The sequence below is a fragment of the Amphiura filiformis genome, chromosome 10 (assembly GCF_039555335.1).
Source record: "Amphiura filiformis chromosome 10, Afil_fr2py, whole genome shotgun sequence".
Lineage (NCBI taxonomy): Eukaryota > Metazoa > Echinodermata > Ophiuroidea > Amphilepidida > Amphiuridae > Amphiura > Amphiura filiformis.
In genome coordinates, this window is record NC_092637.1 from 40,929,835 (window position 1) to 41,001,923 (window position 72,089).

Sequence of the window (72,089 nt, forward strand, 5' to 3'; positions counted from 1 at the left end):
GAGCAGGTTCATACCCATAGCATTTGCGGCCCAGAAGTCAGGTCCGCAGGAAATTTGTTATGAATTACAGGCCTATCTTTCATAGATATAGACCTATGCCTATAGGCCTATTATAGCAGATCCCCCTCAAGCACCCCTTGCGTTGACACAAAAAAGGCTACACTTAGGCTGAATTGTAGGAGCACAAGTAGGCCTATTCATTTAAAACTAAAAATTTGCAGCTCAGTTGGAAATCTGTAAAAAGTATATAAAAAAATGCTCCGAAAATAACCAATAAACATGTTGCACCAAATGGCTCCATTGGGGCCTTCACATTGAAAAAAAAAGTCTAATTCGGAGGGGTGAGGGGCACATCGCCCTCAGACAACCCTAGCGGCGCTGCCACGCCGATGTTCAACATTTTGAAATTTTGTTCAGTTCAGCCCCGGCGGTCTCGGAATCTAGAAACGCCATGTAAATAATAACGATGATAATAATTTTGGGAAATAAAAATGTTTTAATGAAATAGTAAATAAAAATGTTTCTAGTTTCTTCTTGGTAGGCCCTATTAGTTGAAATTGTTTCCATGAGTCGGGGCCTGAACAATTAATTTACTGCTACCCATATAATGTTGCAGTTCAAGTATAAATACTCTATGAAATATAAATGTAAAAGTTTTGGTGCATTCATCACCACATGTTGAGTTTTGATGTGTACGGAGAAATGAAAGTCTGCAAAATGTCGTCGAGGAAGCACAGTTATTCTGCAGCATTTAAGCTCAAAGTTATGAAAAAGAGCAACAAAATTTCTTTTAGCATTCCCCGATTTCTCACGTTTAATATAAATAGTGCAGGCCTACCCCGAGCCTGCGCTTTAATTCATAAATTGGATAGTAAAATTAGCAGGCACTAAACTTGGGCTAGCTACAACCCTGATTAGGCCTACTCGCAAAATTATTCCCGCTGCGCCGGTTCACGTTCACCAACATTTACTAATATCGTTTGCGGCTGGGTTTTGAGACTAGGGAGTATGTGATTTATGAGACGTCTCTGAATTATGATACTGTCAGGTGTCTCGGCACTGAAGAGTCTTTGATATCAGAGACGTCTTTGAATTAGCAGTGCCCCCGAACTGAAATGTAGACTGCTTTTTTCGACTTCTCTGCTCGTGAATATTGCACTGCGAAATTTAAACATTTCTTTTGTATACTTAGATAGGTAACTTCAAATCAAATAATTTTACGATCCACACCACTTATAAGAAACTGAAACCAAAACCGAAACTGACTGACACAAATGTTCGGTTTTAAACAAAAGGTAGAAACAATGAGTTCGATATCTTATGATTCAAGTGGTTAGGCAGGACAATAGGAAACCACGTGACCAAAACCAAAACCAAAACTAAAACTATATATTTGAAATGAGGCAATGTCTTCCAATTCATGAAAACAAATAGATAATCAGCTTATCAGATTAAAAGCTTAGAGGGAAGGTATTGCTGCTCAGCGAGTGTTTGTAATTATCAGAATGTTTTCTCCAAATTCATTCTCTAATGATCTCGCTAATTTGTTGTACATGTGTTTGCATGACAACAGAACAAATTTGAATTTTAAAGTAGTATTTCGTGATCCTTGCATGATCTTTTTATAGGATATGATCATTAGATAATGACCCGGGGGGGTCACTCCCATTGTGGCCTGCACACCATCCGCGATAATCAACTTTTGAAAAACACCCTAAACAAGGATTTAACCCTTGGCTAAAACGACACCCTAAACACGGATTTTCTTCCTTGCATCAAATTTCATACCCTTTTTTCCAATATTTCATGTTTTTGACACCCTAAACACGTTACGCGCGTATCGTGCCTACCCACGAAAAACTACCCTTTTTACGCGTTTTCATTATCGCGGATGGTGTACAGGCCACAATGGGAGTGACCCCCCCCCTCCGGGATAATGACCCAGCAAACACATGACGTTTTACAGAAATGTTAATGTCGGGTTATATAAAGGGTATAAAAACATTCCAAAATATTTTACAACAACGTTTTTTTTTCTTTTTATGACTTTTATATAACCCAATTAAATGTTATTAAAACGTTTTGAATAAACGTTTTAAGAACATTTTTGTGTTTGCTGGGATCCACGAAAAAACCGATTCCCAAAATTTCAGTTAAATCCGATTTCGCATTTGCCATTTATGCATCTAGGTAGTCATAAAAGATGAATAAAAAAGTATATGGTCATGGCTAAAATTTTGAGATACAACTTGTGGAATGGGATTGATGTTTTGTAATTGCCCATACTGGAGTCCGCATTACTAAACCTATATTTTTGAGCAAATTTTTATTTCTAAAAAGATTCAAAAGTTTTCCAAAAATTTCACAAAGAAGGTTTCAAATCAAATATTCCTAAATAGGCCCTTATTTATGGTTTGATAACAAAATGTGCACCAAAACACTCATTTTCATAAAATTTTTCTTAATTTTACCTTGGCGACTGCTGCCACTTTCAACATTTTAACTCAATATTTTGGGTTAAAATTACCAGAAATCTTGAATTTCTGGCAGTTTTTACTAATATTATTTCATAATTTTTGGCAACAAAATAATAACGAAATTAAACTTTGACCGAAATCGTATATTATCAGTTTAATGTGAATAATTGGTAATAATAAGTAGTAGGCCTATTAAGTATCAAATAGTAATAAGTAGAATACCTTTCATCATACTGTGTATTAACACGTTTTCGGTAGTGAAAAATTAAAAAGGATTTTACCAAATTTTTTGTCGAACTGCACGACCCGACGATTAACAATGCCCACGCTAGCCATGGGTTCTAAATTCAACAACCTCGTTCGAGCCAAAAATTGCTCTTACAAAAATGATAAAGAACATCTCTATCAGAAGACGCTCATGTTTTCAATGCATTTGACAAAAATAATGTAAAAATCTTGATGAATTTGTACTTTTCGTGTACGGTAAAATCAATGAATATGCCTTTAACGAGTTTTGCAAGTTTTCTTATAGATTCTTATTTTTCCCCACCAAATGTTAATTGTCAATATCAAATAATTAAATACCCCCTTTTAAACATGTTTAATTTTGAGCCGAACTGATGACAAAGTCGGTATTGCATTTTAACACGTAAACGGTGAATGCTTGCATGATCAAGGGGAATGAGTCACATGTCGGCAATTTTCAATAAGTTTTAAAATCGTTTCAACAGTTTATGAAATACGAATGTTACATTTTAATGCAAACCCCATCAAAAGTGGACATCTGGTACTGGCTTATAATTATGAGAAATTTAGCAATGTTTTTACCATTATCTCAAAAGCAATGAGCGACATCCGACTCATCCCCTTGATCATGTCGATCGTTAAGGGGGAACTACACCCCTGGCCAATTTTGTGCCTATTTTTGCATTTTTCTCAAAAATGATAGCACATTGGTGACAAGTAAGATATGTATATTATAGGGGCAAGGACTACAACTACTGCACTAAAAATTCAGCAACTCAAAGCAAGTAGTTATTGATTTATTGATCAAATATTGGTTTCCCTCATTTTTGACTGTAACTCCACAACTGTTGTCTGTGCTGAAATAAAATTTCCAGTGCAGTAGTTGAAGTCCTTGCCCCTATAATATACATATCTTACTTGTCCCCAATGCGCTATAATTTTTGAGAAAAATGCAAAAATAGGCACAAAATTGGGTAGGGGTGTAGTACCCCCTTAATGACGTCGATTGGCTCGATGAGCTAGCAGCATCTCGTAGATATTTCAGCCACAAAATAATTAATTCTCCGGATGCAAAGATTAAATTTCAAATCTCTGATTTCAGTTCATTGAAGTAATTCATAGTAGTTGCGATATCCTCAATTTCAGCAAATTGTTTCAATATTGCTTTAAAGTCTTGATTTTTGTAGCCTCTACGTAAAACATATTAAATAATTCCCCTTCCCAAATAAATAAAGATTACGTGACCAATCGACCTAAATAAAGATCACGTGACCAATCGACCTAATTCAGTCACCTGATGATGTCCGATGGTTTCGGACGAAACATCGTGTTAACGAAACGTAAGTTCCAGTATTTGATTTATTTCTGTACTCTTAAATAAAGATTGTGTATGTTTTCGACCTACTATAACTATAATTGGTAATAAAACTAATAATAATGTGTCAGTTTGTAACGAGGAAAGCCTATAGTTTTGTCGATAACTGTTATATTAAAAAGAGATAACTAATAAAATAGTCTGTCTGTCTGGGAACATTATAATTTGTCATGAGTATACTACCTCCGTTGAATAGATTCATCAGGTTTGTTCAGCAAATAGACATTTTGGATTTTAGTTTGACAAAACCAAGTGAATATTTGGTACTCACTACAATATTTCGTCCTACTCGTCGGAGGACTTCATCAGGTATGACTGATATGGTCATCTGATCCACTTTCCCGGGAAACAAGTTTGAGTGGTTTCCACGTTATAGACTGGGAATAATCTAAGATCCTTGGGCGGGAACACGACAGAAGATCTAGAGAAGTTCGGGAAGCAATGGAGATAAGGAGACGGGGCACCAAGACCCTAAACAGAGAAGAGGGCACATACCTCTTAAGTCACGTCTACGATCCACTTTTGAAGTCTGCAAAAGAGACTAAGCAACTCTGGAAACCACTCAAACTTGTTTCCCGGGAAAGTGGATCAGATGACCATATCAGTCATGCCTGATGAAGTCCTCCGATGAGTAGGACGAAATATTGTAGTGAGTACCAAATATTCACTTGGTTTTGTCAAACTAAAATCCAAAATGTCTATTTGCTGAACAAACCTGATGAATCTATTCAACGGAGGTAGTATACTCATGACAAATTATAATGTTCCCAGACAGACAGACTATTTTATTAGTTATCTCTTTTTAATATAACAGGTGGACTAACTGGATAAGGGTCATACTATCGCCCGGTGCCCCTGGCAGCTACGGGATAAAATCAAAAAAAGATTCGGCGTGAAAATCTGACAGGGTATGATCTTCCACCAGGAATACTTGAGTCCACAAGTCCACAGTACAGTGGTCATAGTTGCCACCCGGCACTGCGGATTCGAACTGATCGGACACACGCCCGGGTATGGCACTCTCTGACTACTACCGCGACTTATATTTCGGAAACAAAAAGAAGCTCGATGGTCGCCATTTTCCTTATAATATGATGGCGCCATTGCTGCTGTGGACAGTTTCCTGAAGGTCCAAGACGCCGCTTTCTTCACAGAGATCCTTATGCTCCATGACCGCTGAACTAAGTGTGTTAATGTAGGAGGGGATTATTATATTTGACCCTGAATACCTTAGGGCATGAACTTATCAATCACCTCTCGTATAATTAAAGAACTCATTAAATACCCATGTTTATATTTTTCATACTACCGGTTTTTTTTCTAAAAGTTTAAACTGACATTCAGCACAAAGACCCAACTAACCTTGAATTTTCGATGTGTGACACACATCTTCATCAGAAGAAGTCCTAGGATGTTGTGATGGACTTGCCCTTTTGTTGATCATTGGCGACTTTTGGTCGAATGAGGGCGTGGTAGAGGGTTGGCAATTCCAGTCCTTGATCACGATTTAGTTCTGGCGTTTTCTTCTTGATCTGGAGGGCCTCCCGCACTAAACGGGGGTACTCACGATCATCCTTGGCTAAAACCTTGGTGGATTCCCAGTCAATATTGTGGCGATATTTGGTTTTATGCTCTGCGACAGCAGATGGTTTGCGGCTGGGGCAGTTGACTTATGCTCCTTCAGTCTTTCTCCTAGTTGTCTACCGGTCTGGCGGATGTACGAACTTGAACACTCGCCACAGGGGATCTCGTAAACCACACCTGATTTTTTCTCTGTTGGCGTGGGTACCCCTCATCATGTTGTGTGCCATCGTTTTATGGGCTACCGAAAGTCCATAAAGAGGAAGCGCCTCTCCGACCAATTGTCTCGAGCATCAATTCAGTATATCATATGTTTATCACCAGCACGTATGAACTTACATTCGAGTATTATACTACCCCGTTATTCAGATTCTTTTATACACTGTTCCAGTTTGAATGATTTAGTGTTGTTCCATACGGTAATTACAATTAATACATGGTAAAGATTGAATACATTAAGTGTTTTCCCTCATGGTAATAACAATTAATAAATAATAATAACTAATTCGTTACATTTAGTGGTTTTTAACACGGTTATTCAAATCAACAGGGGCCTTTAATTTGCCCTTGTAATCTTGAGTACAGTATAATGCATGTTAGTATTTCCATATCACATCGTTATTCAGATTCTTAGATCCATTTTCATTTAATGTGTAAACTTTGACCCTGAATTTCTCGGAATGCTCAAGGTGCCCATTGGGCCCCTTATATTCTTACTCTTATTACTCTTACTCAGATATCAATATTAAAGCAAACCATGTTACTCATACCCAACTCATAAGCAAGTTCTATCCAACTACTATATATATGTGATTAGAAGTAATACATTGTTAAAGTTGGTGTTGTTTCTCATGGTAATTACAATCAGCTGTACAATCAATTTGATATACCAAGGTAACGATTTTATTGCATAGTGGCGTATAGTGATTTTTGGTCATTTTTTTGAAAATTGGCACATATGTTTTTAATGATGTTCTCTTTCATTTTTCTAAGTCTCATCAGTCATAATTAGCTAATTAAATAGTAATTAATTAATTAAATGTGGCGTATAGTTACAAAGTGACATTTTTTGTATTCCATAGTGGCGTATCGACCATACGCCACTTTTTATACACATTTAATAATTATTAAATATCGGCAAAAATGAAAAACATCGTATGTCATAGTGGCGTACACGTATCGGACCTATACGCCACTATGGAATACGAACGACGAAAAGTAACGTCATAGGGATTACACGGCGACCGAGGTGGCGTACGGTTAACGTTAGGTTAGGGTATTTCGTTTTGTTTGTTTTTCATAGTGACGTATAGTTTTATTTTCAGTTTGCCAGGAATAGTATTTATTTATTTCTTTTGAAAAATATATAACAATAAAATCTATTTAGTTTACTACAGAAATTTCACATCATTTACAAAATATAATGAATGTCTGATTTACAACTCGATTTTAAATTGGCATTTCTTCAAACCCGATTTTCTCGAAAAGTTGTTTATTCGCGGCGCCCCACTATACGCCACTATGGAATACTGACGACGAATTAATGTAATTATTATAACAATGTCGTTACAAAAAAAATATTGTATGATAATAATACATGTATGCCTATGTATGATACTATAATAAGATGTATGATATGACATATGAATTAATATGACTAATGTCAAATCAAGTGAAACATGATATTATGTAATAATCATGAGATAAAAATGATATGGAAGAGAGATAATAACAAAGAAATAAAGGCATTTTGCCTCACCTCTTTGAGGTTAAAGATAAAAAAAACACACAAAAAACCAACAACAAACAAACAATGTCGTTACATTTAGTGTCATTAAAGTAAGCCAAACATGTCAACGAGTACGATAAAATTGCTAACATATTGAATCGCTCTTCATTAAAAATATTATTTTAATTTACAACAGTGACTAGATAGAGTTTGTAGCTCTATGTCTTGAGGATAAATAATGTGTCTTTTGCAACCTTTTATTTGGAGTGGTATATGGTAAGGGTTTCTGCTCCCATGGGTGAGGTGGTTCTCTGTTATTCTCAGCTTGAGAAGTTTGTCCTTGTCGTAATGGCTTCTGCTCCCATGGGTGAGGTGGTTCTCTGTTATTCTCTGCTTGAGGAGTTTGTCCTTGTTGTAATGCCTTCTGCTCCCATGGGTGAGGTGGTTCTCTGTTATTCTCAACTTGAGGACTTTGCACTTGTCGTAATGGCTTTTGTTCCCAAGGTCGAGGTGGTTCTGTCTTATTTTCAACTTGAGTAGTTTTCCTTTGTTTACGATATTTGCTGATGAGTGCCGCAATAGTATATAAGTAGGGATTGATTGCAGAATTAATGGGTAAGATAAATATCACCGACCATGCAAATACCGAAGGTGGCAGAGATATTACCCCACTTTGCACCAATACACCAAGCAAAATTATTGGGGACCAGCAAAAGAAATCTGTAAAAACTATGGCAGAGACTTTGGCAGTCATTTTTATCTGTTCTTTCATGCTCAGATCACGCCCTGCTCGTTTTGATGATTTGACGACAGATCGCACAAGTTCTACATAGCACACCATTATAACAATACAGCAGATGCCATTAAGACCTAAAAATAATGCCGACGCATAAAAAGAACCGGGAACATGGCCGAGAGATTCAGAATCGAAACGAACCTTGAATAAGAATAATTCCTACTTGTATGAGGATAAATCCTTTTGTATGATACTGTCTTGGTAAATCTTTCAAATTTAGCCAACGGAAGTCCGATACACACGTGAGAGTTCTCGTAAAATCTATTATTATTCCCGGATAAAGCAGAGGGTATAACACCTAATGTCAGAGAAATCAGCCAAAGAAATGTAACTACTAAAGCTGATGACTTTTTCCTCAACTTGCGATCAGAGTAAGGAAAGCGAATGTTTATGAATCTGTCAATGCTTATCAATGTCACAAAGAAAACAGAAGCTTCACTGGATACTATTGACATTCCTCCAGTCATTCTGCAGGTAATACCCTTTCTCCAAGACTCAGCTTGCATAGGAAAATGTTCACCAAAATAAATATCAGCTAATGCGATGACTAGCATATAGATACCCATGAGTAAATCAGACATCGCCAGGTTGTTAAGCAGGAATGTTTGAACTTTACCTCTTTCGTCTTTTGTTTTTTTCCTGCTTAAAACAAAAATATTTCCCACTAGGGCGTTCAAACCAATAAGCCACATCATGCCCATCAAAACCTTATCCGATAACAATCTATCACATGTCAAATACGGGGATCTAACGTCTAAAGGTATGCAATTGATATCACTTGGTACATAACATTCACAGACTTCAGTTTGGCTGACACTAATTTCTGCCTGCTTTGATAAGCCAATAAATGTATACTTATCTATCATAGTCAGTTTGTTGTCTTTTAAGTCAATAAAAGCAAGTTTCTTTAAATACGCGATATTTGGAATATTTGTAAACTGATTACCAGATAAGTCCAGCTGAAGAAGGTTGATAGTATCTTTGAATATTTGGGAATCCAAAACATGCAGCTGATTGTTTGCCATGTCCAAATACTGCAATTGTACCAATCCTTTAAATGTTTTAGGATGTAAATTTGTCAATAAGTTGTCAGTAAAAGCCAGGACTACCAACTTAATAAGCTTCCAAAATAAATTATGCTCTAATGTCGCAAATTTATTATCATCTAAAGCCAGCAATTTTAAGTTCGACAAATCCTGAAACAATATATCATCGAATGATATCAATTCATTTCCGCGAAGTGAAAACATGTTGAGGTTATAAAGTCTGAAGAACAATTGGTTTGGTAGATGTTTTATTTTGTTGTTATCGAGGACCAGTGTGATAAGATGTGTAGTGTCTTTGAACAAATCTAAATCTAAGGAAATTATTTAATTTTCACGGAGTAACGCGCTTTCAAGGTTTATCAAACCTTTTAGCACTCCTCTTGGTAAAAGTGTCAGATAATTAAAGTCCATGTTCAAAAAAGTCAGCTTGCTAGTGTTATTGAACAAATCATCATGCAATGAAATTATTTGATTCCCAGAGAATACCAACTCTTCAAGGTTTATCAACACTTTAAATAACCCTTTTGGTAAATGAGTCAGATTGTTTTCGTTCAAATGCAGGAGAGTCAAGCTAATAGTTTCACTGAACAAATCACCATGCAATGAAATTATTTGATTTCCAGAGAGTACCAACTCTTCAAGGTTTATCAACACTTTAAATAACCCTTTTGGTAAATGAGTCAGATTGTTTTCGTTCAAATGCAGGAGAGTCAAGCTAATAGTTTCACTGAACAAATCACCATGCAATGAAATTATTTGATTTCCAGAGAGTACCAACTCTTCAAGGTTTATCAACACTTTAAATAACCCTTTTGGTAAATGAGTCAGATTGTTTTCGTTCAAATGCAGGAGAGTCAAGCTAATAGTTTCACTGAACAAATCACCATGCAATGAAATTATTTGATTTCCAGAGAGTACCAACTCTTCAAGGTTTATCAACACTTTAAATAACCCTTTTGGTAAATGAGTCAGATTGTTTTCGTTCAAATGCAGGAGAGTCAAGCTAATAGTTTCACTGAACAAATCACCATGCAATGAAATTATTTGATTTCCAGAGAGTACCAACTCTTCAAGGTTTATCAACACTTTAAATAACCCTTTTGGTAAATGAGTCAGATTGTTTTCGTTCAAATGCAGGAGAGTCAAGCTAATAGTTTCACTGAACAAATCACCATGCAATGAAATTATTTGATTTCCAGAGAGTACCAACTCTTCAAGGTTTATCAACACTTTAAATAACCCTTTTGGTAAATGAGTCAGATTGTTTTCGTTCAAATGCAGGAGAGTCAAGCTAATAGTTTCACTGAACAAATCACCATGCAATGAAATTATTTGATTTCCAGAGAGTACCAACTCTTCAAGGTTTATCAACACTTTAAATAACCCTTTTGGTAAATGAGTCAGATTGTTTTCGTTCAAATGCAGGAGAGTCAAGCTAATAGTTTCACTGAACAAATCACCATGCAATGAAATTATTTGATTTCCAGAGAGTACCAACTCTTCAAGGTTTATCAACACTTTAAATAACCCTTTTGGTAAATGAGTCAGATTGTTTTCGTTCAAATGCAGGAGAGTCAAGCTAATAGTTTCACTGAACAAATCACCATGCAATGAAATTATTTGATTTCCAGAGAGTACCAACTCTTCAAGGTTTATCAACACTTTAAATAACCCTTTTGGTAAATGAGTCAGATTGTTTTCGTTCAAATGCAGGAGAGTCAAGCTAATAGTTTCACTGAACAAATCACCATGCAATGAAATTATTTGATTTCCAGAGAGTACCAACTCTTCAAGGTTTATCAACACTTTAAATAACCCTTTTGGTAAATGAGTCAGATTGTTTTCGTTCAAATGCAGGAGAGTCAGGCTAATAGTTTCCCTGAACAAATCATCATGCAATGAAATTATTTGATTTCCAGAGAGTGACAACTGTTCAAGGTTTTTCAACCCTTCGAACAACCCTCTTGGTAAATGTGTCAGATTGTTGTCCGTCAGATACAGAAAAGTCAACTTACTAGTGTTATTGAACAAATCGTCGTCTAATGAAATGATTTGATTTCCATCGAGATGCAACTTTTCAAGGCTTATCAAACCTTTGAACAACTCTCTTGGTAAAATTGTCAAGTTGTTGTTAAATAAATAGAGTAATTTCAGCTTACTAGTGGTATTGAACAAATCAGCATCTAACGAAATGATTTCATTTCTATCGAGATACAACTGTTTAAGATTTATCAATTCTTTGAACAACCCTCTTGGTAAAAGTGTCAGGCTGTTGTTGAACAGAAACAGTAAAGTCAATCTACTAGTGGTATTGAACAAATCAGCATCTAACGAAATGATTTGATTTCTATCGAGATACAACTGTTTAAGATTTATCAATCCTTTGAACAACCCTCTTGGTAAAAGTGTCAGGCTGTTGTTGAACAGAAACAGTAAAGTCAATCTACTAGTGGTATTGAACAAATCAGCATCTAACGAAATGATTTGATTTCTATCGAGATACAACTGTTTAAGATTTATCAATCCTTTGAGCAACTCTCTTGGTAAAAGTATCAGGCTGTTGTTGAACAGAAACAGTAAAGTCAATCCACTAGTGTTATTGAACAAATCAGCATCTAACGAAATGATTTCATTTCTATCAAGAGACAACTGTTTAAGGTTTGTCAATCCTTTGAGCAACCCTCTTGGTAACAGTATCAGGTTGTTGTTGGACATAAACAGTGAAGTCAACTTACTAGCGTTATTAAACAAATCATCATCTAACGAAATTATTTCATTTCCAGTGAGTGACAACTGTTCAAGGTTTATCAAACCTTTGAACAATCCTCTTGGTAAAACGGTTAGGTTGTTGTCCTTCAGATTCAGTATAGCCAAGTTACTAGTGTTATTGAACAAATCCTCATCTAATGAAAGTATTTGATTTCCAGAGAGTAATAATTCTGCAAGGTTTATCAACACTTTAAATAACCCTCTTGGTAGAAGAGTCAGATTGTTGTCGTTCAAATGCAGGAAAGTCAGGCTAATAGTTTCACTGAACAAATCATCATCCAATGAAATTATTTGATTTCTAGAGAGTATGAGCTGTTCAAGGTTTGTCAACCCTTCGAACAACCCTCTTGATAAATGTGTCAGATTGTTGTCGTTCAGATACAATAAAGTCAACTTACGAGTGTTATGAAACAAATCATCATCTAATGAAACTATTTGATTTCTAGAGAGTAACAATTGTTCAAGGTTGGTCAAGCCTTTGAACAACCCTCTTGGTAAACGTGTCAGATTGTTGTTGTTCAGATATAGTACAATCAACTTACTAGTGTTATGAAACAAATCATCATTCAATGAAATTATTTGATTTCTAGAGAGTAACAACTGTTCAAGGTTGGTCAAGCCTTTGGACAACCCTCTTGGTAAATGTGTCAGATTGTTGTCGTTCAGATATAGTATAGCCAACCTACTAGTGTTATGAAACAAATCATCATCTACAAACATTATTTGATTTCCAGTGAGTAACAACATTTTAAGGTTTGTCAAACCCTTGAACAACCCTCTTGGTAAAGCGGTCAGGTTGTTATTGTACATTTTCAATGAAATCAACTTACTAGAGTTATTGAACAAATCCCCATCTAATGAATTGATTTGATTCCCAGAGAGTAACAATTCGCTAAGGTTTATCAAATCTTTGAACAACCCTCTCGGTAAAAGTGTCAGTTTGTTGTCGATCAGACCCAGTGATGTCAGCTTACGCATTTCATTGAACAAATCATAATCCAATGACATTATTTCGTTTCTTGAAAGATCTAACTTTTGAAGGCTTGTCAACCCTTTCAACAACCCACTTGGTATAATTGTCAGGCTGTTGTTGACAACGGTTAGGTTAGTCAGCCTAGTTGTGCCAAGAAACATCTTATAATCAAGTGAACTGAGTTGGTTACCATCTAACTGTAATAAAACAAGTTGTGGCAAATCTTGAAATAAATCAATGGCTATGGTGACCAGGTCATTATACTCCAAATGCAAACGCGATAGGAATTTTAAACCTGTAAACACCTGGGATTGTAGTCTAGATAATTTGTTCAAACTGATATCAATCTTCACCAGACGTGTCAAACTTATGAAAGCATGTGGGTAGACTTCTACTATATTATGTTCCGATAGGTCTAATGTATCGATGCCATCTGGGTAACTTATCAAAGCTGTGTGGCTATCCTTGGGGTTGTGGCACGTGGATTTTACATATCTGTTACCAACAGTAGCATTGCAATCAGGTAGAGTATCAAAAGAGCAAGCATATTCAAAGACCGGCAGGCAAAGAATAGTATGATTGAATTCATGTGTATCACAATGTTTTATGTCTTGCAAAACAGACTGTTGCAGTTCAACGTCATGTTCTGGGCAGGAAAGAAAAGATGGACCAGTAATTGGTATGCTGTTGAAAGGGACAGTGGTATCACCATGCAGAAAGAGCTTAACCTTTGTGTGCGAGAACACAATGGCACATGATTCATTTTTTAGCAACAACCACGTATCTATTCTGACAATCCAATAGGTCCCCTTGCTTCTCTACGTACATAAAGATATCAGTTGCCATAGTATCAGGTATAGTTAATATTAGTACTGCCGATGAAGCTGTTATTTGTAAGCTGCAAGTTTTGAACGGATCGCCAGTCAAAGCTCCAAATTGTCCAAATAGAGAAGGCGGAGAAATGATAAAAGAGCATTCTAAACTCTCTGAGTCAGTAGTTTTCCAGAGACGGACAACTTGCAAGTTTGCAATGACATGAGATACCAGATTAAAAAAGATAAATGCAACAAGAATTGGAGTAATGTTGATTCGGAATATGCTCAAAGTTGCCATTTTGAAGTTAATTTCGAATGTGCTGTAAATTAAAAAAAAAACCTCTCTTAGTATTTGATACTTACTACTTAACTTTTCACAGAACATCGCTCACAAAACTTGCAAAATAAATAATTCAAAATAATTAACTATATACCTGTTCTAGACGACCAAATGGTTTGTAATTCAGCCTCAATATTCAATTTTCCACAATTTTCCACAATTTTCCACAATATAATGAGCTCATCAAAAGTGCCTGTCCATAATTGGAACTTTATTCCGCAATACGAAGAATGTGAAACATTTGTCAAATGAGTTATGTGGTACGAAGTACTTACAGTGTAATAATGACTACACGATGATATTATAATGACATACTTGTATCATTTACATAATTATTTTGATATATAACATCAAACGACAAGTTTAATGTGTGTGATAAAGAAAATTTGAGCTTTATATTAGATTTGTCCTAGGTTGCTTCAAATCTTCAGGCTAGAAAGATTATTTCACCGTTCACAACTTTGATATGTTTGATTTCAAATGATGGTACCGAAGGCTTGAAAGAAACTCAGGTTAGACACTGATAACTCAGGTTTAGACACTGATAACTCAGGTTTAGACACTGATTCAGTATATCGATGTGATTGATATCCGATGCCCCTAAATGGCTTTATATGGTAAACTTGAGATAGATGACAGCGTCACAATTTCTGCTGACGAGTTAAAACGTTCAAAGGGTGCGTTCAACAATCCAGTGGGTCTACTTTATTGCACTGAGGTTACAACCGTTGCCGTAATCAAGACCGTGTTTCAAGATGTCACTGTCGGGAATGTACCTGTTTTAAACGCAAAGAGAAAGGTAGCGTTTAACGTATGGTTGTCAATGTAAATCACACACATAAGAGCGATCATCCAACATGGGGTAGGCGGGTTGTTTGTAAAGGGGTCTAGCTAGTTTTTGACGGCCCCGATGAACTAGCGTAACAGAAGATACTCAAAGAGACAAGAGCATTGGAGTATGAAGAGTAGAAATATGAAGAATAGCTATTAGTTCTCGACCAAGTAATATGCGCAATACCTAGTCTGACCGAGAAATAAAAATAATAATTCCTCGACCAGGAATTGAACCCGGGATCACCCTTAGTTCTGCAGAATGTGGAAAAGCTTTAACATTGGCACAAATATACCTTCTGATGTGCTGAACATTATCTAGATATGGGGTTAAATTAATTTTCCAAGATGGCATGAAAAAGTTCATATAGGGATCAAATTCAAAATTTATCCTGACGCCATCCATCGAAAAACTTATAATAAACGTCTCAAAGAAAGTAACTAACCCCTCTTAAATAATGACCATTATTCAAAAACGGGTGATTGTATTACAAATCTGTAAAATGTGTTGGAAGCAGAATTTATTTCTGCACAAGTTACCCGAAGGTCATTAAGGACAAAACGTGTTTGTCACTAAAATGATACTCCTTCCACAAATTACGCAGCACGATGACATCACTTGCACACATGCATGTAGCTAAAGCTGTATACAAGTGTCATTTACGGTATGCAACGAAATACGTTCAAAATGATGCTGGTTTCGCTCATTTAGCGTTTACAAATATGTAACTTGGTCACAAGGACCATTGGCTAGTAGCACAGACGTCACATGACCAACTCGAAGTCAATGATCATACAAAGGTCATTATGACCGAAAATGTGATTTCCTGTGACCTTCATTCAAATGTAACCTCGGTTTGAGGCATCTGGTCTGTAAGATGGGTTTTTTTACACAGCCGTGACGTTAGTCACGGCTGTGTCTTTTTCTTACAGGTTCTTACACAGCCGTGACGTTAGTCACGGCTGACGTCACGGCTGTGTCTTTTTTCTTACAGGTTCTTTCTTCTTTCTTTCTTTCTGTCAACCATTACATTTGCTCTAGCACTCACATGCTTACATCGATTTTGACCTAACTTGGTCACAATGATCACTGACCGTGCCCCTACATGTCACATGAAACTTGTGGGGTCAAAGGTCACGCAGGGGTCATAGGGGTCAAAAACGTGATTTCAACTAAAAATGCATCTTCTCCTACAGATTACGTACGACAGTGACACCACTTGCACACATGCATTGTTATTAACCAGTGTCTATATGGTGTACACAGATTTGGGGTCAAATGTCATTAAGGGGTCACTTCCGTTATAAAACGAAAAACCTTCACATATTTTTATTAGCTAAGTAAAACATAGCGCAGTAACGGTATGTTCACATATGATCTGCAGTTACCCAATGTATATGTGGTATTTTTTTTAATTGGGGTCAAAGCTCATTAAGGGGTCACTTCCGGTATAAAAAGAAATACCTTTAAAATGCATCTTCTTCCACAAATTATGTGGGACAGAGATGCCACTTGCACACATGCATTGTTAGTACCCAGTGTCTATGGGGTGTACACAGATTTGGGGTCAAAGGTCATTAAGGGGCCACTTCCGGTAGAAATTGAAATATCTTCAAAAAAAATTTATTAGCTAAGAAAACATAGGAGAGTAATGGTATGTTCACACATGAATTGTGTTTAACCAATGTATATATGATATTTTTTATTTGGGGTCAAAGGTCATTAAGGGGTCATTTCCGGTATAAAACGAAATACCTTTAAAATGCATTTTCTCCCACAAATTACTCAGGACAGTGATGCCACTTACACACATGCATTGTTATTACCCAGTGTTTATGGGGTGTACACAGATTTGGGGTCAAAGGTCATTAAGGGCCACTTCCGGTCTGAGACGAAAAACTTTCAAAATGCCCTTCTGCCACAAATAACATGGCAAAATAATGCCACGTGCACGCATACATTGACATTAGCCAATGCCTATGGGGTTTTCATATATTTTGGGGTCAAAGGTCATTAAGAGGTCACAACACGGCTGTGTTCGTGGTCTTAGACCACAGCTAAGTCTAGTTTCTTCTTCTTCTTCTTTCTGTCAACCATTACATTTGCTCTAGCACTCACATGCTTACATCGATTTTGACCTAACTTGGTCACAATGATCAATGACCATGCCCCTACATGTCACATGAAACTCATGGGGTCAAAGGTCACGCAGGGGTCATATGGGTCAAAAACGTGATTTCAACTCAAAATGCTTCTTCTCTCACAACTTACGTAGGACAGCGACCCCACTTGCACACATGAATTGTCATTACCCAATGTCTATGTGGTGTACACAGATTTGGGGTCAAAGGTCATTAAGGGGTCACTTCCGGTATAAAACGAAAAACCTTCAAAAATTTGTATTAGCTAAGTAAAACATAGCACAGTAACGGTTTGTTCACATATGATCAGCAGTCACCCAATGTATATGTGGTATTTTTTTTTATTTGGGGTCAAAGCTCATTAAGGGGTCACTTCCGGTATAAAAAGAAATACCTTTAAAATGCATCTTCTTCCACAAATTATGTGGGACAGAGACGCCACTTGCACACATGCATTGTTATTACCCAGTGTCTATGGGGTGTACACAGATTCGGGGTCAAAGGTCATTAAGGGGTCACTTCCGGTATAAAACGAAATACCTTCAAAAATTTTTATTAGCTAAGTAAAACATGGGACAGTAACGGTATGCTCACACATGATCTGCAGTCACCCAATGTATATGTGGTATTTTTTGTATTTGGGGTCAAATCTCATTAAGGGTCACTTCCGGTATAAAACGAAATACCTTTAAAATGCATCTTCTTCCACAGATTATGTGGGACAGAGACGCCACTTGCACACATGCATTGTTATTACCCAGTGTCTATGGGGTGTACACATATTCGGGGTCAAAGGTTATTAAGGGGTCACTTCCGGTATAAAACGAAATACCTTCAAAAATTTTTATTAGCTAAGTAAAACATGGGACAGTAACGGTATGCTCACACATGATCTGCAGTCACCCAATGTATATGTGGTATTTTTGTATTTGGGGTCAAATCTCATTAAGGGGTCACTTCCGGTATAAAACGAAATACCTTTAAAATGCATCTTCTTCCACAGATTATGTGGGACAGAGACGCCACTTGCACACATGAATTGTTATTACCCAGTGTCTATGGGGTGTACACAGATTTGGGGTCAAAGGTCATTAAGGGGTCACTTCCGGTATAAAACGAAAAACCTTCAAAAATTTTATTTGCTAAGAAAAACATAGGACAGTAACGGTATGTTCACACATGAATTGTGGTTACCCAGTTTATATGTGGTATTATTTTATTTGGGGTCAAAGGTCATTAAGGGGTCACTTCCCGAATAAAACGAAATACCTTTAAAATGCTTCTTCTTCCACAAATTACGTAGGACAGTGACGCCACTTGCACGCATGCATTGTTATAACACAGTGTCTATATAGTGTACACACATTTCTGGTCAAAGGTCAGTAAGGGGTCACTTCCGGTATAAAACGATATACCTTCAAAATACCCTTCTGCCACAAAAGCATAGCAAAGTGATGCCACGTGGACACGTGCATTGACATTAGCCAATGTCTATCGGGTTTTCATATATTTTGGGGTCAAAGGTGATTAAGGGGTCACAACACGGCTGTGTTCGTGGTCTTAGACCACAGCTAATTCTTTCTTCTTCTTCTTCTTTCTTCTTCTGTCAACCATTACATTTGCTCTAGCACTCACATACTTACATCGATTTTGACCTAACTTGGTCACAATGATCATTGACCGTGCCCCTACATGTCACGTGAAACTTGTGGGGTCAAAGGTCACAGAGGGTCATAGGGGTCAAAAACGTGATTTCAACTAAAATGCATCTTCTCTCACAACTTACGTATGACAGCGACGCCACTTGCACACATCAATTGTTATTGCCCAGTGTCTATGTGGTGTACACAGATTTGGGGTCAAAGGTCATTAAGGGGTCACTTCCGGTATAAAACGAAATACCTTCAAAAATTTTTATTAGCTAAACAAAACATAGGACAGTAACGGTATGTTCACATATGGGTTATAGTTACCCAGTGTATATGTGGTATTTTTTCATTTGGGGTTAAATGTCATTAAGGGGTCACTTCCGGTATAAAACGAAATACCTTTAAAATGCATCTACTCCCACAAATTACGTAGGTCAGTATCGCCACTTGCACACATGCATTGTTATTACCCAGTGTCAATGTGGTGAACATAGATATGGGGTCAAAGGTCATTAAGGGGTCACTTCTGGTATAAAACGAAATACCTTGAAAATTTTTATTAGCTAAACAAAACATAGGACAGTAACGGTATGTTCACATATGGGTTACAGTAACCCAGTGTATATGTGGTATTTTTTCATTTGGGGTTAAATGTCATTAAGGGGTCACTTCCGGTATAAAACAAAATACCTTTAAAATGCATCTACTCCCACAAATTACGTAGGTCAGTATCGCCACTTGCACACATGCATTGTTATTACCCAGAGTCAATGTGGTGTACACATATATGGGGTCAAAGGTCATTAAGGGGTCACTTCCGGTATAAATCGAAATATCTTTTAAAAATTTTTATTAGCTAAGAAAAACATAGGAGAAAGATGGTATGTTTACATATGAATTGTGTTTACCCTATGTGTATGTGGTATTTTTTAATTTCGGGTCAAAGGTCATTAAGGGGTTACTTCCGGTCTGAGATGAAAAACCTTCAAAATGCGCCTTCTGCCACAAATAACATGGTGTAGTGATTCCACGTGCACATGTGCATGACATTAGCCAATGTCTATGGTGTTTTCATATATTTTGGGGTCAAAGGTCATTAAGGGATCACGACACGGCTGTGTTCGTGGTCTTAGACCACAGCTAAGTCTAGTTCTTTCTTTTTTTGCGTGTAATTGACGGATGTGCAAAGAGGAGCATTTGAATTCGCCTCGGTTCGAGGAATCTGGGCTCTGGGATATTTTTTTTTCTATTTTTACCTCTTTTTTCTCAGTTCTCAGTGTATTGTAGGCTCCTTCTATTCTTTATATATTGGTACGGCCAAATTATGCATAAAAGCGTATAGGTAGGTATACGCGGAACAGAGCATCATACGTCGTTTATCAGTCGTTTATTTTTAAAACCTTCCTTATCACACCCACCTCGTGACTCTAATTCAATATATCGATCATCACGCAGTATTAGCAGAGTGACAGAGAAAACAACGTTTGGAATTAATTCGCTTTTCAATCAAATTACCGTCCTAAGCTTAAAATACACGTTGAATTATCTTTTCCGATTATCTTGATGGACATTTCTACCTCTTTTCAAAATTATTTATATTCGTGCTGCAAAATATAATGGTATCACCAAGAACTAAAATCTAAAGCTGAATTTTATACTACATCGCTGAGCAACGAGTCAATAATATTAAAACGCGCTGCTGCATTGGACAAACTAATCATCGCTCAGCAATGAAATATGATTTCATACAGCAGTTACTTTTCATTTTCCTATACACAATACACAGTACTCTCACCATTGACGCGTGACCTCTACAAACAGTGTATGTTATAGGTATAGGGCATTGCCTAGTTAACGTCACTGTGTGAAAAATAACCGGCCAATATTTAAAGTACTCTCTGAAATTCTAGAAAATATAGTCCTAAAAATTTTCTGTGTAAATCGAATGCATCTTTTACTGACTATCACTCACACTCCCACAACCAAATAGTTTTTCATCAAAATGGAAACAGAATTGACATAGCCTCCAAAATTACCAAAATTCTAGAAACCATCGAACAGAGAGTTCAAGGGTCATTCAAATACCCAAAAAAGTAGATTGTGCTTAAAACCTCACCTATGTATTTCTCAGGTCATAATGATTCAGGAAAATTTAGTTTGACCTATCTGTGATGTACCGTTTTCGAGTTAAAAGGTCCAAATTAATGTCAACAGTGGTCAAAATTTAAAACATGCTCCGAATTTGATGAACATAGTAATTCATAATAAGTTAACATACCTATGGTGCTTCATTCTAAGCTTAATCGCAAAATATGTCATGTTCAATAGGCATCAATAGGAGTTGATGGTCTTCGATCTAATTTCCCCGTGCAACCTTTGGAAACAAACATCCTATATTATGTGAAACTATTTGAGACCATTTTGATAAAATTTTGAGCATTTTTTTCAAATTTAACCCCTGCGAAGGTCAAAACTTGACCTTCGACCTTATAACTCGAAAACAGATAATCACAGATAGGTCAGACTGTACTTTTCTGAATCATTATGACCTGAGGGATACATTGGTGTATTTTCAATCACATTTTGAGCACAAATTTAACCCATGTAAACTTTACTCCATGTTTATGCATGGGTTCCAGTGGTCCATAATTTTTTTAATATATTTTCATACACTCCTAGATAGTGAGAACCAATCAGAGCAAGCGTTAGTAAATTACTAGCCGTTCATAAATATTGTATAATTGCACGGGCGCGCACTCCGCGTAGTACTCGCAGTGCTTTCAGGCGCATACGCGCAGTGCTTTCAAGCGCATTCATTTTTCTTGCGGGTGGATGCATTTATATTTGCTTGTATTTTTTAACAGTTCGAGTGACAATATTTTGTTATAAAAGTAGCAAATATCGGAGGATTTTTTTTCTTGTGTATGAAATAGGGTAATAAATGCGTATCACTTGATGCGTTTAATGCACTCCCCTTCGGGGCTCGTGCATTAGACGCATCAACATCTCAGTACTCGTGCATTATTTTGTACAATTTCACTCCAAACAAGTTATACGCATTTATTAACCTATAACTGAAATTAATCATTGTGATCCAAAGAATCTACATGCCCAGTCTTGTGATTTTATAAACGCTGCTCCCTTATGGTGTTACCCTGACTCATTAAAATAGAAAACGTTACAGCTGAAAAAAACACACCAGATGATACTAACTTTACTTCATCCTATGTACCCAGGAAACCAGCTCGTTATTCCATTGCAAACTGGCAAGGAAAGCAACAAGTTTCAACAAGCCTCACCTTAACTCTCCAGTTTGAAACCTTGTCCAATTTATTTTAGCTGATAATTCGATTCAGTTCTAACATTACTGGCGGACACACGATAGATCGCCCGATAAATAACTTTATGTCATTTAATTGGACTTCACGTACACAGAACTTTATTTAGTTGAAAGGCTCAGCTTCTATCTGATACCCTTTATTTTTTGGTAGAGTGAAATTTTATTCCAAGTTTTAGTTCAGTAAAATTTGCTAATTTACGACTACACATTGTACCATTTAAATTCACAGTTTTTTAAATAATTTAATGATATGTAGATGTAATGGTCCTTTACCTACTGAAACATGTAGTTCTTTCAACCAATTTGTCATTCAAAGTATAAAAAAAATCTAATATTTGAAAGAACCATTTTCAGTCATCTCCAAAATACTAGCGAGTCCTGTGAAAAGAAAATCGAGGTCAATCTATTCAAAGTGTATGACCTGATAACTGACTGTTGTGGTGGATATTTGGTTCATTGATTGCTATTATTATATGGGTGAATGGACATGCCACAAAAGGATTGGTTGTCTGCATAGGGCCCGCAGTTAAGCATTTTTTGTTGGAACTGGCCGGTAACTATTGGGCGATCTATACGTAGTGTATCCACCAGTAATGAAAAATGTCTACCACTATTACACGCATGTCATTATACTATATCTATAAATATAAAATATGAAAAAGTATATGGAAGCGGTGGGGTCCGAACCCACGCCATCGAAATAACTGGTGCCTTAAACCAGCGCCTTAGACCGCTCGGCCACGCTACCAGGTGAATTTAAATAAACAAACACATTAATTAAAAAAATAACAATAAACTAATAATAAACAATAAAAATAAATAAATAAAAAGGAAATAAATAAATAAATGAATAAATTAGTTATTCAATAAAAATTTTACAGCTTTAAAATATAGATTGTCGAACGCTACAACTTACTTTTCTTTATTTAGCATTAGAAACATGTGTTTCAATATCATCAAAAGGCGTATAATGGTCGAAAAGTAGAGCAGGAAGCATTCAAACATGATTCCAGATGCAGATATTAAAAAGATATAAAAAAGGACATGGCAGCGGTGGGATTCGAACCCACGCCATCGAAATGACTGGTGCCTTAAACCAGCGCCTTAGACCGCTCGGCCACGCTACCAATTGGTGTACATTAAAATAAACAAGTAAATAAGCAAATACCGATTATGTTCCGCTCCAACAAAAACAGGGAAAACTTCACCAAACACTTTGGTTACCGCTTTGCTATACCAAAAAAGTGACTAGATTTTCGTATTTTTAAGATATTTGAAAAAAAAAAAAAATGGTCAAAGTCATCAAAGAAAAGTGTCAGTACTATAAAATTATAATAAAAAAATACATAAAGTGAAGTTAAAAATAATGTGGCAGCGGTGGGATTCGAACCCACGCCATCGAAATGACTGGTGCCTTAAACCAGCGCCTTAGACCGCTCGGCCACGCTACCAGATGAGTATGCAACTAAGCAGTAGATGGAATTATTCAATTTATCAAATACAAAGTTCAAGAGATAGCGCATGTATTTGTTTCCGTGTTATCGACATAGGCCTACTGCACGGAAATGATAAGCTCTGATCTTAGAACGGAATGCAATTGGAATATATAATCTCTAAATGCGAAATGGATCAAAACATGCATTGCTTTTCAGCACTCCTTGTCATTGTTTGCAATAATTTTGTCAATAGTAACAATAGGTTTTGGCCCCCGGTATTGGAATTTCCTATAGACGAATCCAACGAGCCAAGTCATGGTCAGGATTTGGTCGGCCATGACGGGTCCCCGCATGCATCACACTGGTGTAGTGACTGCCCAATTGGGTGGATTAAGGGTGTACTACACCCCTGTGGTGAATTTGTGACTATTTTTGCATTTTTCTCAAAAATAATGAAACACTGGTAATAAAAGTTATGTATATTATTGGGGCAAGGAATCCAATTACTACACTGAAATTTCAGTGACTCAAGACAAGCGGTTCAGTATATATGATAGGAAATGAGGTACATCGTAGCGGTACCTTATTTCTTATCATAAATAACGAACCGCTTGTCTTGGGTCACTGAAATGCCAGTGTAGTAATTGGATTCCTTGCCCCTATAATATACATAACTTTTGTTACCACTGTGGTATTAGTTTTTGAGAAAAATGCAAAAATAGTCACAAATTTATCGAGGGGTGTAGTACCCTTAAAGCCGCTTAAAATTCGATGTTAGATTCTTGTGTGTTGTATTCTGTCATTATTCTTTTGTCTACGTGTAACACAGGTGATAGAATGCAGTTTAAAATACCCTCCAAGGCCGCATTATTTCACATTTTATGTGAGATTGAGCCGACGGGGACCCAACTTTGGCAGCCATTAAGGGAGTGTTCATAAATACTTTGGTGGGGGGGGGCTGGAATTTTTTTTTCATGTCGAAAATTTTTTTAACCCCCTCTTCGCGAACCCAAAACGTTTTTGACCCCCCCTCTTAATGGACCTAAAACTTTTTTGACCCCCCCCCCCTCATATAGGTTCAAAACTATTTTGACCACCCCCCCCCATCATCATGTACCATCAAATGGCAGAGGAAACATATAAAATGATACTACAATTTGTATTCATGTGCAATGAAATTGTACCCATGTCATTGATATAAAATATGTGGAATTGTGGAAATGTTTTAAAGTACCGGTAGCATAAGTATGTTTATGCAACCCAATATTTAACCATACATTTATGATTGGAATCAGTGGTGACGGAAGCATTACAATTTTGGGGTTCAGGGGACGAGTATATTATTTTGTTCTTGTTTTCCTGAGACATTTTGTTGCGGCGAAGCGTACTAAAATTTTAGCCCAAAATACAGGGACGTACCCAGTTTTCTTGGTCGGGGGGGGGGGGAGGAATACAATTTCGGGGGCACAGACGAAACAAGACATTGCAGTTGCAAATACATATACCAGTTTTGTTTTTAAGAGAGACTGTACATGTATTTGAGCTTCCAAAAAAGGCTTTATTGGGACAAAAAGCCTGCAAACATTGTGTATTTCACCCATGATGGGATGAATTGCCTTTATTGTGACAATGTGCGCACACAGCGTGCAAACATTTTGTATTTTACACTATTTTGGCCCATGATCGGGGTGAATTTGGATGGAAAAGGGGCTCCTTGTTCCTTTTCTTTGCCCTCCAGATTTTCTCTTTCATTTTTTTGTCAGAGGGGCACTTTTTTCTTTCATTTTGTGTCAGGGGGCCCTTCCACCCCTCTGTACGATACTGCCGAAATGGTGTGTTTTGCTAATTGATGGGCCAGTTCGTGTGATCGCGAAGCGCAAAATTGTGCAATTTTACCCTATTTGGGCCCAAAATATGGTGCTTTTCGATGTGCTAAAAAAGTTGCACATGGCAATTATTGCTTTATTTTTTCTTCTACATGTATTAGGATTTTTAGGGGATGTTCCCCATAGACAAAATTAGGGGGGCATGTACCCCGGTTCTCCTATAATTGTAATGCAACATGATTTAGTTGTATATATCAGTGAAAATAAATTAATAATCTGTACTACATTAAACATTATTGTAAAAATTGTCAACACTAAAGATTCAGTGATTTAAAGAGCTGACCAGAAAGAACTGACACAAACCTGAAAATTAAGTTATAGATAAGACAATTTTTAACACTGGATCAAATGTAAGCCTACTTTTGTTCTGGTGTTTAAAAGTTGAACATGTTCGCGCGCGAAATTTTTTTACACCCCCCCTACGTACCGAAAAACTTTATAACCCCCCCTGTTCATACACCCAAAACTTTTTTAACCCCCCCTATTCAGAACTCCTAAAATTTTATGACCCCCCTACATATTTTCCAGCCCCCCCACCAGAGTATTTCTGAACACTCCCTAAGGTATAGGAATGCGTGAATTTGGATTCGTCTATAGGTCTATTGTTCTTCTGTTTTGTTATATACCGTAATAAGCTATTGGCTCTATTTTAGTAATTAAACATAAAAATAAATAAATAAATAAATAAATAAACAGCTTGGAAATGAAAAGAAGTTTTTGTTACTATCTTCTGCATTTTTTTTTTGAATTTCTAAATTATTGGAAATAAATTTTAGACAACTAATTTTAAACACCAAATGACAGATTAAATTATATTTTGCATATTATGATTCAAACAACGTCAAATTTACAAGGAGCTGAGTGAAATGAAACAGAAAAAAATATTTAAGACATGAGAAACAAAATGCATGATAAGTGTATATAATTAAATATGAAAGGATTTTGAAACGTTAGCATCTATCACTCAAAACCATGCAGGTATATATAAATATAGAAAGTTGTTCGGAACCATGGTGAGCTAATTCTTTGATTGCAATTTTATATCTGGCGATGGGATAATTAGTAGGTACGCTCTCACCAACTTTCGTTAGGTCGACATTTACTGGTCGATCAAAACCATTAACCTTTTTATAATTAACTACAAATCCTCAACACCACACCCTCAAATTTGTATCCGTCATAAATACGCACACGTTTACGTCCAAATGACCTAAGCTAATCGTAGATACATCCTTTGCCCTCATTTTGATGATAATATTTCTCCCCAGCACCTTACCCGGGGGTAGGACCGGCCATCAAAGATGACCATAGAGCGGGGTTGGTGAGGCCCTAATGATTTTCATTCCGCGAAATTCCATGAAATTATTTCAAGAGCTACTGACTTATTACTTGTTATTAGGTGAAAATAGTCATTTCCTTTTATATTTAGCAAAAAATTTGCATATGTATAGATTTTTTTGCCGAGAATCAATTTTGCCTTTACTTTTGTACATAGCCAGAATCGTAGTTCGTGTTACAAAATATGGCTCAGTAGTTCTAAGGTTAAGCAATCTTATATTAACATGCTTGGGTAACACCTCTTCTGGATCAGCTACAATTAGACCAGTTAGCCACTAGAAGAGTGATGTCTCAATGTACAATGTTTTATAAAATCCATCATGGTCTAGTTAACATCAGCTTTCCACCAAACATCAGGCTTCACCCAACCTCTGGAAGATCACACAATTTACGCTACCTTCCAGTCTTGGCTACTCGCAACACCTACAAATACTTTGTGAGGACAATTCCAACTTGGAACAGGCTACCTGCGGAAGCAGTTGCAGCACCATCTGTCAACGTTTTCCAGGCCATAGCTCTGCCAGCAGTGAGGGTCTTGCAGCCTACTGCTACTCACCAAGTCATCTAAATCAGCTCTCCAGTTCTTTTTACTTGCACCGTTTGTTGTTCTGCACTCTGCACATTTCTGCACATTTATGAGCATCATCACCTTACTCCTTGAATAAGCTTCGCTTTGTTAGGAGAACAGCACTTGAAGACTTGAAGAATTATTGGCGCACAATTATTATAAGTTAAAGTAGAATTTAAAAGTATTCGTAAATAAGAAAACTTACCAAATCCGCCAACTCTGGGGTAATCGGGTATCGTTTTCGATCTCAGAGGAAGAAGGACGGAGTAAAACTACTTTTTCCTCCTCCACGGCTATCTTAGGATTGCCTCCCTGCTTTCTTTTTGCCCACGGTGGTTCACGCGTTTTATTTAGCTCTATTATCTCTCCCGGTTATACCAGTTGTAAATAACAATTAATATCAAGTTTGAAGTTCAACATTCAAAATTTAAGAGAAATGTCCTTCATACAAGAAACGAAACAAGATAAACACAAGCAGTAGAGATGAAGATGAAGATGCTCGTTCCAAAAGTAGCTTACAGTTAAATGGAAGCGGTAAAGCTATTACACGTAGTATAAGGTATACAGAATTAAATTCGGATAAAAAACAAGCTGAATTGATCTGAATATTAGAAATTTATACAAGCGTAAATTACATGCCAATCGCTAGCGACGAGCTATTTATATTTTGCCAATGAAGTGCAATCTTCTTTCCGAACTAATAATAAACGTCCATGCTTATTGGTCAGATCTTTAATAATAGTTTCTCACCTACAGTGTAGCGATTACATAAAATAATCAGCTGTATTAAAGCGAGGAAGCTAAGGAATAAAATAAGTGATGTAGCATAAAATAAACCAACAAATAATAAATAAAAACACTCTTAGATAGCGAGAACCAATCGGAACAAGCGTTAGAAAAATCATACATTGACCATGTTGACTGTGGATAATGCACGGGCGCGCACTCCGCGTACTACGCGCAGTGCTTTCGGACGCGTTCATTTTTCTTGCAGGTTGATGCATTTATATTTGCTTGTATTTTCCAACACTTTGAGTGATAATTTTGTTATAAAAACGGCAAAAATCAAGGTTTTTTTTATCGTATATGAAATAGGTTAATTAACGCGTATTATTTGTTGTTCGAGAAATTAGAAAATAATGCACTTGCGCTGATGTTGATGCGTCTGCGCGCGTGCATTATTGTGTCTAATTTCTCTCCCAACAAGTAATACGCGTTCATTAACCTATAAATGGAAAATGAAACTGGAAGATAGAGGCAAAGTATCAATATACAGCGTGTCTCAATAAAAATAGGCCCTGTGGATCGGGGGACATAACTTAAAATATCAGCAGTAAAATTAAAACTTTCTTGCAGATTCAAAATCCATGAAGTGTCTTCTATAGATTGGTGCATAAATCATCAAAATCCGTTCACTCGTCACTGAGATAATTGGGAAACTACAAATAGACCAATTTTTGGACCTTTCCAATGGGACAATACACATTAACAATAATGTGCTGCATTGTAGTTTAGAATTGAAGAAATTAATGAAGTTAAGGGTTGACTAAGTATTGTTGGTCGAAACAGCCAAAACGATCGATTTACATGCTCTAAATCAATATATTATTGAAAAATAACACCTTGATGTTTTGCAAAACGTCATACTTTGAAAAGTTGCTTGATTTATTGTTGTTAATAAGTTATGTACGTTTTACAAAAGTGATGTTGTTTCATCCCTCTTTACAACATAACTCGAGAACCACAGGACCTACAAAAGTATGTCTGTAATATCAATGCAATTTTTGCCAAAGCTCACTACCATATGATATGAACTACCAAATCGCAATAATTTGAAATTACGACAGCTGTCAAAAAGTTGGAATAATTTTGTAACGCATGCGTTGGGTTCATGATATTTTCTTAATCAAAGTTTAAAGGGATATTCTGATAGGGGAAACCCCGATTTAGTTGCTACTAAAAATGTTAGAGGCGCACTCACAAGCTACCGTCACTAGGGGTCACCATGAGTCATAAGCCCAAGTTATAAGCCCAAGCTATGATTGGCGTAGACTTGGCTGTATGCTCAAATGACTTTACCAGGAGAAACGTGCCAATATTTGGAATTTTAATACTAAAATGGGGGCAAAATTAAGACAATTTTTGCCCCATCCACCACCTAGCCGGTTTACCTAGCCAGATTGCAGGGATGATAAAGATCAAGATAGACGAGATTGAAAATGTTCAAGTTCTTTGGTTCATATATCACACTAGACATGCTAGAGGGAGACAGTGGGGTTTCGATTAGGATCACGCTGGGAATTACGAAATGAACGACAACAGACCTTGTGGAGGTAATGGAAGTCCAGAGATTTGAGTTAGAGTTTGGATTTGAAGGTGGAAGTGGCGCTGGTCTGTAGCATCGCTCTTTACGGATGTGAACGTTGGACAATGGCGAAGTATTTGAACTGTGGCTGTGGAGAAGACGTCTGAGAGTGAGCTCGGGACAAGGAATAACCGAGTGGTTTAGGAAAACCACCGGAGGGTCAGAGAAGGAAAGACTTCTGGAAATGATTAAGTGCAAGAGACGGAAGGAAGGAAACGGTCAGAATGGGCTGACAAAATTAAGAATTGGTGTGCGCGCGCTAGAAGGATGGCTATCAAGTGAAATGGCTCTTGTGATGCTGAACCTGAACATTCACAGTAATTACCCTGGCCTTTTTCCCTTCAAAATAATGCTTTATTGTGAGGAAAATTAGTCGCGTTGCATGGACCGTGTGGGGCTGTACAAAACTACATTTTTACTCCATGCGTTTGTATCAAAGGTGCTAATCGCAATCTCTTTTTATACGAGCTATATCTTACGCACATTTCAATGGACGAAGTACACGTATAAGCCGCACTTATGATTGACGCCAAATTTTCACACCTCACCATTGCTTTAATTATTGTAATGATTTCTTACAACCGAAATGGATAATAATAATAATAGTTACGCTTAAATTCAATGTTTAATATCCTTTAGTAACCGAAATAGATAATAATAATAATAGTTAGTTACGCTTAAATTCAATGTTCAATATCCTTTAGCATCATTATTGGAAAACAGACCAACTTAGTGTATTTTCTGCTTTGTCTACGTGCAGAATCTTCAATACTGGTTAATAATTTATTATTATTATTGTCTGTGAGCCATAAAAACAAACAAACAAAACAAAACAAAACCAATACAAATAAATAACTTTAATAATAATTATTATTATTATATTCAAAACACATTTAATTAAGCGCATAAACGTAAAAAAAGCATCTCAATGCGCTAACAAGCGACGCAGGGGGTGTCTGAGAAGGGTGTGCCCCCTGAGAAGTGAGAAACGTTTACAAAATGACCTGAGAGCATATCAGACAAACCAAATTGCATTCTGAATACGAGGAATGCCCTTCTGGTATCAAATAATTTCTATTTGTCAAATTCGCGATATAATAATAACATTAATGAACGCCAGCCATGTATATAATAATAACCTTATACTAGCAAATTATTAAAAAGTGATCATGATTTTTGACATTTAACAGTCCTCGAAGTAAACTTTTATATATAAATCTAATGATATGTACTTCAGTGTATGTAGCTCGGGATGAATAGCCGTGTATCATTTAAAAATGTTTACATTTCTTTTTTTACAATTGCTTTAAACAAAAAATAGGCAAGAGCTCAATTTGCAAAATTTTAAATGTCTGCACTTGTCCAATGACACTTTATAAGACTATAAAGCATGAATGGATTGATATTGAAGTCAGCATTGAGTCTGTCTCAATACTGACTATGGTGATGGAATGTGACGGACCCTGCATATCGGCGGGCCCACAGTTTTTCACATGCTTTTGGATCGAGGACCCGCCTTCAATCAATAATGTTATTAAAACGTTTTTACCTAAACCAAAAGCCAAAATATAACTTATTTATAACGTTTTTGTGTTTGCTGGGTACATAACTTTTAATAATTATTCTGGAATAATTTTGGGGCGCTTAAGACAGTGAGAGAGTGCAAGTAAATGTCGGGTTATATAAAGGTCATGAAAACATTTGGAGCAATATTGTAAAATATTCTTTTCCAATATTTTGGCAAAATATTTGTCAACACTTAAAAACATTCTAATTCTACTGCTTTGCATCTAGTTTTCAAAAGTGTTTTGTTTAATATCATTGAAACGTTTGTATACCCTTTATAAAACCCGACATTTAAACGTTTTCTGTAAAACGTTTGCTGTGTAGCAACTCAGGCCAGAAATAAAGCTTTGTCTTTCAAAGGCGTATTTATACGCATAAGAATCCAAGTCCCCCGGATAAATATATATAATGAAGACCTGAGCGCAAGACGACCGTAAGTCCACTTGGCACCTCAACATAATACACTAAAGTTGCGTATAGTTTGGTAATGTTCAGGAGACATAAAAAATCTTTCACAACATTTCATGATGTTTTCACCCTGGAACATGTATTAAACATTATAAAAACTATATGAAACTATACGTAACGTTAGTGTATACATGTTGAGGGGCCAAGTGGACTTACGGTCTTCTTGCGCTCAGGTCTTCATAATTATGTGAAAGCCATTCTAGCGCGTAATCCTACGCACGAGATATTATTTACACGCCGTTTTTTAGTTTATCAGATAAGAAATAAAAAACGGCAAAAAATAAGGAAACAAGCCCCCTGTAGGATTAAAAAGCCCCCTGTAGGATTAAAAAGCATAGCACGTAGCTATTTTGCAACATTTTTGAGAGCCAAACTTTTTAAGGCCTTAGGCCATAGAGACGTCAACCACCGCCGTATGTAGAATATATCTTCAACCAAATCAGAAAACTGAGGGCGCTATTCATTTTAAGCTTACGTTGCATATTTACAAGCGGTAAAAATTAGGTTGTGTACATTTACAAAGCAAGTGATAAGTAGCGCCCTCAAATTTCAGAAAATATCAAGTGTACATACATAGAGACGTCAACCACCGCCGTATGTAGAATATATTAGAATCTTCAACCAAATCAGAAAACTGAGGGCGCTATTCATTTTAAGCTTACGCTGCATATTTACAAGCGGTAAAAATTAGGTTTGGTACATTTACAAAGCAAGTGATAAGAAGCGCCCTCAAATTTCAGAAAATATCAAGTGTACATACTAATTTTAAGAGTACTAGTAATTACATAATTTAATGAATCAATTTTTAATATGGAAACATATCTTAAACAATAACATGGAAGTTAAAAAAGAGGTATGGTGGGAAGAAGTTTACACGATTTTAAGAATTGCCTTTCTGATGCCTAAACTTTTTTTGCAAATTAGTGTTTATTTTAATATAAATGTTAAACGATAGCGATCTTTAAGGGCTGGGGTATGAACGTTTGGACAGTATTTATTTTGGGACATTAGAGCACATCAGACATATCGAATTGCATTCTGAATACGAAGAATGTCATTCTGATATCAAATAATTTTGGTTTTTGAAATTCGCAATTTAATACACATTTTATGGCAAATCATTAAAATTGATATTTTTGATATTTAACAGTACTCGAAGTAAACTTTATAAATCTGATGATTTATACTTAACGTATATGTAGGTGGGATGAAATGCCGACGATCAATTGAAAATTTTGACCTTTCGTATTGAAGATATGGATTTTTTTTCCCAAAACACCAAAAAAAATTAGGTCTTTTTTGGAAAAAAATCTATATCTTCAATATGAAAGGTCAAAATTTTCAATTGACCGTCGGTTTTTCCTCCCTGCTACATACACTTTTAGAATATATCATTAGATTTATATAATTTACTCCGAGGACTGTTATATATCAAAAATTTGAAAAATATCAAATTTTTATAATTTGTCATAAAATTTGTATTATATTGTGATTTTCAAAAAATGAAAATTATTTGATATCAGAAAGACATGCTTCGTATTCAGAATGCAATTCGATAGGTCTGAGGTGCTATCATGTCCCACAAAAAATACTGTCGAAACGCAATAAACGCTCATTTTAGATCCCTTAAGATCAAGGCATATCTGGGTAATAACGGCATGAAGCTACAATCTTAGAAATATTTGTTCGAACACTTTTAGGGCCTTATTGAAATGGTCCCCTTCTACCCCGTACAATGTTGGCATGTCCAATATGCTAATCTTCACCATATCTTCTCCCAACATTGTTTGGTGGGGAAAGGGGAGGGGGCATGCATAAGATGAACATTGAGACAACACTATTATAATTCTTAGTTTCCAGTGACTCATATAGCGTGCGCACTATGCTAAGAAGAACATAGGAATTACAGTGGGTGTTCGAACACATTTTTTCCGGGATTGTCTACAAAATTGCTTAGCAAAATCATCTGATTTTAGTTTTTGGACAATAACTCTGCAGTTACGCCATCGATCTTAATGCAATTTGGCACACATGTCAGAAACATGATTTGCTATCATCTCACTAAATATGGAGGAAATCAATGAATATTTGGATAGCGGTCAGTTACCATAGATTTAATATAGCGTTTTGTACACACAAATACATGCCTTAATGGTTTATGTGCTATGATATTTGCGCATATGTACATAATAAACTTAGAGGAGGGATTAAAGATTTATCTTCAGCTAAAAATAAAAATAAACATTACTCGTAAATTCAATGTTATTTATTTAAATGTCACACAGTACCACTGTACGGTAAATGGGGGGGGTCGAGAACGAGGGAGAGAGAGCGAGTGATAGGAAGGAGAGATACGCATCGGATACGCACATTTATGGTTTTAAAAATAGTTTATAATAAAAACGTCACTTGACCAACATTTAAGAAATTTAGCCTAATGTGTGAAATTGTGTTGTATTAAACATTTTAAATACACCATGATTAGGATGGTCAAATGGTAATTCGTAATGATTTACACACATAGACAAGCACGCTAGCCATCGATTTACCATATAATAGAAAAGTAAATCTTATTAATCTTTATGTTTTGTGGTCAACCGTGCATACTGTGTGTTTTCAATGGGGAGATGAGCAACGATTCACCTTTACCATAAATAGGGTTTCACACTTTCAGTGTACATATTGTTATACCCACAGAAGATACAACGCAAATCATGTTTTAATGAACTTTGCCCATGTGAGATTGCATATAGGCCTAATAATAAAGGTCATTATATATATCATACTTATAATGATCGGTGTTTGTTTAATCAGCAGACAGCATATATTAAGAGTTTATATTTTCTTTTATTCCAATCAAATATAATGGCAATCATAAAAAAAACCGAACTTGCATACCAATCATTAAAATATGTCAGTTAAAATTGATCTATGTGTCATATACATTGCGCATGTGTGTCTTTTAATGTGCAATTGGTCTTGAACTTGAAACATATTGACCAGCAAGGGACATTTGCACTTTTTATTACTTTTTATTCCTCCTTCTTTTTTAATTCATGGTTTTCTTTTTAGTTTGATTGTTTGTTTTATCTTCTTTTATTTCTTTTTTGTGTTTTTTTTGCTATTTTGTTTTGGTTTCCTTTCTTTGCTTCTTTCATCTATTGGGGGGGGGGGGGTCTTTAATGATTTCTTGTTGTTTTTCTTTGTATTTGCTTGAATTCTTTGAGGTATACTTTCGTGGGGTCGGGAATTACTGGTTTGGAAGGAGAAGTTTGGGAAAGCAATGGACTTAAGTTGGTAGATGCCGTTGCATTATTTTGCTATCTACTGCAGATAACTATGATAAATTTGCATCCCACATCCGTGTGATGTTTGCTTGACGGTGCCCTTAGTGTCATAGCAACTATAAAAGGTGGTGAATGATTTTCCAAAAAGATTATCAACTTATTTACTATCCAAATTGCTATGTTTTAAAATGTTTGGGGCTATGTATAAGGTATTCTACGTGTTATTCGACTTAACTTAGTCAAAATTTGATGAAAATATATGTTTAAAGTGACCGATCCCTGAAATATTTATGAATGTAATGTAATATTTTTCATTCCCTATGTTCCTTAATGTATATAAACTAACATGTCTAAGTTTCATTTCAATCGCTCTACTGGATCTGAAGTTGTGAACCCAAATGTGAAGAAGCAAGAACTGATTTTGGAATTCCTCAGACATGTCTACAAAATTGCTTAGCAAAATCATCTGATTTTAGTTTTTGGACAATAACTCTGCAGTTACGCCATCGATCTTAATGCAATTTGGCACACATGTCAGAAACATGATTTGCTATCATCTCACTAAATATAGAGGAAATCAATGAATATTTGGATAGCGGTCAGTTACCATAGATTTAATATAGCGTTTTGTACACACAAATACATGCCTTAATGGTTTATGTGCTATGATATTTGCGCATATGTACATAATAAACTTAGAGGAGAAATTAAAAATTTATCTTTAGCTAATAATAAAAATAAACATTACTCGTAAATTCAATGTTATTTATTTAAATGTCACACAGTACCACTGTACGGTAAATGGGGGGGGTCGAGAACGAGGGAGAGAGAGCGAGTGATAGGAAGGAGAGATACGCATCGGATACGCACATTTATGGTTTTAAAAATAGTTTATAATAAAAACGTCACTTGACCAACATTTAAGAAATTTAGCCTAATGTGTGAAATTGTGTTGTATTAAACATTTTAAATACACCATGATTAGGATGGTCAAATGGTAATTCGTAATGATTTACACACATAGACAAGCACGCTAGCCATCGATTTACCATATAATAGAAAAGTAAATCTTATTAATCTTTATGTTTTGTGGTCAACCGTGCATACTGTGTGTTTTCAATGGGGAGATGAGCAACGATTCACCTTTACCATAAATAGGGTTTCACACTTTCAGTGTACATATTGTTATACCCACAGAAGATACAACGCAAATCATGTTTTAATGAACTTTGCCCATGTGAGATTGCATATAGGCCTAATAATAAAGGTCATTATATATCATACTTATAATGATCGGTGTTTGTTTAATCAGAAGACAGCATATATTAAGTGTTTATATTTTCTTTTATTCCAATCAAATATAATGGCAATCATAAAAAAAAAACCGAACTTGCATACCAATCATTAAAATATGTCAGTTAAAATTGATCTATGTGTCATATACATTGCGCATGTGTGTCTTTTAATGTGCAATTGGTCTTGAACTTGAAACATATTGACCAGCAAGGGACATTTGCACTTTTTATTACTTTTTATTCCTCCTTCTTTTTTAATTCATGGTTTTCTTTTTAGTTTGATTGTTTGTTTTATCTTCTTTTATTTCTTTTCAGTGTTTTCTTTGCTATTTTGTTTTGGTTTCCTTTCTTTGCTTCTTTCATCTATTGGGGGGGGGGTCGTCTTTAATGATTTCTTGTTGTTTTTCTTTGTATTTGCTTGAATTCTTTGAGGTATACTTTCGTGGGGTCGGGAATTACTGGTTTGGAAGGAGAAGTTTGGGAAAGCAATGGACTTAAGTTGGTAGATGCCGTTGCATTATTTTGCTATCTACTGCAGATAACTATGATAAATTTGCATCCCACATCCGTGTGATGTTTGCTTGACAGTGCCCTTAGTGTCATAGCAACTATAAAAGGTGGTGAATGATTTTCCAAAAAGATTATCAACTTTTTAACTATCCAAATTGCTATGTTTTAAAATGTTTGGGGCTATGTATAAGGTATTCTACGTGTTATTCGACTTAACTTAGTCAAAATTTGATGAAAATATATGTTTAAAGTGACCGATCCCTGAAATATTTATGAATGTAATGTAATATTTTTCATTCCCTATGTTCCTTAATGTATATAAACTAACATGTCTAAGTTTCATTTCAATCGCTCTACTGGATCTGAAGTTGTGAACCCAAATGTGAAGAAGCAAGAACTGATTTTGGAATTCCTCAGACAATCTTAGAAATATTTGTTCGAACACTTTTAGGGCCTTATTGGAAATGGTCCCCCTTCTACCCCGTACAATGTTGGCATGTCCAATATGCTAATCTTCACCATATCTTCTCCCAACATTGTTTGGTGGGGAAAGGGGAGGGGGCATGCATAAGATGAACATTGAGACAACACTATTATAATTCTTAGTTTCCAGTGACTCATATAGCGTGCGCACTATGCTAAGAAGAACATAGGAATTACAGTGGGTGTTCGAACACATTTTTTCCGGGATTGTCTACAAAATTGCTTAGCAAAATCATCTGATTTTAGTTTTTGGACAATAACTCTGCAGTTACGCCATCGATCTTAATGCAATTTGGCACACATGTCAGAAACATGATTTGCTATCATCTCACTAAATATGGAGGAAATCAATGAATATTTGGATAGCGGTCAGTTACCATAGATTTAATATAGCGTTTTGTACACACAAATACATGCCTTAATGGTTTATGTGCTATGATATTTGCGCATATGTACATAATAAACTTAGAGGAGGGATTAAAATTTATCTTCAGCTAAAAATAAAAATAAACATTACTCGTAAATTCAATGTTATTTATTTAAATGTCACACAGTACCACTGTACGGTAAATGGGGGGGGTCGAGAACGAGGGAGAGAGAGCGAGTGATAGGAAGGAGAGATACGCATCGGATACGCACATTTATGGTTTTAAAAATAGTTTATAATAAAAACGTCACTTGACCAACATTTAAGAAATTTAGCCTAATGTGTGAAATTGTGTTGTATTAAACATTTTAAATACACCATGATTAGGATGGTCAAATGGTAATTCGTAATGATTTACACACATAGACAAGCACGCTAGCCATCGATTTACCATATAATAGAAAAGTAAATCTTATTAATCTTTATGTTTTGTGGTCAACCGTGCATACTGTGTGTTTTCAATGGGGAGATGAGCAACGATTCACCTTTACCATAAATAGGGTTTCACACTTTCAGTGTACATATTGTTATACCCACAGAAGATACAACGCAAATCATGTTTTAATGAACTTTGCCCATGTGAGATTGCATATAGGCCTAATAATAAAGGTCATTATATATCATACTTATAATGATCGGTGTTTGTTTAATCAGAAGACAGCATATATTAAGAGTTTATATTTTCTTTTATTCCAATCAAATATAATGGCAATCATAAAAAAAAAACCGAACTTGCATACCAATCATTAAAATATGTCAGTTAAAATTGATCTATGTGTCATATACATTGCGCATGTGTGTCTTTTAATGTGCAATTGGTCTTGAACTTGAAACATATTGACCAGCAAGGGACATTTGCACTTTTTATTACTTTTTATTCCTCCTTCTTTTTTAATTCATGGTTTTCTTTTTAGTTTGATTGTTTGTTTTATCTTCTTTTATTTCTTTTCAGTGTTTTCTTTGCTATTTTGTTTTGGTTTCCTTTCTTTGCTTCTTTCATCTATTGGGGGGTCTTTAATGATTTCTTGTTGTTTTTCTTTGTATTTGCTTGAATTCTTTGAGGTATACTTTCGTGGGGTCGGGAATTACTGGTTTGGAAGGAGAAGTTTGGGAAAGCAATGGACTTAAGTTGGTAGATGCCGTTGCATTATTTTGCTATCTACTGCAGATAACTATGATAAATTTGCATCCCACATCCGTGTGATGTTTGCTTGACGGTGCCCTTAGTGTCATAGCAACTATAAAAGGTGGTGAATGATTTTCCAAAAAGATTATCAACTTTTTAACTATCCAAATTGCTATGTTTTAAAATGTTTGGGGCTATGTATAAGGTATTCTACGTGTTATTCGACTTAACTTAGTCAAAATTTGATGAAAATATATGTTTAAAGTGACCGATCCCTGAAATATTTATGAATGTAATGTAATATTTTTCATTCCCTATGTTCCTTAATGTATATAAACTAACATGTCTAAGTTTCATTTCAATCGCTCTACTGGATCTGAAGTTGTGAACCCAAATGTGAAGAAGCAAGAACTGATTTTGGAATTCCTCAGACATGTCTACAAAATTGCTTAGCAAAATCATCTGATTTTAGTTTTTGGACAATAACTCTGCAGTTACGCCATCGATCTTAATGCAATTTGGCACACATGTCAGAAACATGATTTGCTATCATCTCACTAAATATAGAGGAAATCAATGAATATTTGGATAGCGGTCAGTTACCATAGATTTAATATAGCGTTTTGTACACACAAATACATGCCTTAATGGTTTATGTGCTATGATATTTGCGCATATGTACATAATAAACTTAGAGGAGGGATTAAAATTTATCTTCAGCTAAAAATAAAAATAAACATTACTCGTAAATTCAATGTTATTTATTTAAATGTCACACAGTACCACTGTACGGTAAATGGGGGGGGGTCGAGAACGAGGGAGAGAGAGCGAGTGATAGGAAGGGAGAGATACGCATCGGATACGCACATTTATGGTTTTAAAAATAGTTTATAATAAAAACGTCACTTGACCAACATTTAAGAAATTTAGCCTAATGTGTGAAATTGTGTTGTATTAAACATTTTAAATACACCATGATTAGGATGGTCAAATGGTAATTCGTAATGATTTACACACATAGACAAGCACGCTAGCCATCGATTTACCATATAATAGAAAAGTAAATCTTATTAATCTTTATGTTTTGTGGTCAACCGTGCATACTGTGTGTTTTCAATGGGGAGATGAGCAACGATTCACCTTTACCATAAATAGGGTTTCACACTTTCAGTGTACATATTGTTATACCCACAGAAGATACAACGCAAATCATGTTTTAATGAACTTTGCCCATGTGAGATTGCATATAGGCCTAATAATAAAGGTCATTATATATCATACTTATAATGATCGGTGTTTGTTTAATCAGAAGACAGCATATATTAAGTGTTTATATTTTCTTTTATTCCAATCAAATATAATGGCAATCATAAAAAAAAACCGAACTTGCATACCAATCATTAAAATATGTCAGTTAAAATTGATCTATGTGTCATATACATTGCGCATGTGTGTCTTTTAATGTGCAATTGGTCTTGAACTTGAAACATATTGACCAGCAAGTTACATTTGCACTTTTTATTACTTTTTATTCCTCCTTCTTTTTTAATTCATGGTTTTCTTTTTAGTTTGATTGTTTGTTTTATCTTCTTTTATTTCTTTTCAGTGTTTTCTTTGCTATTTTGTTTTGGTTTCCTTTCTTTGCTTCTTTCATCTATTGGGGGGGGGGTCGTCTTTAATGATTTCTTGTTGTTTTTCTTTGTATTTGCTTGAATTCTTTGAGGTATACTTTCGTGGGGTCGGGAATTACTGGTTTGGAAGGAGAAGTTTGGGAAAGCAATGGACTTAAGTTGGTAGATGCCGTTGCATTATTTTGCTATCTACTGCAGATAACTATGATAAATTTGCATCCCACATCCGTGTGATGTTTGCTTGACGGTGCCCTTAGTGTCATAGCAACTATAAAAGGTGGTGAATGATTTTCCAAAAAGATTATCAACTTTTTAACTATCCAAATTGCTATGTTTTAAAATGTTTGGGGCTATGTATAAGGTATTCTACGTGTTATTCGACTTAACTTAGTCAAAATTTGATGAAAATATATGTTTAAAGTGACCGATCCCTGAAATATTTATGAATGTAATGTAATATTTTTCATTCCCTATGTTCCTTAATGTATATAAACTAACATGTCTAAGTTTCATTTCAATCGCTCTACTGGATCTGAAGTTGTGAACCCAAATGTGAAGAAGCAAGAACTGATTTTGGAATTCCTCAGACAATCTTAGAAATATTTGTTCGAACACTTTTAGGGCCTTATTGGAAATGGTCCCCCTTCTACCCCGTACAATGTTGGCATGTCCAATATGCTAATCTTCACCATATCTTCTCCCAACATTGTTTGGTGGGGAAAGGGGAGGGGGCATGCATAAGATGAACATTGAGACAACACTATTATAATTCTTAGTTTCCAGTGACTCATATAGCGTGCGCACTATGCTAAGAAGAACATAGGAATTACAGTGGGTGTTCGAACACATTTTGTCCGGGATTGTCTACAAAATTGCTTAGCAAAATCATCTGATGTTAGTTTTTGGACAATAACACTGCAGTTACGCCATCGATCTTAATGCAATTTGGCACACATGTCAGAAACATGATTTGCTATCATCTCACTAAATATGGAGGAAATCAATGAATATTTGGATAGCGGTCAGTTACCATAGATTTAATATAGCGTTTTGTACACACAAATACATGCCTTAATGGTTTATGTGCTATGATATTTGCGCATATGTACATAATAAACTTAGAGGAGGGATTAAAAATTTATCTTCAGCTAAAAATAAAAATAAACATTACTCGTAAATTCAATGTTATTTATTTAAATGTCACACAGTACCACTGTACGGTAAATGGGGGGGGTCGAGAACGAGGGAGAGAGAGCGAGTGATAGGAAGGAGAGATACGCATCGGATACGCACATTTATGGTTTTAAAAATAGTTTATAATAAAAACGTCACTTGACCAACATTTAAGAAATTTAGCCTAATGTGTGAAATTGTGTTGTATTAAACATTTTAAATACACCATGATTAGGATGGTCAAATGGTAATTCGTAATGATTTACACACATAGACAAGCACGCTAGCCATCGATTTACCATATAATAGAAAAGTAAATCTTATTAATCTTTATGTTTTGTGGTCAACCGTGCATACTGTGTGTTTTCAATGGGGAGATGAGCAACGATTCACCTTTACCATAAATAGGGTTTCACACTTTCAGTGTACATATTGTTATACCCACAGAAGATACAACGCAAATCATGTTTTAATGAACTTTGCCCATGTGAGATTGCATATAGGCCTAATAATAAAGGTCATTATATATCATACTTATAATGATCGGTGTTTGTTTAATCAGAAGACAGCATATATTAAGAGTTTATATTTTCTTTTATTCCAATCAAATATAATGGCAATCATAAAAAAAAACCGAACTTGCATACCAATCATTAAAATATGTCAGTTAAAATTGATCTATGTGTCATATACATTGCGCATGTGTGTCTTTTAATGTGCAATTGGTCTTGAACTTGAAACATATTGACCAGCAAGGGACATTTGCACTTTTATTACTTTTTATTCCTCCTTCTTTTTTTAATTCATGGTTTTCTTTTTAGTTTGATTGTTTGTTTTATCTTCTTTTATTTCTTTTCAGTGTTTTCTTTGCTATTTTGTTTTGGTTTCCTTTCTTTGCTTCTTTCATCTATTGGGGGGGGGGTCGTCTTTAATGATTTCTTGTTGTTTTTCTTTGTATTTGCTTGAATTCTTTGAGGTATACTTTCGTGGGGTCGGGAATTACTGGTTTGGAAGGAGAAGTTTGGGAAAGCAATGGACTTAAGTTGGTAGATGCCGTTGCATTATTTTGCTATCTACTGCAGATAACTATGATAAATTTGCATCCCACATCCGTGTGATGTTTGCTTGACGGTGCCCTTAGTGTCATAGCAACTATAAAAGGTGGTGAATGATTTTCCAAAAAGATTATCAACTTTTTAACTATCCAAATTGCTATGTTTTAAAATGTTTGGGGCTATGTATAAGGTATTCTACGTGTTATTCGACTTAACTTAGTCAAAATTTGATGAAAATATATGTTTAAAGTGACCGATCCCTGAAATATTTATGAATGTAATGTAATATTTTTCATTCCCTATGTTCCTTAATGTATATAAACTAACATGTCTAAGTTTCATTTCAATCGCTCTACTGGATCTGAAGTTGTGAACCCAAATGTGAAGAAGCAAGAACTGATTTTGGAATTCCTCAGACATGTCTACAAAATTGCTTAGCAAAATCATCTGATTTTAGTTTTTGGACAATAACTCTGCAGTTACGCCATCGATCTTAATGCAATTTGGCACACATGTCAGAAACATGATTTGCTATCATCTCACTAAATATAGAGGAAATCAATGAATATTTGGATAGCGGTCAGTTACCATAGATTTAATATAGCGTTTTGTACACACAAATACATGCCTTAATGGTTTATGTGCTATGATATTTGCGCATATGTACATAATAAACTTAGAGGAGGGATTAAAAATTTATCTTCAGCTAAAATAAAATAAACATTACTCGTAAATTCAATGTTATTTATTTAAATGTCACACAGTACCACTGTACGGTAAATGGGGGGGGGTCGAGAACGAGGGGAGAGAGCGAGTGATAGGAAGGGAGAGATACGCATCGGATACGCACATTTATGGTTTTAAAAATAGTTTATAATAAAAACGTCACTTGACCAACATTTAAGAAATTTAGCCTAATGTGTGAAATTGTGTTGTATTAAACATTTTAAATACACCATGATTAGGATGGTCAAATGGTAATTCGTAATGATTTACACACATAGACAAGCACGCTAGCCATCGATTTACCATATAATAGAAAAGTAAATCTTATTAATCTTTATGTTTTGTGGTCAACCGTGCATACTGTGTGTTTTCAATGGGGAGATGAGCAACGATTCACCTTTACCATAAATAGGGTTTCACACTTTCAGTGTACATATTGTTATACCCACAGAAGATACAACGCAAATCATGTTTTAATGAACTTTGCCCATGTGAGATTGCATATAGGCCTAATAATAAAGGTCATTATATATCATACTTATAATGATCGGTGTTTGTTTAATCAGAAGACAGCATATATTAAGTGTTTATATTTTCTTTTATTCCAATCAAATATAATGGCAATCATAAAAAAACAACCGAACTTGCATACCAATCATTAAAATATGTCAGTTAAAATTGATCTATGTGTCATATACATTGCGCATGTGTGTCTTTTAATGTGCAATTGGTCTTGAACTTGAAACATATTGACCAGCAAGGGACATTTGCACTTTTTATTACTTTTTATTCCTCCTTCTTTTTTAATTCATGGTTTTCTTTTTAGTTTGATTGTTTGTTTTATCTTCTTTTATTTCTTTTCAGTGTTTTCTTTGCTATTTTGTTTTGGTTTCCTTTCTTTGCTTCTTTCATCTATTGGGGGGGGGGTCGTCTTTAATGATTTCTTGTTGTTTTTCTTTGTATTTGCTTGAATTCTTTGAGGTATACTTTCGTGGGGTCGGGAATTACTGGTTTGGAAGGAGAAGTTTGGGAAAGCAATGGACTTAAGTTGGTAGATGCCGTTGCATTATTTTGCTATCTACTGCAGATAACTATGATAAATTTGCATCCCACATCCGTGTGATGTTTGCTTGACAGTGCCCTTAGTGTCATAGCAACTATAAAAGGTGGTGAATGATTTTCCAAAAGATTATCAACTTTTAACTATCCAAATTGCTATGTTTTAAAATGTTTGGGGCTATGTATAAGGTATTCTACGTGTTATTCGACTTAACTTAGTCAAAATTTGATGAAAATATATGTTTAAAGTGACCGATCCCTGAAATATTTATGAATGTAATGTAATATTTTTCATTCCCTATGTTCCTTAATGTATATAAACTAACATGTCTAAGTTTCATTTCAATCGCTCTACTGGATCTGAAGTTGTGAACCCAAATGTGAAGAAGCAAGAACTGATTTTGGAATTCCTCAGACAATCTTAGAAATATTTGTTCGAACACTTTTAGGGCCTTATTGAAATGGTCCCCTTCTACCCCGTACAATGTTGGCATGTCCAATATGCTAATCTTCACCATATCTTCTCCCAACATTGTTTGGTGGGGAAAGGGGAGGGGGCATGCATAAGATGAACATTGAGACAACACTATTATAATTCTTAGTTTCCAGTGACTCATATAGCGTGCGCACTATGCTAAGAAGAACATAGGAATTACAGTGGGTGTTCGAACACATTTTTTCCGGGATTGTAGTGTCTTGCATCCTCTTGCTGAAACTTGTCCGCTGTCCGATATAATAGCAGGAATACGTGCAGAGAGAGCATGATAAAAATGCATGTTGGCAGCAATTATTTATGGTCATACATGTTGTTGTGATCAGTGATCACGGTAGATTGCCGAATAGAAGCAAGTATTAACCGTCTTAAAGGCAAAAAAAAAAAGCAGTGTCGCAATTTACTGACGGAATGAATACAAAAGTTTGGTCGCTACTCGCGCTCGGCGAATCGCATGTAGCATTTCAGACATGGGCGGTTTATAGTAAACCATTATTCGTCTCTTTGTCGAATTCATAACGAATGTATAATGACGTGTTTATCTTCTGTACGTCAAAGGATCCTGCAACAGCAACAGCAACAAAATGAAAAAAAAAGATATAATCTAGAATGAGGTTGATACATAACAATGATGTTATCGATGATGATGATGATGATGATGATGATGATGATGATGATGATGATGATGATGATGATGATGATAATGACTTTAACCGTGCACTATGATAATAACCATCATCAAAGTGTCAGTGTCAGCCCAGCGGGTAAGTTACCTGATGAAGTCTTATGGTTTCAGACGCAACGTATCAAGTTGCAAAAAATGTAAGTTCCAGTATTTGATTTAATTCAAAACCATTATTGTTATGCTCACCGTACTGGTGACGATGACAATAATGATAAAAATGTGAATACAAAGAATTGAGTGTTTGGTGCACTGGTACCAAAAACCAAACTTGCATATACTTGCACCAAAATCTCACGAATCATTCTTACCCTCGGTGTAAAGTACACATCATAAGGGTTGTAGGTGACAGCTGTCTCTCTTCCATAACGCAAAGGAGCACGGGGATCTATTTGCGGCACACGTCGATTCAAGACGCAACAGCACCCGATAACGATAGTGATAAACAGAATAAATATTAACACACCGCCCCCTACTGATATGCCAACGATAGCTTCGACTGATAATCCTGAAAAGAAATGAAAAGTTTTATTAAAACTGAGAGGTCTGGAGTTCAAGTCCCCGCACAGTCAGGTTTTTTACACTGATATGTCTGCCTATGCATGTCATTTTTCCATTTGTAAATTCATGACTTGTTTGATTGTCAGTGGCGGCGCCAAAAATATTTTTTTCGGAGGGGTGGCATTGAGGGGGCAAAGTGAATTTCAGTGGGGGGGTGCAAAATCAACCAATTTTGGTTTTTACTGGGGGGCAACAGGGGAGTGACGAGAGTTCTGACGGGGGGCACTGTTGATTGTGCTAACTAGTGTGCGTAATTCTTCTTTCCCCTGTATATTGATATATTAAGAATAACGATTAAGCATCATTGATTTGATCTCGTGCGCTAGTTTTTAATGTTTGAATGTTTTTATGTTCCAGTGTATGATGCGTAAGCCTCTCCCCTTGTTTGTATTCTTAAGTATCAATACTCTGTATTCTATTGCATTGGTTCCTGGTCATGGTTGTAATGATTAAATCATGGCTAATACTTCCGCTAGCGTGTTTTGTCGTTCGTAGCGATTTTCAATTATCTGACATAGCATTCAGATTAGGTTCTCAACAGCTGTGATTATCCGCTCAATTGACAGTCGTCTTAGGGCATTTAAATGAAGGCACTTAATTTAATGCCCACGTGACCACATGGGCGCAGACATTACATCGTCTAGACAGGATGTCTGGAAAAGTGACCTTTGGCACAGCAGGGGCCTTCCTGTGTATTTCAATTGGAAACGCGGGATGCATGTCCAAATTTTCTAGCAAATTTGTCATTTTTTGGCAACTTTGTAGTATTATTGTAAGAGTTTCCGTCGATAACTTTTTTCCGTCGACCAAAACTTTTAGTTCTTGAGCACATATATACTGACCACTTGGTGATCTTGGTATGGCGGCGCCCATGGGTCACGTGGGCATTAAGTTTAGTGCCTTTTATTTAATATCCTATGGTAACTGATTGATACATATCAATATTTTCTTCCGTTGCGGTAAATTGTAGTTGCCGAGGAATATTAGTCACTGCGTCTGACACAAGTGTGGATTCGACAAGTAATTGTCTTTTGGTTCCTCTGCCAAACGTGGCACGTTTTCCACGTGTTTTGCTTGTTTTTTTTTTTATGTAAGTCGATTACTGCCCACCCCAAGTACTTACCACTGGTTCGTCTACCACTATCATCATCGAGGATTACAACGGTAGCTTCATCTGGATTGGCCACCCTCCCATCAGTCACACTCACGATCCTTACATAGAATTCCTCATTATTCTCACTCAACTCATCATCAAGGATAGTCACGATAAATGTCGCTTGTGCCTCAGAGGCTTCAAATTCCACTATATGGTTGGATATAGGGGTATAGTCCTGGGTTGCAAGAGCGTCTCCTTTAAAGGGTATGGTTTCGACTCCTAGGTGGACAAAGACATAACTGATTTAAATTACGTTTTAATTTCACTGGTCGTGTCCAGAGGGGCGGAAAGTTTGACGTGTTGTATAATAAAGGCGTCGTCATCCCAAGCGCCACATCATTGGAGTGTATACCGGAAGTGCTGACTAGCAAAGTCTTTCATAACTTAAGTTTAAATTAATATCGTATTAATATTGTTAAACCGGGTTCTTAAATACCGTAAAACCTCGTCTGCAACCACATAGAGTGCTTCTGATGAATGCTAAATTAATCCCGGTGCCATTATGGAGTTTGAGCAAATAAATGACAGATCCAAGCATATACGAACAAGTATTATTGTAAGACCAATCTTTTGTATTGGCATATTTACGCTAGTTTCGTATGAACTTAGCTTTCATCAAAAACACTATGTTTGTAGACGAGGTTTTACGTTATACGTTTATATTAGACCCAGGTCAATGACGAAAAATCGTGTCCACTTCATCATTTCAATTGCCCGGTTCAATTGACACTCCCTCTTTTGCGGTACGCCAACTCGAATTTCTTTAGGGGACGAGACTCCAAGTATGTCCAAACGGGTTTGAATCCCTAAATTACACCTTAAAGTTCAACATCCATATGGACACGACCAGTCATAGTTCTGTCCTGCTTAGATCTGCTATGGCCATCCTTCCATTGTGTTGATCTCTCATAATATTGCAATTTGATTTCGTAATGGACTGAAATGACCAGAGAGGTTACACGTACAACATCTTAACCCCAAAAATGTAATATGAAAGTCATTGTAATCAAACTACTGTTCTCCTAATTTAATGCAAACAGATTGAGTACACATACGTGCTTCAGCTGCCTCGATAATGCTGCCTTCTCGTTCAATAGTGATGGTCACAGATTGACCAGGTTCTGGTACTTCATACCGGCTACTTCCAAAGCGATATCCACCTGAAATTTAATCAGTACATATTGCATTGAGTTATCAAAACACTACTGATCTGCTTACATTTAGAACTGGGTAGTGAACCATTGTAATGATCCGGCCTTTGGTGGGGACAGCTGACGGTCATTTTTACTGTGAGCCATAAATGCGAAATAACTCGCAGTCAGTTTCCCAAAGAGCAGGGTGATAACCACAGACTTCCCAATCCATCGACGATGCTGATGGATATTTACAACCTTAGTACAGACATGATGTGCCGCATTGTAACACCCATGGAGAAAATCACCTGAATCTGATATCCATATATAACAGTGCCCAACTTACACACGACATTATCTTGGGAAAATGTGTTATACATAAAAACATCTCAAAAAAAGTAACTAACCCCCCTTAGATAATGACCATTATTCAAATTGTGATTGTATTACAAATCTGTAAAATGCGTTGGAAGCAGAATTTACTTCTCCGCATTTTGACACCTCATTTGTTGCAATTGACTAAATATTGACGTCACAGCGTACATTTAAATCAATGTAACCCAAGATTTGAAAGTAAATTGTATTGATTTTGTACAATGGAAGGAAATCTGAGTAATGATATCTAAGTGTTTTTGTATTGTTTGCAAGTGCAACTTTCAAATCTGGACCTCGCTATATAAATAAACTGATGTTTTATTGTTTCTGGGCTATAGTATCAAATGAGGTGTCAAAATGCACAGAAATAAGTTCTGCTCTCAACGCATTTTACAAATTTGTAATACAATAGCCCGTTTTTGAATAATGACCAATATTTGAGGGGGGTTAGTTACTGAAGTGTAATCCAGTAATTACATACAACTTAAGGGGGTACTACACCCCTGTGGTAAATTCGTGACTATTTTTGCATTTTTCTCAAAAAATAATACCACACTGGTAACAAAAGTTATGTATACTATTGGGGCAAGGAATCCAATTACTACACTGAAATTTCAGTGACTCAAGACAAGCGGTTCAGTTTATATGATAGGAAATGTGGTACATTCGAGCGGTACCTCTTTTCTTATCATAAATAACGAACCGCTTGTTTTGGTCACTGAAATTCAGTGTAATAATTGAATTCCTTCCTATAATATACATAACTTTTGTAACCACTGTTTTATTAGTTTTTGAGAAAAATGCAAAAATAGACACAAATATATCGAGGGGTGTAGTACCCCCTTAAAAAGCAGGATATATATGGCAATTTAAAAAGACTAAAAAATGTTCGCCTGTGTCATTAAATTTAACTTGTAAAGCAAAAGTTCCAAGGATTGGATGTCAGAATTGAAATATTTTATACTGGCAAAATGTCCCTAAACTAAACTGAGCTCAAAAAGAAACTTATAATTTTTCACAAGGTCATATCTTGAAATCCTGTCCATCAAATTGAACCAAAATTACACACAGATTTACTTCAATACTCTACTCTTAACACATGTCAGTAACCAAGCAGTTATCCAACTGACACAACAGCAAAATGCACTGACATGGGACAGCTTCCTGGACCACATTCACAGCCCAGCCCTGTTTCATTAAAAAAGTGTATGAAAAGCAGAAAGAAGCACCGTTTTATCATCTGTGCAAGGATCTTGTGTGCATTCTCACAGATTTTTTTGGGGGCTGTGAAAGTGAAGGAAGTCCAGGAAGCTGTCCCATGACAGTGCATTTTGCTGTTGTGTCAGTTGGACAACTGCTTGGTTACTGACATGTGTTTTGAGTAGAGTATTAAGGTAATCCTGTGTGTAATTTTGGTTCATTTTGATTGATAGTAATTTAAGTGTAATTATAGATAAGGACCACACGGTCGACGGAAGAAGGGGGTCAGCAAAATTCACTCATATTGGGTCTGTGACATTCCTATGACAAACTCATTCTCCCAGTGTAGTAAAGAAATCACAGTGTTTTTACTTTTAGAAAAAAGCTAAATTAAAAATTATGCATATTTCACCAATTTTGTCTGGCTTACAAATACATGTTTCTTAACATTTCGGTCTGCCATTCCTTTCTTCTTTCAGATTTCGTACTAACATTATAAAATGAGATTGTCAATAGAGTTATCTTGATAATATCTGAAATATGAAATATTAGTGTTTCTAATTTTGGAAAAAAAGTGTGATGCATTTTCCCTAAAACGTGATTTTTTGGCCCAAAAGGGATAAATTTGGATGCTCATTTTTTTGGTTGGACAGCGACTTCAAAGAAACCTTTTATTATGGGTACAATCAACACACTTTGGCCCCACATAAGCAAAAATAAAAACATTGTGTTCTGGCTTGCTGATGCTAGAAACACTACAACAATGTTTGCATTGTTTACAAACTAAATGTTCCATTTAGTGTGTATTAGGCAAGAACTATATGGTCGACGGAAGAAGGGGGTCAGCAAAATCCACTCATATTAAGTCTGTCACATTACTATGATGAACTTATTCTCCCAATGCAGTAAAACAATCACAGTGTTTCTAGTTTAAGAAAAAAAGCTTAATTAAAAAAATGCATAGTTCACCAATTTTTTTCCGGCTTACTAAAAATACACGTTTCTTAACATAAATCATTGGTCTCCTGTTCCTTTCTTCTTCCAGATTTCGTACTATGAGATTGTCAATAGAGTTATCTTGATAATATCTGAAATATGAAATATCAGTATTTCTAATTTTGGATCTAATTTTAAATCACATTTTCCCTAAAACATGATTTTTTGGCCCAAAAGGATAAATTTGGATGCTCATTTTTTTGGTTGGACATCAACTTCAAAGGAACCTTTTATTATAATGTATATGTACAATAAACACAATTTGCACCCACATAAGCAAAAATAGAAACACTGTGGCTTGTTGATGCTACAAACACTACAACAACTTGAATGTTTGTATTGTTTATAAACTCAATATTCCCTTTTAACGGGCATGGGAATAGATTTTTTTCAAGAACTTCAGTAAACATAAACTTAGGAATAGAGATGGTTGCTTGGAGAATTGCTCAGCCCCTATAATGATTTTGGTCGGGTAAGGCCAATACCTGTTTTTGTCAGTTTTTTAAACCGGCAAAAATGCCAAAACTTTTAAAGTCAGTCAAATATTAACACAGAAAGCTCATAAACAGTAACACACAACTTAAACTAATGAATCATTAAACATATTTTTGTCTCGTCAAGATCTTTAAAAGCAAAACGTTTAGAATTTGATATGACACTTTCAGGTAAGTGCCGGCACTACGAGAGCAATGAAAAACCATGCCTTTAATTTCTTAATATGTCATGTATAATTGCAAAATCTGGCCTGATTACACTCAGGAAATTATTTTTGCTACTTCATAATTAGTTTTGAGATGAAAACAGTAAATTATTTATCACTTTTTTTAGTTTGTCATTTTTGTCGGCAAAAATGTTTTTGCCAAGCGGAAAAAACCGTGGTTAAAACCATAGTTTTTTTTCACCTGCGGCAAAAACCTGCAAACCCTGATTTTGGTGAAGCCAAAACACCCCCCCCCACCTGTTAAATGAAATTTGAAGGGATAATCCAGTTAATTAATCAATCAATTAATGGTTTTCTTTCATTTATTTTTGGTTTAAAGATTATTACCTTCATGAGGCTTTGCAAACTCTTCCCCCCAAAACATCCCAGGACCCTCCCCGTACCATGACAGACAATTTCCCCCACCCCATTAGAGACATGTAGTCCATTGAAATTGTAAAAACCAAGGGGATTAGGGGGTTGAGCCCCCAAATGAGTTGGTTAGCAAACTCAATTCCTCAAAAGAAGATTTCAAGTTCCCCTAAAACCAACCCCTCCCAACAGAGAACACCCCTACCCCCAAGTGTCTAATTGAAAATTTGAACTGGTAAACACAGATTGTCACTTTAATATTAACACAAAGGTGCATATTATGGGCCGACTCCACCCTGACATTGTTTTAGTCGGGGTGCTATAACATTTGAAGTGTTTGTGCTATACTAAAAGATAAGGTTTCAATATAAAGCTCTTACTAATAAGCTTTAAGTGGCTATATAATTTACCTATGTAGGTATAGTAATTTTAAAACAATTCAACATTTTTGCAAAAAATTCTGCGCAAATGTCCGGGCTCCAGCCAAAAGACCAAAAAGTCACACAACGCATGGCCACATACACAAGCATGCACATCTAGGTTCCAAAGATGTAAATATAATTAACTTCACTCAAAATATCCAAGTAACCTAAATTAGTTCATTCGGTATAATTTATTGTTGAAGTATTATTTCCATCTAGAAACACTGCAATGTTAATATTAAAACACATTTTTTAAAAGATGTAATTAATTTCACCCGAGAATCATCATTTCCTCCTTTCATGGCTCTTGTAGGGTCAGCTTATGTTGTACTGACTAGTGTCAAAATAGCTAAGCAACCTGAATTAGAAGTATTATTTCAATCCAGAAACACTGTAATTTTAAGCTATTTTAGATATTAAAACACATTGATAGTAAATGTTTCTTGTAAAATAAACTTGACTTTGATTTGAATTATGATATTTGAATATTATTATTTATTATTATTATTTGAATGCAATCCACTAATCCATTCTGGTTTAAGCCATTTTGAATGTTATTATACCAATAGACCTAATTACTTCTGACTTTAAAGTGCTATTAAACTAGAAACACTAATCAACAAACTTGTTAAAACTAGTTGAGGTTTGCTGTTGAACATTTTGAAATAGATCCAATCTTCATTCATGAAAGCTTTATAATATTTTTGACAAACTCCGGACGATCCTGTATAAATAAGAATTGGATATTTTGAAATTTTCTATGATTTTTGACGCGGTGTTTTTATAACCAAAAAACCAAAACACAACGATTTTATTTTACAACTGTGAGGGGCTATGCCTGTTTGTTATAACCAAGATACAAGGTAACACCAGCATGGCTGTCCAGCAGAGAACAGCAGGCATTTGAAACATCACTTTTTGACCTAAAAATTAGGAAAAATAGAAAAATAACGTTCTTTCTATTAAAAACTAGAAACACTGCAAATCCCTTTTTTCATGAAATATGACAAGTAATGTGTTAGCTATATACTGACAAAAAATGGATGTGAAAATACTAACTTCTACATGTTAGCAGTGCCATATGTCTTTGTTCTTGATTTTAAGAGTGTGTTTCAGAGGCGTTAAATTCACGAAAATCAAAGGTTTTGTAAAAAATAATCTAGAAACACTTAGAATTTTTAATGCCCACCATTGATGTTGGTATACCTAAAGGTAGTCAGGGACTTCATATGAAACAAATTTGCCTACCCCCTTCTTCCGAAATATTTTCAAATCGTATGGTGGTTAACTATATTTACACTTAAGATATGACCTTGTGATTCAAAAGTTGTAAAAAATTATAAGTTTCTTTTTGAGCTCAGTTTATTACTAATATGTATATTCACCGTCATTGTCATGTATTATCACCCGAATTTCCCCAGTTCCAACTTGAATGTCACCACTCGTTATCCTGACAATAAGATCTTCGTCCTTTTCAATCAAATTATCATCCACAATGTCGATGTCAACATATGACGTCACCTGTCCCTCCCTAAACATCACGATACGATCAGTAAACTTAGTGTAATCCCGAATGGCTTTTGCTTCTCCGTCTAGTGTGGATACACCTGGAACATGAATAAAGCAGTTGAAGCAATAATATGTGATTTGCATAAATAATAGATTCGTATTTAAATGTTAGTTTTCACTGATCACATTGTCCCTTTTTAATTTCGAGCCAAACAAATAAGGTAATCGTAATATCGGGAAATAAGACGTAAGACGAATAGCGAAATGCACACAGTATGCGTCACTGATTCAATGATACACATGAGCTCACATACACGAAACGTGCTAACCATCACTCGATCAGTGAACTCGGAATAAAACAGGAGATCTCCGGTTGGAATATAAAAACCTAAATTTTAATGTAATTCAGGGACTTTAGGCTTAGCCTTTCACGTGGTAGACACTATTGGGCATTGAAATAATGCAAAAAGTAGAAATTCGAGAAAAATTGAGGTCGTCGCTGTGGAGCAAATCACATAATGGCTTTAATAAAGCTGCTCAATGCGCGCTCCAAACGTTATCTATCACTGTCAGACCTGTAGCCATGATTTGTGTGGGGTGGGGTGGATAGGGTTGCAGAACGTACACAATGAATGCAAAAAACACTTAAATGCATCGAAACTTTAGCTGTGGACTATACCCCCTGGAGTTTGTTGATCCTATTTTGAAAATGTTCCCTTAAAAGTGACCCTGTGTGAAACTTCACGATAGAGTAGACATTTTGGTGGATATCGTGTGCATGACCAGGTCAAACCCAGCACTTCACATGCAACTACAAACCGCGGCTACGGGCCTGGTCCATGATGAAAAATACACAATGCATACACGCTAATCAGAGAGGATGATTTAAGCACTTCCCAACAAGTCTTGCGGTTAGCACAGCTGTGTGAGTGAACATGGCACCACTGCCCGCCCACTGCTTACACACGTGCATGGTTAAATTTGAATTTGGACAGATATATTTACAATAAAAACACCTTCAAAAGTTGGTCGATTTCACATTTTATGTTATCTACAGAAGGTGTGAATTATCCTTCATGCATACATCACTTTAGATCTGAAATCGACCAAGTAATAATGACACCCGGGCAATTCTAAAACAACATCTTTTGTACAGAGTTCAATGGGATTTGAAAAATAAAGTGGCAGTTGAAACTCTAGTGATAACACTTTTACAGTGCATGATGGGGCTTCCTTAAATCATCCTCTGCACGCTAATTGAAAGGATGACTCTAAAACAGGACATGAACGCACCTGCCTATGGGTCCTAGTTTTTATGTCGGCGGATTGTGCTATATAAATCCGTTGCTCTTTATAATAATCTACATCTTTTTTACTCTTTTACTCATGTATTGAACTAAACATGTATGTAGACAACTTAGACAAAGAATGTCACTCACGTATGGTTGTAGCGGTCGCACATGAGTCTATAGAACGGCTGATTGGAATGCGCAGTGTTCCTATGGACTCTGTCGTATCCATTTGATCCGATTCAAATGAAAATGTACCTGAAAATGAACATAGTCAATTTTATGTTGTACTACTGATATTGAAGAATACGTTTACATTGTCACTTTACAACTTGTTTTTTCCAATCTTTTTTAAGTAGGTTACTGTTAATGGTCAAGATGAGTCATTAATTTTCATAACAATTATATTATGTATATATGTGCGTTCATTTAGTCCCTTAAAGTAACATTTGTGTCACTACATGGGTTGTGCTACATGACATATAGTTATTGCCATTGATTTGGCTAAAAAAGCTGTGAAATGTTACATATACTTTAAGGCACGGTAAGGGGCTGTGCAATAATTATGAGCCCTGTTTGGAGGGTAAAAAACATAGGGGGGGGGGGGGCTTGTTGGCAAGTCGAGGGGAGCAAGAATTTCTTTTGGCAGGTAGAGAGAGGGACAAGCAATGTTTGGCAGGTTGAAGGGGGGGGGCAATGTCGGCATTGAAATTCTTCCCCGGGATCATAATTATTACAGATATTTTAAATTTAAATGTAAATTGAGCTATTTGGATCATCAAACATGTACATGCCCTCGTTAATATTCTTTTAATGTATCTTTTGAGTTGTAAATTGTATAATTATATTCTTTGTAATTCTTTATAATTATATTCCTTTATGTATTTTGCAGGGCCCCGTGTTAGACCAGCTTCGGCTGAATCGGGCTACCCTGGGTAAACATGTTGTAAATAAATAAATAAATAAATAAATAATTAAGATCTAAGTGCGTTTGTTATAAAATGTCCACGGACCAACTTGTGTCAGTTACCTATTTGATCTTGAATGGTAACAACTGCCACATTTCCAGGTTGTTCAATTGTACCAGAACCACTCAGTTTACTTAACGTCAACGAGAAAGTTTCAGACCCTTCCACGGCAGAATCTCCTACGATGTCAAAGGTCACGGATTCCACTTCCTGTTCACCTCTAAAGGTCACAATGGCGTCTGATGGCGAGAAATCCTGTGGGAAGGTTGCTCCAGTGTCTGATGTGGAAATGCCTATAATGACACATAGATGTTGTTAGGGATGCCCAGTTTTTACCAGTCAGGTATCGCCCGGGGGGTACTCAGTACAAATGACCATACGGGGACGTGCCGCAAATATGGGTAGCATTTTCAGCCTTTTGGTATATCAATGACCCCTTTTTCAAAGCCTATTTTGGTATATGAATGGGTCCTTTTTTCAAAATTTTCAAAATGTTTTCGGAAAATAGCCCAATTTTTCGTTAATTTAGCCAAAATTTTGGGAAAATTGGTAAAAACTAGGACAATTTGGGTTAAATTCGGCCGAAAATTTTGACTTTTGGTATATCAATGGGTCCAAATTTCTTGAAAAATTGGTATATTTATGGGTCCACTTTCAAATTCTCAGCGGCACGTCCCTACCAAAACCAAACTTGAGTACCCCCGGGTATCGCTTTGCGTAGTTCATTGTGATCCAAGCTTTGTACTAATATTTTGTGAGTGTATTACCTAATTTTGGGGTCAAGTGTTCAAAGGTAACCGATCTTTATCCTGGGTTGCCAGTATTCTTATGAAGTCAAAGTTTTGACCAAATATTTATAAGGTAGATCTTAATTGGGGCTCATTGATATTTCACATTAGAACTTTCATTCAAACTTACGTAAAGTTGTTCCTTCTCCAGCAAGCCCGGAACGTATGATATTGACACGTAATACACCGCAATTTTCACCGACTGTGTATTCAGGATTCTCAAAGCGGAATGTTTCGGCTAGAATTAAAGACATGATAATAGTGGGTGTATATTATTTACTTTTATGTCAAACATGGTACCCAGATTTCTCGTTAGCTGCAATAACTACATGATTGTCGCTAACTTAAACAGAGTTTGAAATATGATTTTTAAATTGATTAAATAGTTCAGCCGTGTCATCTTATTCCAATGTTATCACGGTTGTTTGATTAATATTTCTAGCAAAACATTACATTATTTTTAATTCTAGTCCTTTACATTACAGCTATCACGTCGACAATAGCGTCGATTATTTCATTGTATCACTCCATCTTACCACTGTTTTAAAGAATACAGGATTCAAGGTATAAAAATGTTACTATAGTATCACTGTTGGGGGCAGAGGATGTTTAAAGACATTCCCACAACCCAATGGGGTTTATGACCTTGTATGTCTGGCTTTTGTACACATGTGGTACAGTTGATCATGGCTTGCATTGGAATTGTGTGCAAATATCTGGTGTTTTCATCCTATTATTTAACATTCATAACATCGAGACTTAGGAATAAAATTAATGCAGTGGGACAATATGAATGTTTCCTGTAAGAAAATCAAATATCAGTCCTAAGTCTCAACTATTAGCTTGTTGGCTGCAGTTTTAAAATTACCATTTTGTGTGTGTGGCAATGGGGACTTTGCCTTTAGAATTAGGTTATATTGATCAAATTTCCCAATCATAGTGCATTGTAGGAATGCCTTTAAGCCTCCTCTGTGTTGGGGGTAAAGGTCGCAGACAACTTACCATCATTATCAATGATCAACACAGTAACTTCATCATTCCCTTTATCAATCTCTCCATCAGCATCAGCTAGTACTATACGAAATGTTTCTGTTGGTTCTGATATAGCATCTTCCTTGATTTCAATGGTGTCAGTGACAGAGGCTTCTCCGGTGCCAAAAATAACAGTAACGCTGTAATCTTGGAAATCTGAGCCAGGAGTTGCTGACTCACCCACTGCAGTGACAGCTGGAATATTGAATAGATTGTTAGTGTCAAATCACCTGCAAGCATTGGGTATCTATGGCCATTCCATAACTATTCGAATAATAACAGAAGTTGAAACGTGTATGTTTAAAGAAGCCAAATCCAATCAAAATTCCTCCATCTTATTTAAATTTAAGAGATCGTACGGTGGAGACAGATGCAAGAACAGAACAACATTAGAGTGTCAACATACAAACGAGTGTAACCATATCATGTATATACCTTCGTTTAAATCCACTGGTAATAGACCATTATACAATACACCAACCGTAATGGTCAACGGTGTAACAATTGGAATACAGCAACAGTTTCATTTCTAAAATGTTAGAGGGACAGGTCTCTAGATTAATTTGGCAACCATTTTTTAAAATAATATATATGTAGCGCCTGCTTTTCCGTGGGAAATCTGCCATATAGGTTTCCTGGCGGCCTTCTGGAGGACAACACTGTATAAAAATATCGTATTTTATAACCTATACACTGTATTATTAACCCTTTATTATTAAAACAAAATGCTGCAAGACACTCTCTCCAATCAATACATGCCACTCATAAACGCTCACTTACATTCATATCAAAAACAACAACAACAAAAAGGATTCTATGACAATGATAAAGAAAAAGAATACATGATAAAACTTAGAAACCCTGCTACATTAGTTTTACAGAACTGTTTCGTAAGGGCCGTAGCCCTCACTCATCAGAAACTTTGTGCACAAAGTTTCTGAGCATGAGGGATACGGCCCTTACGAAACTGTTATGTAAAACTAATGTAGCAGGGTCATCTACGTTTCATCATTTATTAAGCTCCCTTCTTGGTTGAGCACTTTATCATGTCCATGGTTTCAACCTTTATTGGATTATTATAGAAAAAGAATATCCATACTTGCAGTTGATACTCGCTTGAGACTCTGGTCTTCGCCTTCTCTGTTCAGTAAACCTCTTCTGCTCACAGTGAATGTGATAAATCCTTTGTCTTCCAAGACGATCCTCTCTGACGCTTCCACTAGTAACGATATTATTCCTGAAATTATCAAAAAACATGACACAGGATTGATTTACTACCCATAACCATGGGTGATGTCCGGAAAAGAGAAAATGTGTAGAGTATAACTGTGCTCATAATGGAATACTCCACTCCAATTGAAATAACAGAGGGGTGATGACTAAACATTGGGATTGGCAATTGAGAACTGCTGGGAAAGTATTGAATTCTTTCGCCCAACGGAACGGAAAAGACAATTAAAAGCGTCTCGGTGCTGAAATGAAATGTACCGAATGTTTCAACCTTAGGCAATAGAAACAAATAAGTTTGATCTTTCAATCGACCATCAATGCTTGATCGATCCTAATTATTTATGAAATCAGTTAATGGACTATTGTTAAATGTGATTACATATGAATCTATAAATGTAACGATAATTGATCAGTACAAATTTACCAATAAATTCTGATTAATTAGATCCAATCAAATTAGGGTGTGGTGCCTTATCTGACACAATGTCCGAGTATATCTCTGCTAGCAACTATAACTCAAGTATAAGACACCACGCCCAATTTGGTCCTATAGAACTATCGGTGCCCGGTTAGGTACCGATAACTCTTAACATCACTCCCTGGAGATCGAATAAATTGTATCCAGTATAATAATTAACTGTTGCATAGTGCTATTGTTTTCAATTTAAATGAAAAAACCCGAATGCACTGTACAAATGTTCAGGCTACGATAACAAGTGCCATCGGTACCTCTTCGGGCACCGATAGAGCTATAGGACCAAAAAGATGTTGTGCCTAAGAAAAGTTTCCGACGTTTTGTCCCTTGCATACTACGCTGATCAACAAGTAATCACGCCACGTATCTATGCTGACGTCAGACACACCATTACAAGTTTACTGGTTACTTAACCGATAAGAACACTAATATTGGAAACACAATTTTTAGGGGCTTACGAAATCTAATAATGCCTGTGTAAAATAACTCTCACCACGGCATACTAATATAGAGGCGTTTAATATAGGACATGATGAGTTATATATGGGCGCTGCGTTATTCTGACTGGAATTTATAGGTCTGCCGTTGGCTCTATAAACAATAAATTGGCAACATTACCATTCTCTTGTACTCCATTCTTGATATTTTGACCTTTGATCTTACCGTCGTCATCTTGAATCCACACAGTAGCATTATTACGATCTGTGTCAATGGCGAAGTTTACATTAGACAGTGTCACCAAGAAGCGCTCCTCACTCTCTGGAATTATGTCATCGTGAAGGTATATAGGGCATGCTTGGACTGTTTCACCTGGTCGAAATCTGATAGGCTTATTGGTTAAGCCTTGGAAATCGGTGATATTGGCATCGAAAGCGCTGGTGCTTAAATCTGCATTACACAGGTGTAAAATATTGTAAACGCCGTAACAGACAAGCAGTATTACGCAAAGCATACAAATACACACAAATCATCTACAATTTACACAAATCTTCTGCATTTAAACATTACTTTTACATTCTGACATTTTACATAAAAATTATATTTTACTGCAATGAATATTCGAACAATTTACTCACACCGAGTCATCCAATCGTCGGCCTCATGTAAACATATACCAAAACGTAATTTCCCCTTTAAATAATGGCCATTATTAATTCCTAAACGGTTGGTTTATGCAGTCGAAGCAGAATTTATTTCTGCGCATTATGACACGTCATTTGTTGCAATGGTCCCCATATTGATGTCGCTGCGTACGTTTTAATGAAAGTAACCCAAGATTTGAAAGTTGCAGCTAAATTGTATTGCCTTGTATTCAGTATCCATTGAAGGAAATCTGTTTTAACAATGGTCGTTATTCTTATCACTGATCATCATTCCAGTAATGTCAAATTGAAACATGACGATTTGAATATTTGTTCTAACCTAAATGACCTACAATAACTGTAAGTTGTCCTTTGAGTGGTAAGTTAAAATTTACGGATTAGTCTTCTACTTCCTGTATGATCTTCTTGATCACAGAAAACATTGAACTTGTAATGTTTTAATTTGGGATTAAGTAAACAATGACCACTGACGTGAATAATTACATTTTGTTTGATTAATTATCACATGTTTTCCCAGCAAACACAAAAACGTTTTAAATAAGTTATATTTTGGCTTTTGGTTTAGGTAAAAACGTTTTAATAACATTAAAATGTCGGGTTATATAAAGGTCATGAAAACGTTTTAAAACGTTTTGTATGAAAACACACAACAACAATATTTTAAAGATGTTTTCAAAATGCTATTGTAAACTATTTTTGCAAACATGTTTTGCCAAATATTTTGTCAACACTTAAATACCATTATGTTAAAATATTTGCACCCAGGAAACACAGAAATGTTCTTAAAATGTATTTTTCAAAACGTTTTAATAACATTTAAATGTCGGGATAATTATATAAAGGTCATGAAAACGTTTTTAAAACGTTATTGCAAATATTTTGGGCAAACATTTTTCGCAATATATTTTTTCAACCCCAAAATAACATTTTGTTTAGAATGTTTAGTATGAATTAATTTATATTGTCAAAAATGTTTTTCGAATGTAATTAAAACGTTTTTATACCCTTTATATAACCCGGCATTTAAACGTTTTCTGTAAAATATTTTGTGTTTGCTGGGCAGTAGATTATCAAAAAAATTTTTTTAATGTTATGGAAACGTTTTATACCCTTAATATACCCTTTATATAACCCGACATTTAAACGTTTTCTGACAACCTTTTATTACCTTTTACGAATGATGTCGAAAACGTTTTGTGTTTGCTGGGTTGACATCCTCTAAATTCACGAATCAAGAAGAGGAATCCAATGAAAGCTGAAAACATTTCCCTCCACGGATACTGAACCCAAGGCAAAATGGCTTTGCTGCAACTTTCAAATCCTGGGTTACTGTCATTTAAATGTACGCTGCGACATTAATATTAGGACCATTGCAACGAATGAGGGGTCATAATACGCAAAAATAAATGGTGCTTCGACTGCATATCCCAAATCTGGCATACGACCAACCGTATAGGAATAATGACCATTATTTAAAGGGGGTAATTACTTTTTGGAATGTTTACAAAAGAATTTCCCAGGAGGGTCCTGGAAGCTATCCAGATCAAGAAGCAGGGATCTTCATTGAACCGAGAAACAGGATTGGAATTAGATCATGTGTGGGACAACCTGATCAAACTCAGCGGCACCAGGGGCAGGAAACTTAAGACTTCGGTGACGTCATCATCTAGCCGTTTCCAAGTAAACATCAAAGCTAACAACATCGGCTGATGACGAGGAAGTACCTCGAAAGCGCTCCCAATAAGCGAAATAAACAAGTAGTGTTGAAGTTTAAAGTAATGATTTTCAGATGTTTACTTGTTTTGTATACATGGTTGTTCCGAATTGAAAATCATCCATTTCATTTATACTTACATACTGTGGCGTCGTTCTCAAGGTAGGCGGGAATGTTGCCATCTGGTCCTCTATGAACGATCACATGGAATGATGCGACTGATTCTAGAACAGTGTACTCAATCTTCTGAAGGGAAAACAGGGCTGCGGGAAACAAAAAGTAGGGATAAATAGTTTCTTTGTATCCATGTTTAGAGACTAAAAATTAACATACGCACCATAACAAGGTCTAATTCATTAATTTAATTACGTCATACATATTTCCTATCTCTATAAAGTCAAAATGTTTCACTTGCTTTCAGTGAAGTTTTCATTAGGGGCAGAGGGTCAACTTGGTAAAATCTCAATTATGAGTACATGTCACACGAGTGCTTCATGTTGACCATACCATACGATAACAACATTATCTAAAAAACTTTTGGAATTTTGGAGCAATGGGATATTCCATTTAAAATCCACACTACCCCTGTGTAAGATTTTGGAAATATCTTACACAGAGGGCGTATGGGTTTCAAATAGAATAGATAATTGGATAACTTCCATTTGAAATACTTACTCCAGTTGTGGAAGATATAGGTAAAGACATAATACAGGTGGAGTATGGGTTTCAAAATGATTTACCCTGAATAATTACATTTGAAAAACATAAAAAAAAGAAGAAAAAAGGAAGGTTTTATTTCAAACTCTAATGGTGACCCGCAGGTCAAATTGCTAGAATTGTACATTAAACACCACTAAACAGACACAATGCAATTTGCAGGCAGCAGCTTAATCAGCGCCAATATTGCAACATTGAAACAAACAATTATACAAACATCCAATCCAACCCAACCCCATCCCCCAGTAGGCAATGAGGATAAAGTGCCTTGCCCAAGGACACAACACGTTGGCACGAGCGTGGCTCGAACTCGCAACCTATGGATTATGAGTCGGGCGCCTTATCCACTCGGCCACACATACTCCCCCTGTGGAAGATATTTCCAAAATCTTTCACAGTGTGGATTTTCAATGGAATAGCCAATTAACGTACCATCATCGTTTCTGATCATAACGGTGACTCTCTGATTCCCGATCTGAACCTCACCGACACCCATAGCAGAGCTGTAATCCACATAGAACACTTCGTTATGTTCGACCCGCTTATCGTTTACGATCGGTATGGTGAGTGTAGCAGTATCCAGGCCTTGTGCAAAAGTAATCATGTTGGACCCAGAATTGAGGAAATCGATTTCTTCGGTTGCAACGGCAAGATCGTCTGTTGCGCTACCAGACACTATTACTTCTATAAATATGCAAGAGGAGAAAGAAATTAATAGCGATCAGTACGGTCAAATCAATGCATTTCTCATATATCCGATCAACGTTTTGATTTAGTCCATACATTGGTCAAAACTTATCGAATGGTCTACAAAATGTACGAGCAACAGCCTTTTGTCTCCAATGTGCAATATTTTACCCACCTGATGTTACTTAAAATAAAATAACACTACGAGGCCATTTGTCAGGGTAACCGCATCAACCAATCAACCAATAAATTGCTTCTACCAACAGTAATTTATTATCCAAGGGTGTTATTTTTTACCAACCTCATACGATTTTCACGATACTACAGGGTGAGTCAAAAAGTGCAATAGAGCAAAGAATCGATACTTATGTAAGAACCAAGTTGAACTTTCTCATTATTGAAAGTTTCTATAAATGCCACACTCAATAGTCACCTTCTGTGAAAAAATGAAGTGAATCACAACGACCGTTTTAATTTTATGAGTCATGTTGCTACGATACCCAATTTCATTGTTTATCCACGAGGTAACATGTATTTTGAATGAGAGCACACGATGCACGGTAAAGGCGCCAGCTCTAAAACTGACTTTAACATAAGGGATCTGGAATGAGCGTTTTGAGCGTTTCGACAGCATTTTGTGGGACATGAGAGCACATCAGACATATCGAATTGCATTCTGAATACGAAGAATGTCTTTCTGATATCAAATAATTTTCATTTTTGAAATTCACGATATAATACAAATTTTATGACAAGTTATTAAAATTTGATATTTTTCACATTTTTGATATGTATATATAACAGTCCTCGAAGTAAATTTTAGAAATCTAATGATATATTCTTAAAGTGTATGTAGTTGGGAGGAAAAGCCGACGATCAATTGAAAATTTTTACCTTTCATATTGAAGATATGGATTTTTCCCCCAAAAGACCTAATTTTTGTTAGTGTTTTGGGAAAAAAATCTATATCTTCAATACGAAAGGTCAAAATTGTCAATTGATCGTCGGCTTTTCATCCCTCCTACATACACTTTAAGTATAAATCATCAGATTTAGAAAGTTTACTTCGAGTACTGTTAAATATCAAAAAGATCAATTTTTAATCATTTGCCATAAAATGTGTATTACATTGCGAATTTTAAAAAATCAAAATTATTTGATATCAGAAGGACATTCTTCGTATTCAGAATGCAATTCGATATGTGCTCTAATGTTCCACAATAAATACTGTCCAAACGTTCATACCCCATCCCTTAATAAGGTTGCTTTTTGCGTTATTTTAATTTATTTTTTTCTATTCAAACAAACTTTCTAACATTACTTTAAGTCCTTCATACCTCACTCGACTCCATCTCGAAATCCCAATATGTCCAACTTTTTTTTTTATATTTCAATGTTTATAATTTTTATTCATTTCAGCAAACAAATTAAGAAAATCAGCAACAAATCACATCAAGGCAGCAAAAATTAGAAATACAAAGTTATGCAGTCACACTACCTCCAATATGTCCAACTTACTGGATCTTTAGTAATTCACTCCACTTTAATTTGCGCGCATTTCATTTCGACATTTGAAAAACCCGCCTACAATTTTGTACGTTTTTGATAGAGAATGAACATCTTTAAAGTGAAGGTAAAATGAAAATAACAAAAAATAATGTTTCTTTTCCTTAAACAAGACCAAGGGTAATAACACTTTGGGTGCTTCATTTTATTTCAATGCCATTGAGGTGTCTCTTGGACAAACATTAAAATTGGGTATCGCTATAAAATGTTGTCATAAAAACAAAACGGTAAATGTTAATTCCTTGATTTTTTCACACAAGGTTACTAATGGATATAACATTTACAAAATGTTTTAAAACCTAAAAAATTCAACACGGTTCTTAAATAAAAACGGATTTATTTCTCAATTGCACTTTTTTTGACTCCCCTGTATTTACAATAGCTTTGATATAAGATAACAACTTTACATTCTATGAAATCAAAGCAAAGATAATGTAGGAGGCGCATTGAGGCTTGATGACATAAGAAGGGGCTTCACCTTTAGCAAACAATGCATTAACTTGGTCATGGACATAAACAACAAAATATTACATACAATATCAGGAAAAATTAATGCGACGTCTCGTACATGATTAATACATACTCACTGATAAAAGAAACACAGGTTTATGAACAGCTATTACTTAATTTTGTTGTATTTTCATTTGTATTATTTTGATATTTTGATATATTCTGTTAGTCAATGGTCAATGGTGATTACACCCGAATTGTTTCCCTACTGATAATCAATAAATAAAGCAAGATAAATATTTACCAAATGTTCGTCTTTCTACATCAAACCCGTCCCGTTTAAACGTGAGCGTGACAAATTCGTCTGATTCGGAAATAGATACATCTTGATCGACCACGGAGTATAATGCTGTAAGGTAATAATAACAATGCATTATTGCATATTCTTAAACACTTGAGAACGTTCCTGCATTCTTATTGGTTCTTACCCAGCTTTACCCGTGTGATATGACACGATATCACGCGGGTCAGCGCATGTACGTCAACGCGATACGCGTACTCGCTATTTGGACCAATCGGAGGCGCACAGCAACAACGGGACTGATCGATTTTAAGCCCTAGGTATAAGTTCTTGCAAAATGTAGATTTAATTTGATTAAAATTTGTATGATATTTTTATTTGATTTGAAGTGTTTAAGAATGAGAATAAAGGTATTGTTTTATCATTATTTTAAGTAAAACAACTCGGCTTCGCCTCGTTGTTTTACTTAAAATAATGATGTCGCCCGTGTTATATGAGACGATAGATGCACTCCAGCGGCTAAAAACAATACCTTTATTCTCTAAATCTTTAATAACAATAATAATTATAGATCAGTGTCAAAGATCATTGTCACATCGAAGATGGAATATGCTAACACGTCAACACATGGAGGAACACCTGTATAACTGTTAAACCTAGATGTAGTCCGAAGGCATCATTTTCTCATCATTGATCTCCATTGGAAGAAATCTCCTCCCTACAAATTCAGCCTTTTGTCCACAGCTGGTGCTACTACAATATTTCATCGAATGCACTATGGTTTAAATGCTCCAGTCCTCTTGTGCAACCTTTAGCTGACCAGCTCTATACTTACCCTCGTCTGGGGAGGGGGGTGGGCACTTGCACATATTGACACGTGTCATGTGCCTTTAAATAGACCCCATGTTCATCAAAGCTGCCCCATTTTTCATCAGCTTACACCCAATGACCACTTTAAAAAAAATAGAAATTCACACGAATTCTGCACATTTTGGCGCGCTTTGCGTGCATTTTGATCAACATTAATATTTGTAGCAAATGTAGCTTCAAAATGGCAAATTTGCACACATTTTGCCTAAAATTTTAGTTTTCACGGTCAATGACACCCTATCAATGACCCCCATTTTCTTTGAACCGCCACTGAATGACCCCTTTTTTATACTTCCAACGGATGTCATATTACTTTTGGTTATGAAGAGGGGATAGAGGGAAAGAGACAACAAACAAAACAGACAAACATATAGGTACTAAGAGTATAGCGTAAAGACTCGATAGTTAGCATTATGTGCTTACTATCGAGCGCTTTTGAAACATGAAATTGTACCAAAGTCCTGCGCTTGACCAACTGAGCTAATGGGTTTTAGACACAAATTTGCAGGTTTACCTGTTCGTATATAACTATGTGTATCGATGATTTGCTCAAAACACTTTAAACTTTTGAGGATGGGGTGTTGCATGTTTAAATATTCAATATTAAGCACATATGCTAACTCTCGAGTTTTTAATATATAATAATAGTGCACCCACCGTCATTATCTTGAATGGTAACTGTTGTGGTAGCAAGTAGTCCAACTGAGGCCTCATCTGTCGTTATCACAAGCTCAAATGTTTCGGCTCCTTCCACTAGCAAATCTTCATAGATAGGTATGTCATTTATTGTTAACATAGATTCTCCTGCAGGAAACACTATATCTCTATCTATTCTTCCGTAATCGAGTGTGAAAGAAGCTGGTGTGGTAGCAGTAGATTGGGATTGTAAATATGTGGTAAAATACATTGAAATATCTTTATTCCATAAATTCGCCAGCTTTTAAAAAGAAGGTCTCGCCCGGTTTAACCATACGGGGGTACCTAGATTTTAGGATTTTATAGCGCTGTGCCAATATCTTAAACATAATTACTCAGTTATTAACCCTAAAACAAAGGATTGTAAATAATAAATGTTTGTTAATGTGAAAACAGCATTAAACTAATGCAACAAAACAGGTTATCATATTCAATCACTCTACAAAGCTAGAAGTTCATTGGTGATTATGTGTAAACCTTAGAGGAAAAATTCAAAATTCATTCAGCCAATTGACCAATCATTTACGCCATAACAAACTAATTACTCATTGTTGTGGGGCCAAACAAGCTTTTTCGGATATAAAATGTATCTATTTATGACAAAATTGGTGGCGCTATTTAGATACTGGAAATTACTCTTTCAGGCTTTTAATAAAATAATTCCTTTTATTTTTTGATGAAATATGTTTATAAAACTTCTTTGTTGCTTGTTTCACCTATTCCACCTGTTTAATTGGCAGTATTGATTACCTACCCCTTGCAAATTAAGAAATATAATATATGATAAATAGCGCCATCTATAGTTTGCATTTCCTTAATAATGAAGCCAATTCTATATATATATATATCAAACAATCGTGACATAGAGTGCAATCGGGGGAAAACTGTCTATTTTTAAATATCAGAAGCAGTTTCTACTTACGAAATGTAACTTTGCGGTCATTCTCAGTCTTCTCTATTTCTACCGTTAAGAATTGCCCATCCTCTGATACAAAATAGGCTGAATTTGTAAAGGCGATGATAGCTGAATAGAACAAAGGAAAAGTAGGAGAAACTAACATAATTCTGACTAATAATGTTGTAGTTGACTTTTAATTATGAACTAGATCAAGATACACTATCTGTAATTACAGATCTTCATTTTAAAAAATGTGAATTTTCATACATACAAGTTATCCTGTGCATACATTTGCGTGTAATTTATTATATGCGGTGTGTGGTGTTTGGGTGAGGATATATGGGGTTGAATATCCCTTTTGTGTATGCATTTCTGTTGGTATATATCTCCATATATCATATACATATTAGATGGGAATGGTAGAGTAGGGCAAAAATAATTTTACGGTGTTGAGAGTGTGCATGAAATTTAGTGTAATTGACAATTCCTACATTTTACCCCAACCTGTGGCGGCACGACAAGTGCCAATGGCCTAAGGAGCGACTTCAAGACTTGAACGGCGGTTGACCGGCTGTTGATGGCGATTGCACTGCGTTTCTTTGTTTAGAACAATATAAACCGACTCCAAGCAACCAGGCGGAACCAGCGGACATTGAGTTGTGAAGCCCTCCTAACAAAAAACTTACGATCATTATCGACTATGGTAACATCGACAGAGCTCATTGTTGGGCTTATTAGGCCCGGTGATGGAGTATCTATCGTTACAGTAAATATCTCGTCTGGTACCTCAGCATCTTTGTCATCAGTGATGTATATAGTCACACATTTTTCACTTTCTCCAGAGTTGAAAATAACTATTTCACTCAAACTCATATAATCGCCTGGCATTGTCGTGTCGTCCGACGTAAAAACTCCTGGTGTAAAGACATTATATAATATTCATAACTGAACTAATTTGCATTTATTGAATATCGATTATAATAATAAACAATTTGCAGGAAATTCTCAGTAAATCTTAATGACTCACAGATTCACATATTGGTCCTGCAAGTTTGACATTAAAAATGAATGTGGTAAAAACGTACGCACGTATTAGGCACAAGAAACAAATTAGTTCGATCTTTGGATCGACCGTCGATGCTCATTCGATGCTTGTTATAATGCAATAACAGATAATCAATCAGAATTAATGCTAAATTTATATTCATCAATATCAATACAGGCAGAGATCCATATGTTATCACAGTTAACAATAGTCAATTAATTGATTTCATAAATGATAAAGATCGACCAAGCATCTATATGTCGATCGAACTATATACTTGTATTATCGCGAGAGTAATTCTAATGAATTCTGTAGCCCTGGTTAACATACTGTATCATAGGCTTAGGAACCGGGGGACTTGCGGGGGCTCAGCCCCCTCAATAATTTTGGTCTGTGGGCTTAGACCCCTCACAATAATTTATTTCAGATGAAGTAAAAAAATATCATCAACAGATACCGGGAATAATGGGTGTTTTTGACTTTTTGCACAATATTTCCTGACACCGAGGGACCCTCCTCGGGCAGCCCCTAGGATGGGTCCTAACTTTTTTATTTGGTCAACCCCCCATGTTATATATCTTCCTAAGCCAATGTGAATGACGTGAGCAGTCGACGATAAAAAAATCAATGACACTTATTATAGAGTAGCGAGTTATTTGCAGTGAAATGTATGTAATAGTTACCATAATCCTATCAAAATAATACAGAGTAGGATTGAGCAACGCACATGACACCTCCGACCAAACCCCCCTCGGAATGTTAGGGTTCACTTCAAAATGATATTTTTATGTTTGCTACTCTTTTGGTATGGAATACTTTGAACAGCAAAGCTCTGATTGTCGCTTAAATGTTAACTGATTAACTCCATAATTAGTTCATTTCAATTCATTTCATTATGCTTTATTTCATTTCATGTTATATCATTTCAATTCATTTCATTTCATTTCATTTCATTTCATTTCATTTCATTTCATTTCATTTCATTTCATTTCATTTCATTTCATTTCATTTCATTTCGCCTTGATTCGCCCTTTCCCGTTTCGTTATTTGCATTACACGGGTAATAAAGTTAGCGAAAGCGTAAGTTATAAGTTTTCGTATTATTATGTACCACGAACTTACTAGTTTGTGAGATTCTATCTAAGTATCCAGTCCTTTTTACACATATAGTAATACTGACTTTGTCCTCCTCAACAGAGTACGTTTTATCATTGGGCAGATAGTGAATAGCTGAAAACAAAGAAGTCAAAAATCAAATAAAAATATCGTTAAGTTGGTAAAAGTGTATCTTTTTTTTTTTTATTTCACGGGATGTTTTTGCTTTCATTGCACACGCACTATCGTCCTTTTTGAAATTATTTTTAAACATTTGAAAGAAAGTGTATGGCTTTAGGTTGTTGTACAAAATGGAGCAATAGGAATTCAACGAATGGGAAGACATAAAAGAGAGTGTTTTCAGCCCCTTTATGATTAAAATAAAATGCAAGAATAACACACGGATCCTCGTCGTGAATTTAGTATTATAAACCGTCCTTTTGTTCAATAATTACTACAGAGAGAAACCTCTTGAAATTGTCAATTACCCATTTGAAACATGTTCTCTATAGATGAGTTGACTTCTGACGTCAATGCCTGGCAGTATGCGCGCGCATCATATTTTGTTCAGGGCTCGCGTTTTTAAAACTCCCGCCACATCACAATAAGGCTATTGAACAGTGTAGTGGTTGCATGGGGTTTATTCAAGCATATCGATATACCAGTCCCTTGCCTTTGTTGATAAACATTGAGGTCACCTTATCTATATAATTCGTGTGTGGCAGTTGACGGGTGTGACGCTTATATCACCGGTTTAATAGCCACACATATTTCACATATCGTTAAGGCAAATTGCAGCCACGTTTCTCATGTTTTCCTATATGTGACCAGCTTCAACAAGTCGCCAAGCAGGTATTTGACCTTGGGATTGAGTGGACTTTCAAATCATTGAAAGTGCTTATTAAAATTTTCGATAGGTTTAGGTGTAACTTTTGAATACGGGTTTATTACATTCAAAGGGTCCCCATTGCCAACATAATAGGCCTATATTAAGACAAATGAGGCATCAAGATTTGCAAAATAAAACGTTGTTTCCTTTTGCTATTTCAGTTTTAAAT

At 35.8% G+C, this 72,089-nt stretch overlaps 2 protein-coding genes and 3 non-coding genes across 5 annotated transcripts; all 5 read right to left on the reverse strand.

Annotated features, from left to right (window-relative positions):
- Positions 1-22,775: 22,775 nt before the first annotated feature.
- Trnal-aag (transfer RNA leucine (anticodon AAG)) lies at positions 22,776-22,857 on the reverse strand. Its single transcript has one exon. It is a non-coding gene; the product is annotated as a tRNA-Leu (tRNA).
- Positions 22,858-23,154: 297 nt separating this feature from the next.
- Trnal-aag (transfer RNA leucine (anticodon AAG)) lies at positions 23,155-23,236 on the reverse strand. Its single transcript has one exon. It is a non-coding gene; the product is annotated as a tRNA-Leu (tRNA).
- Positions 23,237-23,478: 242 nt separating this feature from the next.
- Trnal-aag (transfer RNA leucine (anticodon AAG)) lies at positions 23,479-23,560 on the reverse strand. Its single transcript has one exon. It is a non-coding gene; the product is annotated as a tRNA-Leu (tRNA).
- A 21,921-nt stretch (positions 23,561-45,481) lies between these two features.
- On the reverse strand, positions 45,482-54,185 carry LOC140162202 (adhesion G-protein coupled receptor V1-like). Its single transcript, XM_072185461.1, has 5 exons — positions 53,984-54,185; positions 48,456-48,560; positions 47,368-47,619; positions 45,995-46,191; positions 45,482-45,563 (listed from the first exon to the last, which is right to left on the reverse strand). The coding sequence occupies exons 1-5, from the start codon at positions 54,135-54,137 to the stop codon at positions 45,540-45,542; spliced, it is 732 nt and encodes a 243-aa protein (XP_072041562.1). The 5' UTR covers positions 54,138-54,185; the 3' UTR covers positions 45,482-45,539.
- A 1,353-nt stretch (positions 54,186-55,538) lies between these two features.
- Positions 55,539-57,406, reverse strand: LOC140161862 (sodium/calcium exchanger Calx-like). The gene is made up of 3 exons (XM_072185157.1): positions 57,283-57,406; positions 56,427-56,657; positions 55,539-55,654 (listed from the first exon to the last, which is right to left on the reverse strand). Exons 1-3 carry the CDS (start codon positions 57,404-57,406, stop codon positions 55,539-55,541), a joined length of 471 nt encoding a protein of 156 aa, XP_072041258.1.
- Positions 57,407-72,089: the final 14,683 nt, after the last annotated feature.

Coding starts and splice junctions, on each gene's coding strand:
- LOC140162202 (XM_072185461.1), bottom strand. CDS start 54,137: ATGTTTAGGGAGGGACAGGTGACGTCATATGTTGACATCGACATTGTG. Junction 47,620..48,455: donor TATCGAGGCAGCTGAAGCAC/GTATGTGTACTC, acceptor TTGTCCACCTAG/GAGTCGAAACCATACCCTTT. Junction 46,192..47,367: donor TAGTGGTAGACGAACCAGTG/GTAAGTACTTGG, acceptor ATTTCTTTTCAG/GATTATCAGTCGAAGCTATC.
- LOC140161862 (XM_072185157.1), bottom strand. CDS start 57,406: ATGTCTTTAATTCTAGCCGAAACATTCCGCTTTGAGAATCCTGAATAC. Junction 56,658..57,282: donor TGGAGAAGGAACAACTTTAC/GTAAGTTTGAAT, acceptor GTGTCATTATAG/GCATTTCCACATCAGACACT. Junction 55,655..56,426: donor TACCATTCAAGATCAAATAG/GTAACTGACACA, acceptor GTTCATTTTCAG/GTACATTTTCATTTGAATCG.